Source organism: Meles meles, chromosome 19 (genome assembly GCF_922984935.1).
Source record: "Meles meles chromosome 19, mMelMel3.1 paternal haplotype, whole genome shotgun sequence".
Classification (NCBI taxonomy): Eukaryota; Metazoa; Chordata; class Mammalia; order Carnivora; family Mustelidae; genus Meles; species Meles meles.
In genome coordinates, this window is record NC_060084.1 from 52,719,772 (window position 1) to 52,787,242 (window position 67,471).

Consider the following 67,471-nt stretch of genomic DNA (forward strand, 5'->3'; position numbering starts at 1 on the left):
CAGAGGGTGGGGGAGGTCCTATCTCCTCCAAGCCTGGAAAATATGGGGTGTGGAGGTTCAGCAAGAGATGGATAGGAAAATGGGGAGGCAGAGAGAGAGAGGTAGAGAGAGGGATAGAGATGCAGAGAGGACTGGGAGGAGGGAGACAGAGACGGGGTGGAGGGAGACACAGAAGACCCTGAGAAAGTGGGACAGAGACCCTGAGAGAGGGATAGAGACCCTGGTGGGGGGCGGAGATGACGCAGAGTTCCTGAGAAATGAGGTGAAATGGAAGAAGCGGTGGAGGGGAGGGATGCGTGCAGGTGCAAACGTGATGAGACTGCGTAGACTTGGGCGTCAGATGGCAGCCAAAGCAGGGAGAGGAGGTGAGAGGCAGGTCAGGCTGCCAGGAGGGATCAAGTGGAAGAAGAGACAGAAAAAGATACGGAGACAAAGACCCAGTGAGAGACAGGAACACGAAGAGCTCTTGCGAAAGACCGAAATAGCACCGGCATCAACCTGAAGGAGAGCACTCGGGAGAGACAGACGGACAGGGAGACACACACCACGGAGGGAGGGCTGTGGGCCCGCATGTAAAGGCAGGGCTGTGGACATGGCCGAGGAATTTGGAATGAGTGTGACCCCCACAAGCCTGATTATCTCAGGACTGAGCACTTCCTGGGATCCAGGCTCTGGGGGCTCAAACTGGAAAGTTCGATGCAGCCCAGGATGCCTTGGTCCCCCAGGTGGAACAGAGCAACACTGGGACAGCCCTGGGCCACCGGCTTCTCTGGCTCAGCACTGCGTTGGTTATCATCATGCCTGTCTTCTCGCTGCCCTGGGAAGTGTGCCTCTCCATCGCCCTTCCAGTGCCCTGCTCTGGGAACAAACTACTTTGTCTTTCTCTCGTTTTCAAACTCCCAAATGTTTCTAAACTAAAGGTTAAATTTTGCTTCACGTTCTGAGTCTTTTGATGTATCCACGGAGCTGCCGTGGACTGAGCTCCAAGGCAGGTGGGGAAATTCATCTCTTCTTGTCTTGGGAAAGCGCATTACAGAGATGCCTCTGACCCTGGCTGCACATCACAATCTCCGGGGGGAGCTTTTAAAATCCAATCGATGTCCAGGCCCCATCCCCAGGCGTTGTGGTTTAAGTGGTCCAGGGCGGAGCTAGGCTCTGGGACTTTGAAAAGCTCCCCACGGGCAGCGGGCTGAGCCCCATCCCTCTGAAGTGCCTGTGGTTGTAGAAATGCAACCTTAATAGCTCCCAGGAGACCCAGAACCCCAGCATTAAGTGGTTGAAAACCCTGGAGCGGCGGGGGGGGGGGGGGGGGGGGGGCATGCAACGATCTACTGCTCTATGTTTGGTTGTTCTACAAGTATTAACAGCCACGACCCAAGCTGGGGGTCCCTTAGGAGTCAGATCCTATTCTGTGCACCCCACTTTCAAGCTCCCTGGTCATGGCCACCAAGGGTGGGAGGGGAGAGCCAGCAGCCACACTGGGAGCAGGAGGGGGTTTAGGAAGCCTTCTAGAGGAAGCAGAGGCAGAGCGGAGGTGGGAAGGGGCACTCCAGGCAGGGAGCGCAGTTTGTATGTGCAAAGACACAAGGGAATAGCATTTTTTACTATCTCTGAGTTATTTGTGGTTAAGGATATACTGGGCGGGGTGCGGGGGAGCTGTGCGTAGGGTGTAGGTGAGATGGAAAAAAAAGAAAGGAAAGGAAAAGAAAAAAGACTAGAGGGAGTCAGGTCCTACACAACTCCAAGGCCAGGCTGAAGGGCTGGGACTCTTGGGGGCGGGGGTGGGGGTGGGGAAGCGCCCTGAGGTGCGGGACATGGGAAGGCTGCGAGCAGGGAGGGACAGAGTCAGCTATGGATGTAGAAAGACCTCTGTGAGAGCTGGAGGTTAGAGATAGGAGGTAAGGCGAAGGTCCAGGGAGAGAGAAACCGTGGTGGGAGTCCGCCAGGAAGGTCTCCGAATTCTGGTTTGCCCAAGCCAAGTTCCCTCCCCGAGGCTGGCGGACTAACTTCTGGCTGGGAAAATGGTCCAACACTGCCCCCGTGTGGTGGCTCATAGTTTTGCATACAGGGCTTCCCGTAAGTAAAACTAGCCTCTACATCAGGACGTTTTTGAGAATTAAAGAGGACGCTATTAACTAATTAACGCTATTAACTAGTTATTAATTAACGCTATTAATTAGTTAATTAACTAATTAACTAATAACACTATTAATTAAAGAGGACGCTATTGTAGACACCTTGGGCCAGTTGTTGCAACATCATTGGTTAACGATGTTGCAACAACTGGCCCAAGGTGTCTACAATCCGCGAGGCAAAATTGTAGTGAGGCTATAAGTCCGTTCCTAATCGAAATTTGCTAGGCTTTTCCTGAGAAAGTCGGAATGTTTGGTCACCCTCTTCAGGAGCTGCCCTTTTAGATGTTGAGTCGAAATGAAATTGTTCATCACGTAAGAAGGGGGAGGAAGCTCAGCCAAAGGCTGGGGTGTCCCCCAGGGCATTCCATCTGCTGGGGATGCAGGCAGTCAGTGGGGAGGAGGAGGTTAGTGAGGGAGCTGGTAACAGACTGTCTGGAGGTCTAGACACTTCTATAGGAAGGGGCATTAATAGTGGGTATTGAAGGTTGAATAGGAGTTTTCTAAGAAAAGAGAAAGATGTGTTGCAAAATATAACAATGAAGATGATACCTGACAAATTCAGTTTGTGTCTTTGGCCTCAAGTTTTTCTGGCTGTGGCCTTCGGGGCCCACTGAACAAAAATTTTTACCTTTTTCTGACTGAGAAGGAAACCAGGGTTCAGAGAGAAGGAATGTAGCTGAAGTACGCAGCAGTTCGTGTTGATAACAGGTGAGTCAGTCCTGCTCTCTCTCCCCTCTGTGCCTTCTATTTTTTTTAAGATTTTATTTGTTCAAGAGAAAGAGAGAGAGCACAAACAGAGGGGAGGGGCACAGGGAAAGGGAGAAGCAGATTCCCCTGCTGAGCAGGCAGCCCATTGTGGGATTTGATCCCAATACATTGGGATCATGACCTGAGCCGAAGGCAGACACTTAACCGGCTGAGACACCCAGGTCCCCCTTCCCTCTGTGCCTTTGCACCCAGAGTACAGATGTCCTTCCTCCTAACTGCTCCTGAAAGACTCCTACTTGTCTCTCAAAACCCAGCTCCAATTTTGGGCTCCCTGACTCAAATCAGAGACTCCTGGCCTCTAGCCCCTCCTTTGTCAGGCCCAGGAGACTGGACTCCTGCCCACCCCCACTCCTGCTGTTTCAGGAGACCTGCCCCTCCAACAGAGCCGGGGAAGCTGTGACTAGCCAGGATGAAACAGGTTGTGCTGATTCAGTCCATTTATTTGGTCTCAGAGGCCAGAGTCATGATCCAGGGCCGAATGCTCTTGGATTAGGCATCCTGTCTCTTCTCATTGCTGAGCCTAAGGGAGGAAGACGCAGAGATACACAGAGGCATGGGAGAGGAGAAGAGGTTAAGTGGTTAGAATTGGGGCCAAAGAGACAGATTCAGCTCACCACCCTTACCCTCTTGCCACTCACCTTGTTGAAGAAGTAGATGGAGGCAAGGATGGTGAATACAGCTATAGCCAGGGTTACGTTCTGGGGGGAGCAGTCAGAGGTCAGGGCTCACTCCCTTCCTTCCCTCCTTCTGACCTCCCTCCCCCTGCCAGACCCCTCCTCACTTCCTGAAAGTTCATGGCCATGGTCTTGAACTCCGTGCTTGCTTGACCTTCCTCTTCCTTTCCTGGACTCTGAGGCAGAGAGGAGAGATCAGCCACTAGAACCTAAAAGGGGTTGCCTGGGAGACCAGAATGGTGGCCATGGTGATGAGAGAAGGGCATTCTGGGTAGAGGGAACATGGGGCAGATGCTGGAGGGAGAGGGGACTTGGAGGCAGAAATGTTACATGCAGTTTGTGAATTTGGGATCGGGACATTTGAGATCGGAGAATCCAGATCTTCAACACTACACTGAGAAATCTGTCCCCCTCGCCCCCAACCCTAGGGTGATTTTTGTTTGTTACACCTTAGAACTAACTTCCCGGTTACCAGAAATACGGAGGCTAAAGAAACAAGTACAGTCAAAGTTCATCACCCACAGGTTCCATCTCTGTGAATTCTCCTCCTCGCTAAATTCTCTGTAATCGCAAAATGCATGCCCTTTGCCTTCTCGTCGTCATTAGTGGACATGCGCAGAACGGCTAAAATTTTGAGTTGCTGGATACACACAGGGTCCCAGGTGCGGTCCCAACAAGTCGACACTCTGCCCTTTGAACTCATTCATCCTCTAAGCAGCCCTGTGAGGCACAGATGGCACTCACTCCCATTGTATGGATTTGAAGAATGAGGAGGCACAGAGAGGTACGTAATTTGCCCACAGTTCCACAGCTTGTAAAGGGGGTTTGAATCCAGCCACGCCAAACCCGGGGTCTGGGTCTTCAGTCCCTGGGCTGTACTGGCTGGGGCCAGCTGAGGGTGGCACGGAAAGAACGTGAAGTCCTCACGAAGCCCGAGAGAGCTTCAAAGGGTGCCAACATTGAAGGGGTGAGAATCGGAAAAGACAGACTTGGGCGGTGGGGAGGGAGGAGAAGACAGAGAATGTGTCTAGAACGTGGAGCTGGGTCGGGGGGGGGTCTCTCTGTCTCCTTTCGCACCCAGGTTAAGGGCCTCTGGTTCAAACCCCCGCTTTGCCACACGCTGCCTGTGTTCCCTCAGGCAAGTTACTGACCCTGCTGTGCCTCGGTTTCCCCACCTGCACAATGGGGATGGTGAGAACGGAATCAGCCCCTGCCAGAGCTGCAGTGACGATTATACAGGTTGATCCACCGGCGAATCCAAGGCTGGCAAAGGCCCCGGGGATTATACAGGTTGATCCACCGGCGAATCCAAGGCTGGCAAAGGCCCCGGGGATTATACAGGTTGATCCACCGGCGAATCCAAGGCTGGCAAAGGCCCCGGGGATTATACAGGTTGATCCACCGGCGAATCCAAGGCTGGCAAAGGCCCCGGGGATTATACAGGTTGATCCACCGGCGAATCCAAGGCTGGCAAAGGCCCCGGGGATTATACAGGTTGATCCACCGGCGAATCCAAGGCTGGCAAAGGCCCCGGGGAGCCGGATCCCAGGAGGCCGCCTCGGCTCCTGCGGGAGGCATGCCGCGACCTGCTTTCCTGGGGCGCTGGGGCAGGGGTAATGAGCAGGCGGGGCTGCGGCGCCGACGGTGGGCTGAGCTCAGCGTCTGGGCTGTGCGGAGATGGCTGGGCCAGGGTTTGGGGGCCTCCCCGCTGGACTTCTCCTGCTCCTGCCGCTGCTGCGGCCCCAGGCCCTGACCGAAGGACCCCTGGTGTTTGTGGCTGTGGTGAGGTTGTCCCCTGCCCTGGCCTGGCCTCTCCCCTCTCCCCGGCCAGCCCTGACCTGGTGCCGTCCCCAGGTGTTCCGCCACGGCGACCGGGCCCCGCTGGCCTCCTACCCCACGGACCCACACAAGGAGGCGATCGCCGCTGTGTGGCCGAGAGGCCTGGGCCAGCTGACTGGGGTGAGAAGCCGGGCTGTGGGGGAGGAGTGGGTGGGGTGGGGAGGGGTCTGCTGAGGCTTCCTCTGTCCTCAGGAGGGGGTCCGCCAGCAGCTGGAGCTGGGACGCTTCCTGAGGAGGCGCTATGAGGCCTTTCTGAGCCCAGAGTACCGGCGGGAGGAGGTACTGCCCACGAGATGACCCTCACCTGGCCTCCTGACCTCTCACCTCTGACCTCCACTGACTCCAACAGTTGGGCCTCCACCTCTGGCCTTTGACCCCCAGTAACCTGACCTGCACCCCATATCTGATCCCTGACCTCCAAACCATCAGCTAACTCGCACTGACCTCTGACCCCATCTCAACACATCTCTTCACCTCTGACCTCTGGGCTCCATCAACTCTGACTTTATTTCCTGGCCTCCCCCTCTGTCTTCAGACACCCACCAGCTCCAACCAGACCTTCTGACCTCTGGTTTCTGACTCCCAACACTTGACTGATTCTGACTTTGACCCTCAGTGGTTCAATGCGCCCTCATGACTCCAGTGTTTGATCTCTGCCCTTCGTCAAATCTGACTTGTCTTTCCTACGTCCTCCTTTGTCTTTTGACATCTTCCAATTAGGATCATTCCTCCTGACCTCTGACCTCTGATCCCCGATAGACACGTACTGAATTCTGGTCCCGTGTCCTTCTACCTCCCCTTTTAACCCTGAACTCCAACTTCCAGCCATCAGCAATTGTGATCTTCCTCGCTTTCACTGATGCAACTGACCCCTTTAATCCCACATGTTTGCCCAACTTCTGACCTCCAACCCCACTGCTCCTGACCTTGACCTCTGACTGTTGGTCCCACCTTCCAACATGGAAGACCAGACACTCCAACTCGCCCTGAGCTTTGACTCCCAGCACCTGATCTTCGACCCTGAACTAAATCTGAAGCTTTTGGTTTGATGCTGCAGCCAACCTCTGACCTGACATTGGGCCCCTTGCCTGTTTTCTCCCCGCCACCGCAGGTGTACGTTCGCAGCACTGACTTTGACCGCACGCTGGAGAGTGCTCAGGCCAACCTCGCAGGGCTGTTCCCTGAAGCTGCTCCGGGGCGCCCAGAGGCTGCCTGGAGGCCCATCCCGGTGCACACAGTGCCCGTCACCGAGGACAAGGTCAGGGGGCTGGACAGGTGCAGGGGGTGGGAGGGATGGATCAAGACCGAGACCCCTAGGTGGGGGGAGCCAGTGATGGGGAGAGGCAGCCTGTGCTGGCTGGGGGCAGTGAGACCCGCCCTGCGACAGAGCCATCTAGGTGGCTCATGGATGGCGTGAGCCGCCATCCCAATGCTGTGCGGCCAGATTTGGGGGAGAGCGCCTATTTTGAAGAGAGATTTGGACGAGGGCTCCACAGCCCCAGCTCCCGCACTGTGACTGTGGGGTCCCAGTCACGCTGTCCTCTCTGAGCCTCAGTTTCCCCCAGCTGCTGAGGTTCCCCATGCGCAGCTGTCCCCGATACCATGAGCTGCTACGAGAGGCCACAGAGGCTGCCGAGTACCAGACTGCGCTGGAGGGCTGGACAGTGAGCTGGGGCGGGGGGGTGGGGTGGGGGTGGGGCTGGGGTGGGAAGGGTGTGGGGCGGGGGCGGGGGCGGCAGGTTGGGCTCACCCAGGTTCCCTGCACCCAGGACTTCCTGACTCACCTGGAGAACGTCACGGGGCTGTTGTTGGTCGGAGAGCCGCTCCGCAGGGCGTGGAAGGTTCTAGACACACTGATGTGCCAGGTGAGCCCCCGCCCTACCCACCCAGCCGAGTGATTAAGGGCACCTGGATTCAAATCCCAGCTTTGCTGCTCACTATCTGCGTTCCCTCAGGCAAGTCACTTAACCCTTGGTGCCTCAGTTTGCCCATCTGCACAGTGGGGATACCAACAGCGCTTGGGGTTTCTGGGAAGATCAAAATGGGTTAATCCATGCGATGTGCTTAGAACAGTGCCTGGCATGTGGGCCTGCAGGAATGCTTGAGGCTACGTGTTTGCCGTTCCTCCTCTGTTAGGTCTCTTGTGGGAAAGGCTCCCAAACCCAGAACTTGGGCAGCAGGGACCCACCGGAACTGGTGTGATGCTCTTCAGACAGATAGTCTTTGCTTAGCCCATTCCGTGAGAATTACCCTAGTTGCATGGTGGGAATAGCAACGTGTGTGATTAAGTGGGCTGCCCAGCCCCCACTGGATGTGTTCTGAGGGAGATGGTATTGCCACCGTGGGAACCTTCTAGAATCCAAAACATCTGACATTTGAAACATCTCTGGCTCCTTGTGTGGGGGCTCCTGGGCTGTGGGGTGATGGTCATTATTAATTAATGATGGCTATTGGCCATGATTTCCTGACCAGACCCAGCCCATGAGGGGTTTGGCGGAGGGGTGGGAGAGAGGACTGCAGATCTGGGGGACAGCACAAGTACTGGGAGGGCCTGAGGGGAGCATGACAAGCTCAGAATGTCCCAGTCACTTTGTCTTCTCTCCCTGTCTCTCTCCAGCAAGCCCATGGTCTTCCCCTCCCATCCTGGGCCTCCCCGAAAGTCCTACGGACCCTAGCCCAGATCTCAGCTTTGGATATTGGGGCCCACGTGGGTCCACCCCGGGCAGCCGAGAAGGCCCAACTGACAGGGGGTGAGGTGTGGGGCTGGGAGGCCGGGAGGCCAAAGCGCCTTCCTTTGGGGGATTCTCGGCGCTCTGTTCTTGCCCTTTCAGGGATCCTGCTGGATGCCATCCTTGCCAACTTCTCTCGGGTCCAGCACCTGGGGCTGCCCCTCAAGATGGTTATGTACTCAGCTGTGAGTCTTTGGGGAGGGAGGCAGTGCCACGTGGGCACAGGGATGAGGGGGATGTCAGATGACATTGTGGACGAGGAAGAGCTTGTGGGGTGGTCTCAATGGAACTCCAGCCCACTGCCTTGGGTAATTCATATCTCCAAACCGTACTCTCAGACCATATCACTAGAGGTACGCAGTCTGGAAGGAGGGAGGTGTTGGTGTTACAAGAGAATCTGGCTCTTCTGGGAAGACAAGCTGTTTAACTGAGAGGCCCAATCATATTTTTGCATCTATCTGGCCAATGTTCATTAAATGATTCCCTGTAACTGGTGGGACTGCCTCCAGGGTGAGCTAATTTGGTGGGGCAGGGTTGGTTCTAAGAGATCTGGGGGGCATCTGGGAGGAAGCCAGATGCACAAGTCTAGAGTTCAGGAGAGGGGAGACATCAAAAGAGGAGCGTGTCTCAGCCCTGGGATCCACCTGCAGCACGACAGCACCCTGCTGGCCCTCCAGGGAGCCCTGGGTCTCTATGACGGGCACACCCCACCGTATGCTGCCTGCCTCGGCTTTGAATTCCGGAAGCGCGTCGGGGACCCGGATGAAGATGCAGGGTAAGGAGAGGGCAGTGCCTGGGATTGGGCGGGACAGGACTGTCTCAAGAAGAGATGGGGTCCCAGGCAGAGGGGGATTTGTGCGGGATGGCTCAAGGAGGTTGATACGTAGGAATCAGGAGCCCAGTGTCTCCACTAGGCTACGTCCCTCCAGATTTAAGTCAGTGGCCGGGGAGGTAAGGAGGGATCTGGGTGCCATCACCTCCCGTCTTCTTCCAGGAATGTCACCATCTCCCTCTTCTACCGCAACGACTCCACCGGACTGCCCCTGCCCCTCAGCCTCCCCGGGTGCCCAGGCGCCTGCCCACTAGCCCGCTTCCGCCAGCTCACTGCCCCGGCCCGGCCTCCAGCTCACGGGGTCCCCTGCCACGGCTCCCGTGAGCCTGCCACCCCTGCAGGTGATGGCCACTGGCGTTGGGGCGGGAGCGTGGGGGGCCCCAGGTCCCGAGACTCACACTCCCGTGTTCTCCCCGCAGCCACTGTGGTGCCCCTGCTGGCCGGGGCTGTGGCAGTGCTGGCGGTGCTCAGCGTGGGGCTGGGCCTGCTGGCCTGGAGACCCAGCTGCCTGCGGGCCTGGGGGGGCCCTGTGTGAGCTGGGAACCTGGGCATCCCCTCCCCCACAGCTGGCATTGCACCCCAACATGTCTGCTCACCCACTGCTTTGGCTTCCGTGACTGTGTGCGCCCGTTCTTGCGGGAGACAGGGGTGGCGGGGCTCTCCGGCCGGGAAGCTGCAGGCAGTTGTGCGGGTGCTCATGCTCGTGTCGTGGATGTGTGCCCAGGGTGGTTTGTGTATGTTTGGCTCCTGTGCCTACACATTCACGCGTGCTTCTGCACTTCTACACAGGGGCACGGAGACTCACGTCACGCCCATGTGCATGCGTCCCTGTGACACATTTCCGTGCGTACACGTGTGTGCTGGTGCCTGTGGGGCTGCTGTGTGTGGGTGTGCTCCTGCGCGTCTCCAGACAAGCCAGAAAATGTACGCCCCGTCAGCACACGTGGGGCTACGGGTTCGCAGGCGTGCACCTGCTCGGGTCACACACCTTGTGGAGATGGGGCTCCTGGGAGTCAGTCTGGCTCTGGTGACCCTTGCAGGATCTCGGTGCTGTAAGGACTGGCGTCAACTTTCTCCGCAGCTTCTGCACAGGGTAGGTCAGGCCCACTGTGTAGCAGGAGAGCCTTCTGGCAGTGCCAGGTCCAGAGCCACGGGCAAGCTTGAGGTGGGCTGAGCAGCTGGCCTCTGCTCCCACTTCGCTTGGCAGACCCCACAACCCTGGCCATCAACCTCCTGGGAACCGGCAGAGCAGGTGGGGCTGGAAACATCACTCAGGGCAATGGTGGAGGGTGGGGGGTGGAGTGGGGGTCTGCAGCAGTATCCATTGGCTGCCACGTGGCTAAATGAAATAAAGTGGAACGTTCTGGCCCCAAGCTGCAGCTCAGGGTCTCTGGCCAGGCAAGAGGGTAGGTAGGGCTCCCCTCATTCCAGGAACAGCTTGCAATGGCATGGCAAGAAGACTAAAGCTGCCCCACACACCTGCTAGTGAACAGCAGGCTCGTTCATGTGTTCCCATACCTAACTGCTCAACCTGCAAGGGGAGGTGCACACTCCCACCGCACACCAAGTGTGCAGTGGCCTGAACGTGCAGCACTAGCCCCCCCCCCCCCAGCGTGTGGCACTGATGGTCACGCCTGTGGGGAGCCTGGTGTGCAGGTGCCCATCAGTTAGGGCAGCTGAGGTGGTCAGAGATGGGGGGGGCTGCAGGCAGAAGCTACTCCTAGCCACCAGGACCCAAACTTTTACCTGGGGGAATAAGGCCCAGGGCCCTCAAACTGGGGCCAGCAGCCCTAGTCTGTACAACTTAGAAAAGCTTGAGACCTTCTTTCACACCCATCCCTGGGTGATGTGATGTAAGCTGGGGCTCAGCTCTCTCAATGTTCACACCTCCCTGCCAATCACTGCCCCTGGAGGTACAGAGCTATCACAGGGCTGCAGTGTCTTCATGAGCTTCCAGGGGAGACCTGGTGGTGGTGATGGTAAACATCTTCTTGCTTAGAGAGTCGGACCTAAAGCTCTAGAAGGTTCCCCTACCCCGTTATGAGCGACCCCAGCAGGGGCCCAGCCGTCTCAGCATACTGGGATGGCCCAAGGAGATAGGGGCTTTCCCAGGCTGCGGTGCAAGATCCTTACCCTCCCCCAGGAGGGTTCTGGATTCCCACCAGGGTCCACACACAGCAATGCTCACGCTATTTAATGAGTCCCATGTGCCTAGTGTGGCCTGCTAGGGTGGCTGTCTGTCCTCACAAAGCAGCTGTGAGTCTTGGCCCCAACACCTTTAATCCAGATGTGACAGACACTGGCCAGAGGCCATACATCTGCCTAATGGGACCAGCTGCTGCTTCTCCAGGTGAGCAAACAGCAGAGGTCCACTTTAAATGGGAAAGGAACTGCAAAACAGTAATAAAAAAGTCTTAAGGGAAAAAACATTCCAAGAGAAAGGAGCATCCCTAAAATCAAAATGTTGCACATGCTTAAATCATTAGGTAAAAACACTGCATTTAAAAATACCTTAAAAAGGGTACAAACTTCAAGGTGCTTTCACGTCATTGGCCATGGGGTCTCTCCGCTTGGCCTGTAGTGCTTAGTGGGCCCGTGTGGCCAAGGGGTGGGTACCCGCCCACCCACTGTGCCAATCGGGCTGAAATGTAACAGACTGAAAAAAGGAAGAGGTCATGCCCTGGGGGACCAAGTCACCTAGGGCTACCGGCTGGCTCACCTGCTTCCACTGCTCCGGCTGGTGACACCTGTGGGGTGGCTGGGGGCAAGGACAGTCCCCTCTTCTGGGAACCTCAAATACAGTAACAGCGCGGCCTGCCCCGGGGAGGTGGGAGAACAGGCAGAGGGGCCAACCCCAGTCTACGGGGGGGGGGGGGGGGGGGGGGGTTGCGGTGGGAGGGTGGAGCCAGAGGCTGCACTGGCTCTGACTTTCGTGTTTCCCTGGAATCCAGCCTCCCTCTGCCGCGGAGGACCATTGAGAAGACCATGGCCAGGAGGCCTAGTCATGGCGCACAGGCACAGGGGGCTCCTCCCCACAGGCCTGGTCTGAGTAGGGGGGAGGAGGGGGCTGCTCCTCCCCCAGCATGTAGGTTGGGTGGCTGCGGCTACGCTTGGCCTCTTTGATGTACAGCTCCAGGAGGACCTTGGTGGGCTGCTTGTCCACCCTCTCCTTGGGCACGCCATGGCTCAGCAGCCAGCCCATGAGGTCTTTGCGCGTCGGGTTGGGCCCCAGCATGAGCTTGGCGCGGCCTGGCTGGCTCTGACGCCAGAGCAGGCCCACGTCGGCGATGGTCTGGATCTCCAGCACCGCCTCCAGCACCGTCATGCCCTTGACCAGCAGGCTGACGAGCGAGAGCCGCAGCTCTGAGGGTGCGGCTGTTAGCAGGCGCCGCTGGAGGCCCTGCGTGAAGGGCACATCCTCGGGCGCGGGCCTCAGCCCCTGCTCGCCTGTGGGAGGCGAGGGCGGCTCGCGGTAGATCCAGTCCAGCATGCCCAGCTCACGCACCAGCTGGATGCCCTCCTCCATGGTGGTCCAGGGTCGGAAGGGCAGCTCGGTGGCCTCGAAGTGCAGGAAGGATTCCCAGCGCTGGCGCCAGGCCAGCAGCAGCCAGGTGAGCAGCGACTTGCAGCCGCCCCGCAGGGTCTTACAGCGGTAGTTGAAGATGGCATCGCTGGTCAGGTCGCCCAGCAGGGTCAGCTCTCCGGAGTTCAGGGACAGGGCCGGGCCCCCCTGGTCATACACGCGCAGGATCCAGGTGATCATGAGCTCATTGGGGTTCTGCTTGAAGCGCCGTGAGATGGCCAGGAGCTCGGTGTACGTGTAGTAACGGTCCCCCCGCCCTATCTGGGTGGGTGCCAGTGCTCTCTCGGCCATGGTCACGGCTGTCCCCTGCAGGCAACAGCAGGAAGTCCGGAGGGGCGCCGCCGCTGGGCCTTCCAGGAAGGACAGAGGTCATCAGTGGGAAAATAGCCACACCCTCCAGCACCTCCCTGGAGCGGGACCCTTCAGATCCCCGGGTGTCAAAGGTCCCGGGGGGCACTGTGTCCTCAGGGGAGGTCAGAGCCCAGTGCTGAACATCATGGGGGTCAAGCACAGCCCCTGCAAAAGCCCTGGCAGTCAACGTCACTGCAACCTTTCCTGTACCCACCTCCCCCTGCCGCCCCCCGCCTCACAGGCATACTGTGAAGAGCAAGTGACTTCAGAGCTCAGCATTTGCTTTTACAGGATAAGCATCATCTACAGATCTTACAACGGTAAATTACTATGGTATTAATAGTAGGAGAGACCCTCTTCTGTTCTTACCAAGCACAGGGATGGTGCGGCTGTTCGATTCCTGGAGGAAGTGCCTGCAGACAGGAAGGGGTCGGGGGGGGGGGGGGGGGGGGGGGGAGAGCAAGTCAGTGGGGCATGGGACAGCCATGGCCCTCCATCCATCCCTCCCTCCCCAGAGGGGGGGCCCCTCAGATTCCGCCGGGTGTCAAAGGTCCCGGGGGGGGGGGCACCTTGTCCTCAGGGGAGGTCAGAGCCCAGTGCTGGGCATCATGGGGGCCCCCGGTACCCTTTGTCACCTCCTCACTCAGGTCCCAGAGCCACCTGCCTCCAGTCCTAAAGGGGGGTGGGGTTGACAGACAAGAGCTCTCCAGGTGGGACAAATGACTGATATGTGGCCATCGGGGCGCCAAGGAGCAAGCCCCATCATGTGCCTTTTGAAGCCATACTCCCCTCCCCGCCACACCCAGGGGTGCTTCTCCTGGAAAATGGAAGAGATTTGCCTGACAGACCCACGGAGGGTGGGGGACGGGGGCCTCCCTCCTGTGCTCGACTCCAAGGAGCCCCCTACTGGAAACACCCCATGTCTGCTCTGCCTGTACCTCACGTCCCCCCTACCCCTGCCCCACGCCTCTTCCAAAGCCTCCAGTTCTGCTCTCATCTCCCCTCACCTGTCCTTGCTGAACAAATGGAAACTTCCTACTCCACTTTCCCAGAAATTCCCTCTCAGCGGCAATGAATGCTCTGCAGGGGGGCACCCCAGGCGAAGAGCCCCCGTCCTCAGATACCCGTGATCTGAAATCTGAGCTCGCTTATCACAGAAAGTAGCTTCTCCCTGAAGCGCTGTCAGGAAGAGTGGAAACCTCCAAGGACCCCAGAACACACTTGTGGTTCTGTTCCCAACAGAAAAGAGCGTCCTAGAGCCAAGAACACTTGTTTTTTTTTCTGATAACAGGTCTCTACACCCATTTTAGGATTTAGCTTTTTGAAACACTTGAGCAACATTCTCCAGATAAACTGTCCCTTTGGACAATGGTTTCTGTGTAAATCAAGGGTAACTTTAATAACTGTAGCAGCTTCTAGGTAAAGGATTCTGGGGAGGCTAAGCTCTGCTTCAAAGTACAAGGTATTCAATCTACAAAACCCTCAGTATTAACAGTGATAAATGTTGCCAGCTTGTTTCTTTTGTTCTGCTGACTTTGCAAATTAGATTTCTGGCTAGCCCCTTTCTTTGAAACCCATATATAGGTTTATGTTTTCTTCCATAATCCATGTATTCTCCATCTAATTCTAACCCTACCTTTGAAGATGGGAAACATCACTGCTACCCTCTCCTCCTGACCTCTCCCAACTACACAGAGCATTCAGGCCCATATGTTCCTCAAGTGTGGTGCCTACTCTACAGATTTAGAAACTGAGGCTTAGGAGACCAATCACTTGTCTAGCTCTCCAAGCCCATGAACAGCAGAGCTGGGATTTGGACCCAGGCCCATTCTGGCTACACTTCCACGGCTATAAATGAACAGGGATTTGCATCCCCAGCACAAACGCTGGCCCATAAATACATGTCGGCACACCAGAGAGATGTGAAGTGAAGTCACTCCAGATGAAGGTATTTTAGATTGGGGGGGGAAGCAGGTGGGTCAGGGAGTGGAAGCAAGGGTTCTCACCAAGATGAGGTCGTAGTGGGTGGTCCCTCAGCTTGAAGATACATCTGTAACACAGAAAGGATGTAGGGAGGGTGGAGGAGGAAACAGTCCTGGGGGAGGGGTGATGGTCCAGAGACATCCAAACCAGGGCCTCTCAGATCCCCAGGTGTCAAAGGTCCTGGGGGGCACTGCATCCTCAGGGGTGATAGGAGCCCAGTGCTGGACATCATGGGAGCCCTGGTCCCCAAGGCAACCACATCCCAAGGCCACTCACCTTCAGGAACAGAGGCCAGATTAACTGCACTCAAGAGACTGGGAAACACAAAACCCATCAGGAAGGTATGAAAGCCCTCAACTCTCTCCATGGAGAAACCACCATACCCGACCTCCCCAGCGTCACAGGTCCACAGGTGACTGTCCTCAAACCCACTACATGGAGAAACCCCAGTGTCTATCAGCCCTTGCCCCGTTTTACAGATTTTCAGCATTGGCTCTACTTGCTAGTACCCGAAGCAATGAAAGCTGCTAGGGTACACATCCATCCCTTGAAAGAACCTGTTGGGAGATAAAAGGAGGGAGCTATTTTAGGGAAAAAAAACATTGCATATGCAATGACCAGAGACCCTTTACTGCCATCATTCTGGAACAAATCCTCTGAGGAAAACATTTTGGAGACGACTTTAAAACCACAAATACAATATGAAGTGTTAACTATTTTTGATCAAATTAAAAATGTGCCTTCAAAACACAAGGAAAGCAAACATGGCAAAATGTTACAACTTAAACTTTGGTGGCATTCCCAGCAGCTTGAGGATTTTAATAAGAACGTGAAAGAGGAATACATCGGACAACAGCGACAGAGGGCGCGCCAGTGATGGAGGAGAAAAATCCTTTCACTCGTGGCGCGCCACTGTTAGGATCAAGTCAATGATTTTCCAGGTGGCTGCCCAAAGGGAGAAGAAACTCAGAGAGGATTTTTGGTGGGTCCTGGTGGGGAGACAGATGATCAGCCACCTGCCACGGGGCTGGGTCTTCTCCGGAATCAGGAAACCAATGGATGTCCAAGGCCCCAAGGATCAATGAGCCCAGAAGTCACGTTTCACGAGACTGATGCATGGAGTGAACACAAAACTCCTGATACCTGGACGGACCGTGTCAGAATGATTCGTGAGGGTAAACAAAGGCCCCACTTGCTTACTCCTAAAACCACACCCACGTGGTTCTCAGAAACAACCCAGTAATTCATTTCGAGACGCTGCTCCGCCTCATTCCTTAGAACCCCCCCCCATAACCTTTGTGCTAGGTTGTACAAAATGCCAGCCATGTGCAATCGAAAAAACAGCGACTGCCTAAGGAAAACAAATGTAGCTAGCACAGGGGTGGAAAACCTAAGAAAAACTCAGGGTCACACGCGCTCCCCAGGCCTCCCAGCCCCCCAAGATAAATGGACAAGATGGCGGAGCCCCGCAACGTGGGAAACAGAGATGGCGCAGCCAGGCTGCGGTACAAAAGCACGCTAGCTCTGGGAGTGCTCATTCGCTCCGGCGGCAGGAGCCCTCCCCACCCTGAGCGACCTTTGCAAAGGGTGCCCGCCCCGCAAAGAACCCCAGGCTCGCCTCGGAATGCGCGCTGGGGTCTCACAAGGGCCCAGACCCCTTTCACGCGACGACCTAGCCGCCTCGCCGCAGCCCTGGGGCACTTCCCGACAGGAGCGACCCAGATGCCAGAGCCCACACGCGCGAACGCAATGAAGCCAAAAAAGAAAGAGCATCTCACCCGCCCCGCAGTCTCTCCAAAGCGTGCGCGGGTGGCCTCGCGTCCCGCTTTATAGTGCGCGCCGCTCGCCGGGCCCACCGCGCGCGCCAGCCTGGGCTCCGCCCCGAGGCATCCAGCACATGCGCCGGTGTCGGAAACCCAACTTTGGCGCTTGGGAAAGCGAATAATGCCTATTCTCGCAAAATCTTCCTGAGCAGACAACAGAATGTTATCTTTGGAGTCGGAGAAAAGGAGCAGTGGGATATCGGGCCCCGTATCCTGTCATGAGAGTCAGGCAATTCTGAGGACAGCACCAAAGGCGGGCTGAAAAGGGGCAGGACCCCGAATGCGGCCGGAGCCGGACCTCGAGGCGACTGGAATTGCCAGCGAGGCAGGGGCGCCAGCCTTGGGCGCAAGGGGCGGGGCCCACCCAGACGAAGTCCGCGCGCGGGGCGGGGGCGGGGCCAGCTCAGAGACTGACAAGGACGTTCTGGGGCGGTGCTCGCGTGGCGCAGAATGAGAGGCTGGTCCTGAGCTGCGGAAGGAGGGGTTGGTCCCTGGACACCCGGGCGGGAAGCTTGGATCTCTGGATCAAAGGGAGGAGGACGCTGGGGGCCTGGAATCCTGGGCTGAGTGAGGGCCGGATTCTCTGCCCTCAACCCCATACTCCCAGTCTAGATGATCTAAGACCTGGGGGCTTGGGTTCTTCGTAGGGTTGGAGCTCTAAGGAGTGTCTTTCAACTGACATGATTGTAAACATTTTTTTTTTTTTTTCAAAGATAAAAAATGAAACTTTCCGCTTCAAACCCAATCCACTCACCAGAGTCGCCACTGTCGATGTGGTGTAGACTTTTTACTTTATGGCTGTACACACGCATACAAGTATTGTGGGTAATGATGTTTCCCGCCTCTCCTCCACTCTGTCCCATAAATAGGTCCCCCTACCCATCAGTACACATAGAGTGACTTCGTTCCTTACACAGAGGCAAAGTATTCCCTTCTGGAATGGAACACATATTGTCCCCCTTGTTATTTGGATTGCTTTCTTCCCATGAAGTTTATGGTCTGAAGTAAAAGAGACCTATACCCTTGGGTTAAGAAAATAAGACATTCCCTTCACTGGCTTTTGCCTCACTCAGAACAGAGCAAAGCCCTCATTGTGGCTCACAAAGGCCACTGTGAACTGTCACCTGTTCCCCCTCTGCCCCTGCACCCCTCTCCCTTGCTCAGGGCTTCCCTAGTCTTCTTGGAGCCTGCCAAGGACGGACATTTGTACCTCAGGACCTTTGCACTTGTTGTTCCCTCTGTCAGGAATCCTTTCCCTCAGTCTATCCCCATGGCTCCCCTCTCTTCAGTCATGTGTCTGCTCAGATGTCACCTTGGCAAGGAGACCCCACCCCTTCCCAGGCCTGTCTCTCTTCCCCTCTTTTATTTTTCCTCATAACACTTATCCCTAACATATCTATTTGTGGGCATTATTTTTGCCTCTCTGCCAAAATGTCAAGCCATAAAAACAAGGATTTGTGGCTAGTTTGATCACTGCTACCGATCCAGTGTCTCTCACATAGTTGAAGCTCAATTTACATTAAAGATGAAGATAATTTGAGAGCCTTTTGTGGGAAAAAGTGGCAGGATTATTTTAGTAACCCTTAAAGAACACAAACTATGGACTAGGTGTTATGTTAAATTCTATCTAAGTTGAAGTACTATCATTAACCCCATTTTACAGATAAGGAAACAGACCCAAATGGTTCAATACCTGGGCACAGGTCACAGAGCTAAATAGGTGGCAGAGCCTACCCTCAACCCTTCCAGCTTAACCACTGTGTGAAAGGGAAGTAGAGGGGTACCCCTGGTTGATACCCTGCAGAGGGACCCAGGCAATGAAATAAAATCTGTACTTGAGTTTCAACCCTGCCCCTGCTCAGCAAATGACTCTGAGAGCAAAAATATGTCACATCGAACAACCATAAAGATAGGTATATGGGTAAATAGACAATTTTTTAAAAAAGAACAGTTCTGTGTTGGGGGACGGTTAGGGGAGAAGAGGAGGTCAGGATGGGGGCTGTTGGGAAAAGCAGGAGGCAAAGTGTGGGTGCAGAGAGAATTTGCCTCAGAAGGGGCACATTACTGGCATTCATGAAAGTAAAAGATAAACCCTTGAGAGCCTGGAGAGACTCAGCTAACCAACAAACACTGATCAGCGCCATCTGTATGTATGCCAGGAACCGTTGGCTCAGTCTCTTTGTTGACCTTGTGCCTTGTATCTCTTTCTCCTCTGTTCCTTCCCTTACCTGTCCCTCTACCCCAGAGGGCCCAAGGGGAGGAGCCTTTCTACAGAACACTTAACAATGTACTGAGCTAGGAGAATATTCTGGGCAAGAAATACAGATTGTTTAGATATACTAATTGTTAATCTGAGTGGGGGGATTCAGAGGGGACTGAAAAGGGCAAAACTCTCAGAGGGGTGGAGGGCTAGAGAGGAGGGTTGTCAGGTACTTGGCAGAGAGCAAGGGAGACAGGCCTGAAGAGGTGGAGTCATTCCCATGTCCTAAGTCCAGATGGCCTGGAGCGCCAGGATGGACCAGAAATTCATGTAGTTGAGATAGGAAAAGAAGCCTGGAGAAGGAAGAGAGCAGAGAGGGTGAGAAGCAGAGTTCACAGCCCACCCCTGACCCCAACTCCCTCCCCAAGCCCTGTCCCCAACCCATTCCCAAATCCAAACCCAACTCCATCCCACATCCAGCCCTATGCCCACACATCCCCACCCTCATCTCCACAATCCTGTCTCCCACCACAGTCCCATCTTATCTAGCCCAAACGCAACCCCACTGGAGCCCAGACCAGTCATCAGGAAGACAAAGACGCCGATCCATGCCAGGTAGAAGCTGAGCCCCAGCTGGTAAGTCATGCCTTCCTGCATGTACTCCCTGGCCTGCAGCAGGTAGAACAGGACACCCAAGATGATGCTGGTCCCTGCATGAGTACAGGTGTTAGGAAGCTGGGCATCAGGTGTGTGCAGAATCCTGCCCATAGTTGTGCAGCTGCCTAGCCCTTGATCAGTATGGTCCCACTTTCTGCTGCCTCCCTGTACCTCTGTGCACAGGTGGGGAAACAGGCTCCTGACCTTGTCATGGTAGAGTACATTGGAAAGCAAGTGTTCAACCAGGCCATGGTGGTGTCTAAAACCATAGACTTTGGAGCCAACAGACCAGAGCTCTTGTCCCGCATCTCCCTCCCACCTTAGGGCAACCACTTCATCTCTCTGAGCCTCATTTCCCTCCTCTGTAAAGTAGGCGTAATCATAGGACTCATCTCCTTGGACTATCACGGTTTGTTGTTGAGATTGGCACATTTCCTGATACACAGTGAGCCCAGAATTGAGCTCAATTATTATCATTGGATTGTGTCTTTAATTTTGGGCTTCTGAAGGAGGGGACAAGAAACCCATTCATTCTGAATATTTCAACTTTTAAAATTTTGGGTAGTGAAGTCTTGGGTAATTTTTTCCTTTATGTTATTGAAAGATAATATAGGAGGTGTTTTCCATTTAATTAAAAGGAATGGGCAGAAATTTTTTTTTGGTAGAAAAATGTCTTATATAAATGACACAAAACTAAGGTGTTTTATACCCTTTGTACCTTATATTTCAACAATTGGAAAGAGCTGCTGAACAAATTGGATAAATACTTCTTGCACACAAGGCAACAGGAAGTTCGAGTGTTGCTTATTCTTGACTTTGCTATCACTCTCCAGGAATGTTTTCCTGATACAAATAAAAGTTGTGGTCAATTACTACAAATGACAGGAACATAATATCCTTCATTTCCAAATTGAAGTGCCACCCCACCTCCTTTTAAAAAGTGTATTTGGCATGCAAGTGGGAAACTAGACCCTTCTTCTCCTCCTTTTTTTCTTCTTTTTAAACTAGACTATTCTAATCAGAGTATCAATTTTGAGTTATTTGTGTCAGGTGGGAGGATTGTCATGGTTAAGGACTTGGGCAAAGTTAAATATTACCATCAAGTAGCAACATTTTCTAATTCAGTCCTCAGTATACCTCCATGTGGTGGGAAATTTTATCCCCATCCTACAGATGAGAAAATTGTGGCTCAGAAAGATTAAGTAGCTTGAACACAATTACAGAGCAGGCAGTGGTGGGGAGTTAGAATTTGGGATAGGGTTGGAACTGGAAATGGGTAATTGGGTAGAGGTTGACGTTTGAGTGATAAGGATGGAGGATGAGGTTGGGGATGGGTTGTGGTTGAGTTCGAAAGTGAGGTTCATGGGTGATAGGGTTGGGTTGAATTTGGAATGAGTGTTGAGGAGGGTTAGGTATGGGGTTGAGTTGGGTGTTGAGATTTGGAAAGGGGTTGGGGATGGGAAGGGGGATGGTTTGGAGATTGAAAAGTAGATAGGATTGGAATGCGGTTTTGGGATGGGGATGGGTACCCCCAAGGGGGAAATGGGTGAGTTTGAGATTTGTTGGTGATAGAGATGGGAGGCAAAGCGGAAGCTGGTATTGGGGCTAGAGATGGGGTTGTGTTGGAAGTTCATATTTTTTAATGGGCATGGATTGGAGATTTGGAGGCACATAGGACTGGGATTGGTGATGAAAGGGAAGATGGGGATGGGATTGGAATGTGGTGGGGGAGGGGATTGGATATCATGATGGGCCCCAGGCAAGGTACTTCTCGCCTTGATTCCTGAGGGAAAAATCTTAGTGCCGTGCCTGCCAGGAGGCTGATGATGACGTTGGAGAAGTCCAGTATGGGCAAGTTGGAGCTGGTGAAGAAGATGACGTTTATGAGTAAAATGCAGAGGCAGAAGCTGGAGATGCCGGCGAGGAGGAGAAAGGTCCAGGCAAAGTCCAGCAAATCTGGGGAAGGAAGAAAACCAGGGACACTAAAAGAGGCACTCAGGTCCTGAGCATGGGGGAGAGGGTCCCCAATGAATTTTGGAGTATTCATGAACACTCTCCCTTGCATTCTTCATCTTCATTTTAAGAAAATTGAAATTGGTTTCTAGAGAAGGGATACTAAGGCAGATGCCTGTAGCACAGAGGGCACACCTTTGGGTCAATGAGAATAGGTTCTTGGGCAGGGAGAGGGGAGGAACCAGCTCTGTGATGAGGGCAGATTCCCTGGGGTGCAAAAGCCTCAGGATAATGTGTAAGATCCTAGGGTTATAAGGACTGTGAGGTTGGGCATCATGGAGGTGAAGATGAGCACAGGGCAATGGGGATGGTCCTGAGGCAGTGGGGACCATTTGGGGGGGAAGGGATAACTATCCAAGGGGTAGTGAGAACTGTTAAGAGAAGGGAAGACTAACCCAGGGCAGTGAGGACCATCCCAGGGAAGGCAGAGAAGGGTCTCTGGGACAAAGAGGAGAGATAATCCCAAGAATGGTGAGTATAGAACAGGCCTTACAAGCATTCTGGTCGTACTCATGTAGGCAGGAGATGTCAGGGCACTGCACAAAGAGGACAGTGTTGATGGGGATGGTCAAGAAGCCATCAGGGTGCTCAGAAGGTCTGAGTGGCACCTGGAAGTGGATCCAGGGCTGGCCCAGAGAGATGAGACCGATGATCATCATGCCAACCAGGCTTAGTGCCAGACTCAGTTGACGGCTGATCTTCTTGGCTCCATGCAGCAGCCGCCAGCCCATGGGCAGCTGTGAATGGCTGTGTCCACCCCTGTTCTGAAACCTGTAGCAGATTGCCCACCCCCAGTGTTAGCAGGAGTCCAGCCACCCAGCCCAGCCACCCCAAGTCCAGCTGCCAGACCCTGTCCCAACCAGTCTAGCCTTCAGACTTTCTTTTCTCTATGTCCATCCTCCATGCCCTGTATCCCCCAGGTCCTGCCTCTAGAACCTGCTCACCCACGTTCAGCCTCTAGGCTCCCTTGCCTCCAGATCTAGCTTCCAAACCCTGCCACCCCTACATTCCATTCCTAGGTTGAATCAATCACAAGTCCAGCCTTTATGCCAAGCCCCACCCAGAGCCAACCTTCAGATTTGGCTTCCTGCCACACCTGGGTCCATCCTCCAGCCTCCAGTATACCGGTTTTAGTTCTGGTCCCTCTCCTTTGCATGCTGTCCTTTCCCCAGAATTCTAGCCCAGAACCTGGCCTGCTGCCTGGACCCCTGCCTCTCACCTGCCAGCATTGATCTCTTTGGATCTGCTTGCCTGTGTGCTCTGGATATTAATGTCTAGAGTACTTTGGTTGGGTTGGGCGCTGTCCACAGAGTCTTTGAAACTCTCCTGGGAGGGCCAGATGACTGATTCAACGCTTTTGATACTGACTGTGGGGCTGTGAGTAATTGAAGGGGGGATATCGACTTTAACCCTGACTGGCGGTGTGAGGTCTTGAATACTTGAGTGAGAACTCCAGCTCCTTGGCCAGTGGCTATCGCTACTAGCTTGACTGCTGCTGTGGGTATCTGACTCTATATTAGTCAGGGAGTTGGTAGTCATTAACGGAGAATTTTGAATGTTAAAGTAGTGAGTTTGGAAATTGGGTGGAACATCTTGGGTGCTGAAATGATGACTGTAGCTAATTGATGGTGCATCTTGGACACTGACCCGGTGACTGCCAAGAGTGGCTGGTGTGTCCTCAGTACTGACACGACGACTGTGGGTGACAGATGGTGTGTCTTGGGTACTGGCCCAGAGACTGTTGACTAATGGAGGTTCTTGGGTGCTGACCCGGCGACTGTGGATAACGGGCAGGGGTTCTTGGATGCTGACCCGGCGACTGTGGATAACGGGCAGGGGTTCTTGGATGCTAACCCGGCGACTGTGGATAACGGGCAGGGGTTCTTGGATGCTGACCCGGCGATTGTGGATAATGGGCAAGGGTTCTTGGATGCTGACCTGATGCCTGTCGGGAATGGGCCGAGAGTCTTTGGTGTTGACCTGGAGGCTGTGGAGAATGGATGGAGAGGTTGGGGTCTCCTTTTGGGTATTACTGGGAGCAGCTGGAAGGACATCTGGCTGGGTGCTCTTGTTGTGAGGTTGGGACCTCTGGGACATGTGGAAAGGCAAGGCAAGGCCAATCCCCAGGTGAATTAAACAGCCTGCCAACTGCTTCAGCCCCTCCTTCCAGGCACCTTCATGTCCACGTAGGAGTCTCTTGGTCTCTTTTCTAGATTCAGGCTCTGTCCTTTGTGGTTTGGATCTCTCTGACCCTCCTTCTGTGTTCTTTGGTCTCTCCTGCTATCTAGGCACAGGCCTCAGGCCTTCAGTCTGGCCTACAGCTGGGGGTAGGGGGAGGTTCCATGACAGTTGGAGAGATTCCAGGAGGTTAGGACGTTGGCCATGGAGTCACACTCTAACCTGTGTGAGTGACAGGGGGGCTGGACTGGGCCTGGGTCAGCGTGGGGTCCATGTGGGGTATAGGCAGAGTCAGGATTGGGTCGAGAAGAGGTCATGGCTGGGTTTGAGAGATGTCAGGACTGGGCAGGGGTGGGGTGGCAGTGGGGAGGGAGTGACCAGTCAGAGCAGAATCAGAGGGGGGCCAGAGTAGGGTCAGGGCTGGGCAGGGCTGAGCCAGCCCTGGTGCCCCTGAGGTCAGTTCTTAAGTTTCTAGAGGGTGTGAGATCTGAATTTGTAAGTCCCTCCTCCTATCTGCCCCTTCCCCACCCCATTCCAGGGGGACTGAACCAATTTCCTCCTTGTATTCCCTTTTCAAGTTCAGTGTCCTTCCTAGCTCTCTTTCTCCTCTGGCTTGTCTCTCTTCATCTTTTCCTGAGGCCTTGGGGACCAAGAGAAGGTTGGACGCATTCTCTGCCCTCAGAGACCTGCAGCCCAGGCTTGGGAGGGGAGGAAGAACAGCCACAGCTTGAGAAGGGCTCAGAAGTGGTCAGTGGAAATGCAGGAACTCCAAGTATGCGCAGCCTTTCCAGGCAGGAGTGGCGATATTGCAAACTTCTGTTTCCCCCATCCTTCCTTTAGGCTTTTGTGGTAGCCTTTTGGAAAAAAGAAAGAGGAAGGAAGGAAGGAAAAAAAATCCACAAACTTTTATGTCTTTAATTACGTGAATATCCAACTCCTCTGTGCCTTATTTTCCTCATTTGTCAAAGGAGATAATGGTACTTCAGAGAGTTGTCTTAAGGATAAAATGGGTTGGGGTGCCTGAGTGGCTCAGTCGTTAAGCGTCTGCCTTCGGCTGAGGTCCTGATGATCGAACCCCATATCAGCCTCCCCAGGGAGTCTGCTTCTCCCTCTCCAGCTCCCCCATGCTTATGTTCCCTCTCTCGCTATCTTTCTGTTGTAAATAAACAAAATATTTTTAAAAAGAAAAGGATGAAGTGGATTAACAACATGTAAAAGTGCCTAGAACTCATTGTAATCAAAACCTGTTGGATTTTTTTACACTTCACAGATATTAATTTCGACTCACCAAGTTACTTTCTCCATCCCCCAAGCTCCTTCCCAAGTCCTAGATCCGTATACCCAACTTCCTCTGAAATCCACACTGAGAGGTGCCACAGAAGGACAGGAAGGAATTACTACAACTAGATACCATGGATGTCCCCACCAGTTCATTTATTCTCGCATTCCGTCATTACCTTTTTCATTAAACAAATAGCGAAGGGTCTATACCAGCTGATGAGGGGTCAGTGGCAAACAGAAGATATTTGTGGCTGACCCTCAATGAGGTCCATTGGAGAAGACTGGTAGGGAAAAAAAGTAGTGGGATAAGGGGAATCACAAGTCTGTGGGATACCAGAGAAGCAAGTTTGCATGTTGCATGGTGGGAACATTTGCTGGGTGGCTTTGTCCAAGAATTGAGGCTGGGCTAGGCCGGACAGCTCAGGAAAGGAGATGTGGAAGGAATGGCATGGGAGGGTGGTTAGGGCATTCTGGGCACAGGTGGAAGAAGAGTACGACAGGCAGAAGGGGCAGCCTGAACTCTGTGTGGAGGTGCTGAGGTAGGAAAGCTCTCCGTGTGAGAGGGACCCTGTGAAGTCTAGTGTGGCTGGACGTAAGTGAGCAAGGGAGGGGGGACAGGAGTCCCTGCCAGTTGGGAAGGTTGGCAGGATCACAGGGGCTTGGTGGATGTAGGGTATAGACAACACCATGGATCTCGGCCTCGTGAACATGCTTTGGAGCTTCCGTTGTAGCTGTGTGTGTCCTGGATTGAGATTTGTGACAGGGTCTAGATAAGGGGATGAGGTTGAGAGCAGAGATGGAGCTGGGGTTTGGGGAACAGGAACTGGGGGAGGAGGTTGGAGACAAAACAAGTACGTTTGGGCTTCAAACAGGGTTGTGGATGGGGGCCAAGTTGGGTATTAGGATTAGAGATGAGAATGAGGATGCATTTGGAATCAGAGACGGGGCTGAGGTGGGAATTGGGGTTTGGGTGGGGGTGGGGAGATGGCTGTGGGAGGAAAGGGATTGAGAATGGGGTAAAAGGCAAGGTCTGGGTGGGGGTGGAGATGTGGCCATGGTCAGAAATGGAGACTAGCACACAGCAGTGGTTTGCAGGTGGATCCTAGCCCCCAGAACTCTCTTCTTTCCCAGCCAACATGGTCTCTTCCTGGGACGAGGACCGCAAGTTCATCCTGCGGGGCTGGTCTCTCGTCTTCAGTGTCCTTGCAACCCCGATGGTGCTCAGTGTGGTGGATGGACGTCTGGTCTACTTGCAGGGCTCTTTTACAGGCTACCTGGGCATCTGGACAGACTGCAGGAGGTACAAGTGTGCCAACCTGGGCCAAGTCACCGGTCAGTAGGCGCCTGGGCAGGCTATGGGATATTTGAGGGAGGGGGTGTATCAGGACGTTATTTTGGGGCAGGAATCTCTGGGGAATCTCTTTGGATGTTCTTGGGAATGTTTGGAATTCTTGGGAGGGTCTCTGGAGATTCCCCGAAGGCATTGTGAAGGAGTCTCCTGGAGTCGTATATGATTTTTGAGGAAACAGGGAAACGGGACAGTCCTAGTGTATAGGAAGATCATCACAATTGACAGAAAACCAATCTGCCTCATGATTAGATGCTAAAGACACCATCATTTGCTCCCTCACTTTTTAAAAAATATATCTATTTATTTGAGAGAGAGAGAGTGCAGGGGGTAGGCAGAGGGAGAGGGAGAAGGAGAGAGAGTCCCAAGCAGACTCTGCATTGAGCCTGTGGTAGGGCTTGATCTCAGGACCTGGAGATGCTGACCTGGCCAAAACCAAGAGTCAGATGTTCAACAGCCACCCTCTTCCCTCATTTCTTAAAATAGTGTTTTTTAAATTTATTTTGTTTATTTTTTAAAGGTTTTTATTTATTTATTTGACAGACAGAGATCACAAGTAGGCAGAGAGGCAGGCAGAGAGAGGAAGGGAAGCAGGCTCCCTGATGAGCAGAGAAGCCCTATGTGGGGCTTGATCCCAGGACCCTGGGACCATGACCTGAGCCAAAGGCAGAGGCTTAACCCACTGAGCCACCCAGGCGCCACTCAAATAGCGTTTTTTTTTTTTTTAAAAAGATGGTTAAAAAAACATGATTTCCAGTTCCTCCAGAAACATCTTGCTTCCTGTAGGTCTCTGTGTGTTTCCAGCGCTTTTGAGCACTGCAACAGGAGGCAGCCCAGAACCTGGAGCCAGAGTGCCTGGGTTTGGATCCTGGCTCAACCATTTGTTGGCTGGGTGATCTTCAGCAACTTCTTTGACCTCTCTTGGCTCAGTTTCGTCATTTCTAAAATGGTAGTGGTAGTAGTCCCTATTCATACACTGTTAGAAGAATTAGGAAGTTAAAACAGTGCCTGGTACCTATTAAGTGCTACACCAGCGTTAGCTATTATTATTATAAGGGATTTTTTTTCAGCCAATGCACCTACCTTCATTTCAGACCTCAAATAAGTTTATGAAACTTCCAGAACACTGTGTGGTATTGATCTTATTTATTTTGGATATCTCTTTCTTGTATACCTCCCAAACTCAAGTTGGTGTAAGTAAGACAAACATGGTTTCAAGTTATGGAAAAGTACAGAGGCCTAGATCTATCCCAGGTTCAGGTACTGCTGGATCCAGGCGCTTAAAGGGTGTCATTAGGGAATCTGTCTCTTGCCACCTCTCTGTGAAGGCTTTCTCTGTGTTGGGCCTCAGGCAAGCATTGCCTGGACAGTGGCAGTGGGGACCATGAACAGCACCCAGATTCTCTCCTTTCTGTGAACAACCATGGGGGAAAGAGAGTAAGTTATCTTCCATATCCCTCAAGCAAAGATCTCAGGATTAGCTCTGAGGGGATCATATTTACTTCCCTGGGATTTCTCACTCCTCCCTGCACCAGTTGCTGTGGTCAGGAAGAAGTTGTGCTGTGAATGGCTGAGTCTAGATAAAACACTTTTCTTATGAGTCAGTAGAGGGGTCATTTCTGTCAGAAGCACAAGGACCAAAGGTGGGCAGAGAGTTCCTTAAGACAAAGTCAAGTTGCTCTTGCCAGAAGAATGGGAACAGATGCTGGGTGAGCCAAAACAATGGTTCACAAATTTCTCGCATATTGATGATACTTTATTGGAACTTAATTACCTTGGGGGTAAATTCCCAAGAGTGGAATAGCAGTCCTTCAGAAGAGCTGAGAAGACTTTGTAAGACTTTGATACACACTCCTTAGAAATTTTAAAGAAGACTTTAAAATTTAAGTTACTTTTATTTGAACAGGCAATATATTTACACAGATCAACATTTTAACAAGTTCAAGAGTCTCCCTCACATTTCTGTCCCCCATCCCACCCATTCCCCTTCCTGGGGGCAACCTGTGCTACTAAGCCATTTTTAAGATCCTGTGTGTTCTTCTAGTCTTATTTTCTGCACACATGAGAAAATAGCTATGTTTATATACAGTAGGTATAAACATCTACACATACACACATAAACACCCACACATATAAGTATGTCTCTCTATATATTGCATATATTTATCACGTAAAAACACACAAGGTGGTATTACAGATCTCTTTATTTTTTTCAAAGATTTTATTTATTTATCAGATAGAGATCACAAGTAGGCAGAGAGGCAGGTGGGGCGGGGGGAGCAGGCTCCCTGCTGAGCACAGAGCCCAATGTGGGGCTCGATCCCAGGACCCTGGGATCATGACCTGAGCCTGAGGCAGAAGATTTACCCCACTGAGCTAACCAGGTGCCCCTACAGATCTCTTTTTAAAAGTAAATCATCTGGAAAAGAGCATGGAGGTTCCTCAAAATGCTGAAAATAGAACTACCCTATGACCCAGCAATTGCACTACTGGGTATTTACCCTAAAGATACAAACGTTGTGATCTGAAGGGGCACGTGTACCCGAATGTTTATAGCAGCAATGTCTACAATAGCCAAACTATGGAAAGAACCTAGATGTCCATCAACAGATGAATGGATAAAGAAGATGTGGTATATATACACAATGGAATACTATGCAGCCATCAAAAGAAATGAAATCTTGCCATTTGCGACGACGTGGATAGAACTAGAGGGTATCATGCTTAGTGAAATAAGTCAATCGGAGAAAGACAACTATCATATGATCTCCCTGATATGAGGACGTGGAGATGCAACATGGGGAGTTAGGGGGGTAGGAGAAGAATAAATGAAACGAGATGGGATTGGGAGGGAGACAAACCGTAAATGACTCTTAATCTCACAAAACAAACTGGGGGTTGCTGGGGGGAGGTGGGATTGGGAGAGGGGGAGGGGGTTATGGACATTGGGGAGGGTATGTGCTATGGTGAGTGCTGTGAAGTGTGTAAACCTGGCGATTCACAGACCTGTACCCCTGGGGATAAAAATACATTATATGTTTATAAAAAAATAAGAAATAAATAAAAAATTAAAAAAAAAAAGAAAAAAGTAAATCATTTATTGAATGCTAAGAATGTACAAAGCTTTATGGTTGGTATAAAGACATAACATGTAGGTTATGAGGGCCTTTTTTAAGGTATAGAAACTTGGAATTTTTTTTAAAGATTATCTATTTATTTATTTGACGGAGAGAGAGAGATACAAGTAGGCAGACAAGCAGGCAGAGAGAGAGGGGGAAGCAGGCTCCCTGCTGAGCAGAGAGCCCAATGTGGGGCTTGATCCCAGGACGCTGGGATCATACCTGACCCTGTCGCTTCCTGTCAGTGAACCAGAGAAGAATGAGGCACAAACAAGTCAGCTGCAAGAGAAAGGGAGCAGGGGACAGCAGTAGAAAAGACTGTTGTCCCGAACAACTCCTCAGTCTCGCTTTTATTAGATAGAAGCAATAACCAACAGAAGAGCCGAAGAAGGCCAAACATTAGTCATATGCCTTGTAGATAAACAAGAAGGAAGGCAAAATATGTCTGGACAAGCAGTATAAAGTTTATAGTTGAACAAGCACATTCAAAGGACTTATCTAAGTAGTCAAAGGTGCTCTCTGGGGGGCAAGGGGAGATAACGGAAAAATGAAGCAGGCGGCGTTCCACCCAGAGTGAGCCGGGCATCCCCAGCTGCTCAGCTTCAAGGCCGTATTTGGTCCTCTCCCCCAGAGGCCTGTTGCCAGTATGTGTTTTCCTTAAGGCTATATCTAAATGTGCTTGGTAACTGTAAAATTTCCCATAGGTTATATTTTAACTAATACATTGTTCTGAGGGGCAGTTGCATGGCCCGAAGGCAGAGGCTTTAACCCACTGAGCCACCCAGGTGCCCCAAAACTTAGAATTTTTTAAATAAGATTTTATTTATTTATTTGACAGACGGATCACAAGTAGGCGGAGAGGCAGGCAGAGAGAGGAGGGGAAACAGGCTCCCTGCTGAGCAGAGAGCCCGATGCGGGACTCCATCCCAGGACCCTGGGATCATGACCCAAGCCGAAGACAGAGGCTTTAACCCACTGAGCCACCCAGGCATCCAGAAACTCAGAATTTTTATGTTCTAATTTCCCCACCTTTGCCTCTGAGATTTTACCAATTGCTTCTTGCTTCAGGGAGTTCTCCCTCTAGATTTTTTGGCGAAAATTCAATAGTGTGTGTGTGTGTGTGTGTGTGTGTGTGTGTGTGTGTGTGTGTGTGTTTGACTGCGATTTTAATATGGGGTATGGAGAGAGCATTGAATCCTGTGCTCCTTGCCAACTTATGGAAAGAATCTGAATTAGTCAGGAGTCTTTGGGATCATAAGTAACAGAAACTCTAACTTGAAATAGCTTGAGTGAAGGAATTTATGGTCTCATTGAAATGAAAAAGAGTGGGAGTAGGAATGCTTTCGGGCATGGCTGAATTCAAGAGTCCAAGTGATAGCATTAGACATTACTGCCTGTCTGTTTCTTGGCTACTTGAATTGGCTTCACTCTCAAGGCTCCACATGGTGGTAAGTTAGGATCTAGTTAGAAAAAGAGATCATTCTAGATGCTTCAGAGGGTAGTTAATATAGGGACAGAAGAAAGGGAGGTGGTGGTATTACCAGAGCCTGGAAGCTGGAGCCATATGGAAGGCTTAGACTCATGGTAGGATTTGCTTAGAGGTGACTAGAATCATAGGGGGGGGGAAATGCAGCTACTGCTAAAGACACCAGCTGAGGGGGTGGGGTGGGGAGAGGGAAATAAATACACTGGCTTGTCCTCTTCTTCCAGAGCCAGTCTTCTGCTGTGCTGCGCATTAGTCAAACATACTGATAAGCCAGTGAGCAAAGGAAGCTCAGAAATGCAGTCCTTGCAGGGGCGCCTGGGTGGCTCAGTGGGCTAAAGCCTCTACCTTTTGCTCAGGTCATGATCCCAGGGTCCTGGGATCGAGCCCCGCATTGGGCTCTCTGCTTGGCAGGGAGCCTGCTTCCTCCTCTCTCTCTCTCTCTACGCACGCCTCTCTCCCTACTTGTGATCTCTATCTGTCAAATAAATAAATAAAATTAAAAAAAAAGGCAGTCCTTGCAGTAAAGAACAGGGAAGGGTGGGGAATGGATCTTAGAGCAGACAGACAAACTGACAGAACTACTAACAATGTGGCCTGAAGCCTGGCAGGAAAAAGAACACAAAAAGTTTCTGCAAAAGTCTTGTGTGGTGGGTCACATGAGTACCCCAAATCAAATACAGCAGCCAGAGCAATGCAATGCGTTGATTAGCTTATAACTGGGGCTGAGAGTGGGGAATGGACCTTGAAACTCACACCACAAATGTCTCCTTCTGACCCAAACACAGGTGCTCCAGTCTCTGGGATGACAAGAGCCAGGGACTTGAATGTCATCTCAACTCTCTTGCTCCTGTCCTCCTGTCTGCTTCCCTTTCTTAGTTTTATTCTATCATATCTCCAGCACCCAGGAGACTGGGTCCAAGGCTCAGGCAGCCCCAGGCTTATAATCCTCCGGACTAAAAGAAAGAGTTTTTGACAGCTTCAGTTAGAAAAGTCCCGGGGGGGGGTGCGCCTGGGTGGCTCAGTGGGTTAACGCCTCTGCCTTTCGCTCAGGTCATGATCCCAGGGTCCTGGGATCAAGCCCCGCATCGGGCTCTCTGCTTGGCAGGGAGCCTGCTTCCTCCTCTCTCTCTCTCTGCCTGCCTCTCTCCCTACTTGTGATCTCTATCTGTCAAATAAATAAATAAAATCTTAAAAAAAAAAAAAGAAAAAAAAAAAAAAGAAAAAGTCCCAGGGGATAACTATGTGGCTCAATCGGTTAAGGGTCTGCCTTTGGCTCAGGTCATGATCCTAACTAAAGTCCTGGGATCAAGCCCAGCATTGGGCTCCTTGCTCAGTGGGGAGTCTGCTTCTCCCTCTGTCTGCCATTCCCCCTGGTTGTGCTCTTTCTCTCTCTCTTTCTCAAATAAATAAACAAAATCTTAAAAAAAAAAAAGAAAGAAAGAAAAAGAAACCAGAGCAGAGCTTGATTGGTTGGCTTTGGTCATGTGCCCATCTTTAGGCCAATCACCATGGCCTGAGGTATGGGGCACTGTGATTGGCTCGGCCAGGGTCATGAGTATTTCTGTGGCCCGGGGAAAGCAAGGTATGTCATGAGAAGTCCTCAACCAGGATTTTGTGATTGACCCCCAGAGCACTCCTGCTATTCTGTATATATGACCAAGCTTTTAATTTCTGGTTAGGTTTCTGGTTATGTGATATTCAGTTTGCCAGAAGCAAAGCAGATGGAGTCTTAGCTTATTTGGCTGAAAGAGTCTTGCACTGTTCATAAGTAGGCAAAGTAGGGAAGGGTAAAAAGGAGATGTAATTCTCAGAAGGGGCAAAATTTTTGTTCTGAAACATATATTGGATAAATAGCAACTTAAACTGAGTATGATTATGTTGTAGGGTATTTGGAAGTTTTTCTTGTGTGTACATATCTGTGTATGCTCTAAGGGTCAAGGTAGGTGATTTGGAGAATATCTGTGGGGTACTCTGGGATGTGAATGGGGATAATATTTGGGAGGTTCTGGGAGTGTAAATGGGATCCCTAGGGGACCTTGGGATGTAAGTGGGAGAGACTATGGCAGAAGTAAGGGGACTTTGGAGACTAGGGATGACTAAAGTGTCTTGAATAATTTTGAGGGTGCTACTGGGGGTGTCAGGGTACAATACTGAGGGTATTAATGTGAGTTGCTGTGGGATGCCTTTGGGGTGTCTGTGGGGATGACTCTAGAAATGACTGAGATGATTCTTTGGGGTGACTTGAGGATGTGAGTGGGAGTGACTCAGGAGTCATCTGTGGGGTCACCTTGGAAGTATTGGTGGAGTTGATTATGAAGGTTTTGGGGTTGACTTTGGGGTAGGTGGGGGTGATTTGGGACAACTTTGAGGGTGTAACTGGGGCTGATTTTGACTACACAGATGCCTAGGGTGACTTTGTGAGAGTCATTTTGGGGTTTCTAGGAAGGGACTTAGGTGATGGGAATGTGGGTGAAGCTGAGGAGGTCTGTTGCCAAACTTTGGGGGTGTTCATTGGGCCGCTACTGGGGATGGCAGTGGGATGAGATTGGAGAGTGACCTTGAAGAGTGTCTGGGGATGACTCTGGAGCATTTCCTCTTCTTTCCCTAGTTCTCATCCATATGAGCACAGGCTTCATGATGCTGGCCCTGACCCTGTGTTTCATCCTCCTCCCCACCATGGGCCTCTCCTTCCGGCCAGTGTTCCGACGCCTTACTAAGGTCGACCTTGTCTTCAGTTTTCTCAGCTTCAGCATTGGTAAGTGTCGGGTTGGGGGAAAGGGGTGCCTTTCCCACCACCAGTATTTCTCCCCACGACTCTCTTTTTGGCTTTGGGAAGGTGTATCTCTAAAGTTCTGTCCTGCTACCTTCTGGGTCTGTCTTTGAATGTCATTTGGGGTCTTTGCCACACTCCTTCTGTGCGCATCTCAATTCCACTTTACCTTTTGCAGTCGGGGTGAGTGTTGGGGGTTATGTCTCTCTCCTCTTCCTATTTCCCCTCTTTCTTTCCACTTCTGTCTGGGTATCTTTCTGTCTGTCACGGGAGTGTGTGTGTGTGCGCGTGCGTGCGTGTGTGTGTGTGTGTGTGCGTGCGCGCGCGCACAATGGCTGGTCACAAAGTGGGGGAGAGGAGAGGCTGTCTCTTTTTTCTTTCTGGGGGGGTCCTGGAGTCCCTGTCCAGCCATGTGTCCATCTCTGGCCTCACCCCAGTGCAGGGTTCCTGATTGTTCTCAGTCTGACACTCTTTGTAGTCAACTGCGAGACCTTGCACCCGAGGCCACAGATATCCTACCTGGTGACCACCTACCTGTGCTGGACTGCAGGCGCCTTGATGCTGTGGGCCGGTGAGGGCGGTGCCTCGGGAGGGAGGGGCGGTGCCTCGGGAGGGCAGGGGGCGGAGCCCGGGGGAGAACTGGAGGCAGGGCCCGGGGCCGGATAGGGGTGGACCCGATGGGAGACCGCCACGAGGGACTGGGCAGGCCCTAGGGCGGGACTCGGAGTGCAGCGGCTCACTCCGCCTCCCCGCTCCGCTCCCCCACCCGACCCCCTCCCTCGGCCCGCAGGAGCTCTGAGCTACTTAAACCACGTAGGCATGTGGAGCAAAAGGACGTCTTCTAAGCGGCGGGTGAGTTATCGTCGGTGGGCCTTGAAGAACGCCCCTAGAAGCGCGTCCCAACAGCAGCCTGACTCGGACCACAAGCACACCGTGGACCTGCCCAAGGCACTCACCCCCTCAAGCCTCCCGAATCAGTCGCACGGAGCTTCTCAGGATACTGACCGATGACCACGGTCAGATACTGGGTCCGTCCCCTTCATCGTGGCCACGTGCCCGAAGAATGTGTCCCCATTCCTCGAGCTAAGGCGTACCCTTCCCAGCTCTTTTCCCGCCCACCCAATCCCTGCTCCCACCCCTACAGTGCGACACGGCCCCCTTCGATTCCTAAATTGTCTTCTGCCGCACTTGCTGGTGTGCACCGCCCCCCCCCCCCTAGCTAGGGCCCGCCCCTGGGTGACAGGCCCCCTCAGGCCACGCCCCGAAGTTGCACTACAACGTGGGAACTCCTCCCCTTCCAGGGCGAGTCACGCTCCCGGTGGGACCTGCACTGCTCCCCATTTGATGTAGCTGCACCCTCTGGGGAACCAGCTTCTCCCCCAGAAAGGCGTGGCTTGTGATAACACTTCCTACAACCCCCCCTTACTGACTTTTCCGACACAATAAAACGTGGGAGCCTCACAACCTTTAAGTCCGACCCTCTATTGCGTTCTCTCCCCCAAGGGCAGGGTCGGGTCCAACATGTGTGAACTGGTCTCGAGTCCCTTGCCCTTGCTTGCCCTTTGGGGTCTGAGCCTCTCTCTGCGGGTTTGTCTGCACCTGTCTCGGCTCCTTCCTTTCTCCTAGCTCATTCGTGCACACCTCCTGCCGAGAGCCTGGGAGGGCTTTAGACTGGGCTGCTGGGATCCCCTGCTTCCAGGTTCCCAGCGTCTGGGAGGCCAGAGGACACCAGACATGATGCGAATTTGATGCTTATGCGATTTTACTGGGGTAGGGGACATAATGGGGGCATTCAGGAATTGGCTGTCATGGTCTCCTCGATCCACTCCAGGTGCGAGATCACTTTGGTGTAGACGGCGGGCATACTGGGGCTGCCACATGGAACGTGGCCCCAGGATGTGATTCCTTGAAGCACACCATCGCAGATCAGGGGGCCCCCCGAGTCACCCTGCAGCACAAGGTGGAGAGGAAGAGGAAGGTCAGCAAGGCCCGGGGTTCTGTGTGCGGACCACCAGTTCTAACACCCGGGCTCACAGAGCGCAGACAGCGACTCCCCAGCTCCAGGAAAAGACACAGTTCTCTCCAGAGTCCACTGCCAGAGGACTGGTGGGATGCCAACAGAGGTGAACTCTGATGTGGAGGAGGGAGATCCGTGGGACACCAGGGTGAGGGTGTGGGAAGAAAGGGGGGCAGTGGGGAGGGCACAGAGGCTGGTTTGGGGAAGCTGGAGTTGATGCCTTATTAGCTCTCAAGTCCAGACCCTGAGTCTCCTCCCCCAGCACCAAGAGGCCTGGGGGTAGGGGGTGGGGCAGGCTGACTCACCGCACAGGTGTCCTTGCCGCCCTCCAGCTGTCCAGCGCACAGCATGAACTCTGTCACCTTCTGGGTATGGGCCTTGGCACATACATCATTGGACAGGAGTTTGAGGTCCACACACTGGAGGTCGTCTGGGTATATGACTACAGACCAGACAGAAAAAGGGCTGTGACCAGACCCCAGGTGGCTCCTCAGACCCTGAGTCCAGTCCCCAGCCCCCTCCTCCCTACATCCAAGTGTCTGGGCTCCAGGCTGCATGGTCCGGCTCTGGCGTACACTTATCTGGTTCAATGCTGCCCCAGCCAGAGGCGTAGCAGGTGCTCCCCAGCTTGGGTTCCTGAGTGGGCAGGTCCAGGACCCTCACAGCATCTGTAATCTGGGCGGGATCTGCCAGGCGGAGCAGCATGAGGTCGTGGCTGTAGTCCTCTCCCGGAAGGCGGGTGTGGTTCTTGAGGAGACTCAGGTTGAATTCAGGGTGTGGGAAGCTCTCGCTGACCTGGACAAACTGGGCTGTGTCTTCATGCTCAAACAGGTTGTGGCGACCCAGCCAGAGCTGGTAATTGCTGGGGAGAGAGTGGGCCCCAGGGAATGAGGAGAGAGGAGGGAGAAAGGGAGATGGGGCCAGGGAGGGTCCTGAAGACAGAGAAACAAGGAGTAACCTTGGAGAGAGAGAGACAGTTGGTAAGATAAAGGGCTATGAAGAAAAGACAGTGAGTGAGAGACAGAAGGATGTGACAAGGTCAAAGCCAGAGACAAAGACAGGAAGAGTGAAAAAGAGAGAACAACACCAAGGGAGAGAGGGGATGAAAGACAGAGGGGGAACAGTGAGAGACAGAGCACAAAGGAGGCAGAGACAGTAGAAAGAGGGAAGGAGCAGGAGGGAAGGACCACACAGGGAGGAGAAGGAGCAGCAGGCTCAGGGCGACAGGGACCGGAAGCAAAGGGAGAGAGTGAGGAACACAGGTGGTGGGGGTGGAGGGCAGCCTGAGAGAGAACAGGGAGGGAGGACAGGAGGGGCAGGGAGGGGGCCTGGGACCGGCTCAGCTGCAGCAGGGACAGCGGGGCTGGCTCCCCAGCCGCGGGTGGGCTGGCTGCCAGCCCAAGGTCTGCTCCACCTCCCTCCCCAGACTTTCTCCCCCTTCCTCCTCCTCTTTTTACTCCTCCTCCTCCTTCCAGGGTCCCCACGGGGCTCCAGCTGAAACCAGCCCTTCCCTGTGTCCCCTGGAGGGCATCACTGTCTTGGAGGGAGGGGCTGGACACATGAGAAGCACCCCCCCCCCATGCACACATGTCAGGAGAATCCCTTCCTTTTCTCTGGGGGTTCCCCTCAGTCTCATTCCGGGGGTGCTCAGTGGCGATGCAGGAGAGGGAGTGAGGTCTGCAGCAGAGGGACCCAGAGGTGGACAGACGCAAGGAGACACAGACAGACACAGGACAAAGCCAGTTACTAAGAGACACAGAGACATAGGACAGGGAAACACAGGAAGACAGTTACAGGGAGAGACAGAGACACAGACTGCCATGGGAGGGCTTCCTGGGTGGTCCCTGCCACTCTCCATGGGCCCCAGACCAGTACCATCTTTGTTTCCCTCAGTCCCCCAGCTTCCCCGTAGGTGAACCCAGAGTCTGTGCCCAGTTGCTTATTCCTGTGGGAGCACAGACACCCCCTCCCCACACGCCCTGTCTCCACTCACTCGTTTATGCAGTGGGCAGCTGTGAGCACCCACTGTGGGTGCACCAGGACACCCCCGCACTGGAACTTGCTGAAATGGTACAGAGCTGCCTGCCAGGGTTGGGAATTCAGCTCACAGTCCCAGCCTCCTATGATCCGGGACTGGACTGGGGGCGCGGCACCTGCGGAAGGGGTGCTGGGTCAGGGCACATGGGAGGTTGGCCCTTGGGCCGGGGGTACTGGGCTAGGAGAGGGAGCTGTGATGTGGGCTTGGAGGGACATGAGGGCAGAGGAGCAGGGCTGGGGGTCTGGGGAGATGGGCAAGGGGTGTGGGGAGTTTCTGGAATTCTGGAGCCATCCCTGGGATTGTGGGTTGGTGACGGGTCCTGTGTGGGGAGACTACGCTGAGAACAGAGCCAGGCACAGGGATCAGGCAGGAGATAAGAAGGCAGTGTGTGGAGTAGCATGTGTGGGGACGGGGTGATATGGGGGTGATTTGGGATCTTGGCCTGGGGAACAGAAAATTGTAAGTTCTGAGAGGGGGAAAAAAAAAGATTCTAGACACAGAGGATATATGCCCCAGGAGAGTGGCTCAAAAGCTGGGGCGGAAGGATTTGGGGGGTTACAGGGATCCCAGGCTGAGGAATTGGTTAGGGCCCAGGTTGGGCTTTTGGGGTTCTGGAAAGATTCAGGGGAACTAGGTCTGATAGGCCAAGAATAGCACCTGGGCTGGGGAGTCTTGGTGAGATTTGAGGTCCCTTGACTGGGGCTGGGAGAGGGTCCCCTGGGGGTCTAATGTCCTTGAACAGGAACGGTTTTGTAAAAGGGGTGAAGCCATGGAACTGGGGTTGGGGTCAGGACTGGGAGGGGGCTCAGGGGAGGCAGAGCTCCATGACAGCTCCTCTGGGACTGGGTGATTCTCATAGAGATGGGGTTCATTGTCTGCAGGTACAGGAGTGATCTGGGGTCTCTCGGGGGTGGTGCCAGATAGGAATGATGATGGAGGCTTACTGGGGCCAAGCAGCTATGGGAACGCAGGGAGGACCCACTCGACGTGGGGTTTTAGAAACATATGCTGGAGTACGGGGGGCGGGGGGTAGGGCAGGACAGCCGGCCTGTGAAGGTATCTGGGGATCCTGGAGGCAAGTCCGGAAAACCAGAGCCATATATAGGAGGGATTCACTTGGGGAGGTCTGGAGCATGGGGAAGAAGGCCATTCCACAAGGGAAGGAGCCTGTAGCTGGGGGTTCTGGGTGTCCTTCCTCCGGGAGAAGAGGGGGTGGTGCCGGAGCAGGGTCCACGGACAAGGAGTTGGAGAAGGAGGAGATATTTGTAGAATCCTTATACCATGATGGGGGGCCCCACCCAGAGTCACAGGCCAGAAAGTCTGTTTGGGGAGAAGTATAGGTGTCTGATGGAATTTGGGGGTCCTGGGAAGATTTGAAGGGAGCCAGATGCCAGGGACTGGAGGACCTAGTTGAGAGCAGACAGCCAGATGGGAAAAATCACCAGGGTGTGGAAGAATTTGGGGACTCAGGAGCCAGAGCCATAGAGAACTAGGAGGTAGGTGGGGGTGATTAGGGTCCCAGGGTCTGCTGGGATTGGGGGCCCTCCTTGGAAGAGTTGGAGTCCCCCAAAGAAAGAGACAGAGATGGCCCAGGCTCTGCCCCTTTGGTAAGGGGCAAGGGTCTGAGCGGGAAGAGGAGAAAGTTCTGGGAGTCCTGGGACGGAGCAGGGACCTACTGCAAGAATGAGGACTGCAACCAGGAAGAGGGGCTGGGACTTTAGGGGCCTGGGTCTGGGGTGGAGTGTGGGAGAGAAAGAAGTTATGGGGGGTGAGGGCAGCATGAAAGTCGGGCCCGCTCCCCCACCCCACATCTTCCCCACTGTCTCACCAGTCCCCACCACGGACAGGGCAAGGCACAGAACCAGGAACCACATGGTGACCACGGGCAGGCTGGTGGTGAGCTCGGAGCTTGGAAGCCTCCCCAGGAGTGTTTTAAAGCCCTCATCCCCCCTCCCACCCTAGCCCCACCCCTGCCCTGCTGGCAACAGATACTGGCCAAGGCCCTGCCCCTGCTGCCTGGGGGCTGGACACCTCCTTCCACCCCAGAGCTGTGGAAGGGGCGGGAGATCGAGCACCTGTTCCACGCTGGCTCTGATTGTGCTAGAACTGTTCCTGGGGCCTGAGGTCAGAGAGGGCAGGGCTTGGAGCTCCTGGGCCCCTGCTTTTGGAGACAGGAGGCAGTGAGGAGAGGTGTGGGGGGTGACTGGGAGAAGAAAGAGGAGAGTGGAGGAATCAGTGACCACCAATGCAAAGCCCCATACATCGGAACCCCAAGGAAAGTCACACACCTGAAGAACCAGTGCAACCTCAAACACCAGCAGTGGGGCTCTGATTCCCTTCTTCCTGCACCACCTGGAGCCAAGATGCCAGTTTCTCAGCTTCAGCTGCCTCTGAAACGTAAGCTTTGGTTTTCAGAACACCCTGATTCTTACACTCCTGGACTCAGCATCTAGGCTCCAACCTACTGTTTCTCCCCAAATAAAATCTTAGGGTACCTACCACCATAACCCTAGTGCCCCCAGTTCAAGAAGTATGAAGTTTCAGTGGTCTCCCCGATTATGTTCCCTAGCATTTCAAGACCCAGTGTCCCCCTGCCCTTCAACAATGCTGGGATCCCATTATACCTCACCCCTACTCCTTATTCCCCAGATCTGGATGCTCAAGGTTATGTCCCCCCAAAGTCCCGCAAATTCCAGACTCTCTGCCTTCCACAGTCAAGTGCATCTTTTCCACAAATTCTAATTCCCCTTCCCCCAGTAACATATTTAGGTCTCAGGAGCCAGGTTCATGAAGTTCAACATCAGGTGACCTTGAAGATCACACTTGGGGGGATCTCTGTTGAGAACTGGGAACCAGATTTCTGCAGCCTCAGTGTTAAATTCATAGGCCCCCGACAACTTCCCTTGGCTCTTCAGTAAAATCAAAATACATTGCTGGGTAACCCAGTCTCCACTGTGTGTCAGGAAGCCTGCCCAAGGAAAGGAGAGCGTTTGCCATTTTGCCGGGCTATCAAGAAGTCCACGATGAAGTCTCGAAGAAATTAGGTCATTCTTGATCATCTAGTGTGCTGGGTCCTTTCACTGGGGTCCAGAGATATATTTGCCCAGCGCCAGGCACTATTTGAATCAGTTCATATGAGCTTCCTCATCTAATCCTCACAGCCCTGTGAGGGAAGCAATACGGGGAGTTCTGTTTTACAGATGCGAAAACTGAAGCTGAGGGGCACTGGGTCTTTTCCTCAAGATTACACAGGTGGGGGCACCTGGGTGGCTCAGTGGGTTAAAGCCTCTGCCTTCGGCTCAGGTCATGATCCTGGGATGGAGTCCTTCATTGGGCTCTCTGCTCAGCAGGGAGCCTACTTCTCTTCCTCTCTCTCTCTGCCTGCCTCTCTGCCTACTTGTGATCTCTGTCTGTCAAAGAAACAAATAAAATCTTTAAAAAAAAAGATTACACAGGTGATCCTATGCATATGGAAATGAAGAGAGCCCTACCTCAAGCAATTTCTCTTCACCGAGGCATTGGGGCATGGGTGAAAAGGAACTGTGTACAGTGGCTCTGGGTCCCCACACAGTCTCTCGCTCCCACTTCCTTTCATCCCCAGAAAAAAGTCACAGAAACTCCTATAGAGAAACTTGCATCAGCACTCTTGTTATCTCAGTGTTTAAAACGAGTGAACTTGAGCACCAGCTCTGGCCTGAGATGGGACAGGTCCTTGGCTAACATCTGTGCCTTGGACAAATGAGGTCTTGAGGGATGGCTCAGTTCTGTCCCCAGTCAGGATGGGGCTGCTGGTCAGCTCTGGGAGCTTCTGCTCAGAGACACAAGGTAGGAGACCACAACCGTCAGCTCCTCTTCATGCTTTCCTCAATCCACTCCAAGTAGCTACAGACTTTGGTATAGACACCAGGCTTGGTAGTAGTGTCACAGGGGACATCATCCCAGGACACAATGCCTTGCAAGACTCTGCCACAGACCAGGGGTCCCCCAGAGTCACCCTGTGGGGAAAAGGGAAAGTGTGAATGGGAAACTTCTGGATCCAGGGCTCCCATTCTTATCCCAATCACCATTCACAATCTCAATCAAAATCTAATCCAAGGGGCACCTGGGTGGCTCAGTGGGTTAAAGCCTCTGCCTTTGGCTCAGGTCATGATCCCAGGGTCCTGGGATCCAGCCCCGCATTGGGCTCTCTGCTCAGCGGGGAGCCTGCTTCCTCCTCTTTCTCTGCCTGCTTCTCTGTGATCTCCATCTGTCAAATAAATAAATAAAATCTTTAAAAAAAACCTAATCCAAGGCTACCCCATGCAATCCCACCCCACCTCAACTCAATATAACCCAATTTAGCCCAAACCAATCCAACCCAACTCCAACCTAACACAAGTCAATACAACTCAGCCAACCCATGTTCTATCCTTCTCATGTAACCCCAACCCAATCAAACCCCTACATCTTCCCCATTCAGAATCAAACCAGATCTACGCCCATCCTCACTGCCAACACAACCAATCCTAGTCATCACCATGTCTTTCACACCCTAGACAAAGTCTTCCCTATCCCCCAATTCAACCCAAAATATTTTCCATCTAACTCAAACCAGGGGCACTGGGGTGGCTCGGTCGGTTAAGCATCTTACTCTTGATTTCAGCTCAGGGTCCTGTGATGGAGCCCAGCACAGGGCTCCAGGCTGCAGTCTCCGCTCAGTAGGGAGTCTGCTTGAGATTCTCCCTCTGCCTCCTCCCCACCTCCTGCTCTCTCTCACTCCCTAAAATAAATAAATATATATGAAAAAAAAAATCAAATCAAGCCCATTCCTATTCCTTTTTTAAAGATTTTATTTATTTTTTAGAGAGAGAGAGAGAGAAAGAGCGAGCATGAGCAGAGGGGCAGAGGGAGGAGAAGCAGACTTCCCGCTGAGTAGGGAGCTGGATGCGAGGCTTGATCCCAGGACCCTGAGATCATGACCTGAGCCACGCTTAACCGGCTGAGCCACCCAGGTGTCCCAAACCCGTTCCTGTTCTTAACTCAAACCCAGGCCACTCCAAACCAATAACCACATCATCCACTCCAAACACAACCTAACCCATCTCCAACCTCACCCCCATTCTAACTGCTCTTCCTTCTCCATCCCCAAACCTCTCCCTGGCATCTTCTCTGGCCCAAAGCAAGCAGGACCTGACACAACCCCATGGCTCTGACCTCACAGGAGTCGGGGCCTCCGCCCTATACTCCCCCCCCCCCCCCCACCATACACCATAGAGGCCCTCAGGCGCCCTGGGTAGTCCTTGTTACAGATGTGGCTGGGGTAACGCTGATGCTGGCACAATGCAGGGTATGTGGGACACTCACGGGGGAGACAGTGGACTTGGAGTGAATCCGTATTTTCGGGCCCTAGTCTCCTTCGCCTGAGAGCCCTGGAGAATAGGGTCCCTGGAGGCCTGACACCCAGCGTCATCCTTTCACGCACCTTGTGACTCTGTGCTCCCTTTGGTCCCAGGCTTGTCATCAGACACCAGGCCCTTGCCGGACACCACGCAGGCCTCACCCCGTTGGGGGCAACGTGTGGGCAGCGAGCGCCACGGAGCGCACCTGCAGGAAGAGGCACGCGGGCCGTGTCAGACGTAGCAACATGACGTCGCGGCGATGGCTGCGTGCTTCGTACGTACGTAGCAGCGCGGGTGTGGGATGACTCCGGCCACAGTGCGCAGCCGCTTGGGACCACCGCGCTTGCGCAGATTGTGCTTGCCCAGGCGCACTCTCATGAAGCTGTGAGGGCGGGTGAGGGCAGGTGATTACCCGCAAGAGGAGTGAGGAGTACACAGAAAGATCAAAGAGCGAGCGAGCTGGGGTCCCCCCACCCTCCGAGAATCTGGAGACGCCATACTCTCTGTCCAAGGCGCTGCAGCCAGTAGTTCTAGCCCCTGCCACTCAGGGACCAAGGAGATGCACCCCCCTCCTCCCCTGCTCCCTCCCTGGAACTCAACCCCCAGGTTCCAGCTCCTTCCTCCACAGAATCCAAGATGCTCAGATCCCTCCCTTGACACTTGCCGCCATGCCCCTCAGGACTTGGAGCCCTGCCTTCATACCAGGTTTGGCAGTGGGTTGCAGACAGCACCCAGAGTGCAGAAATGAAGGAAGTGCCACAGCTGAAACGCCCACGCTCAAATACGGCCACTTGCCATGGCTGGGAGTGGGGCTCACACTCCTCACTTCCCAGCCTCTACTCAGTGTCATCCTGGGCTGCTGGGAGAGGGGGCAGAGGAGGGTCCCTGAGGACAGAGTCCTTTTCCTTGGGTCCTATACCTTGCCTGGACCCTGCCCATACCATGCATTTTTCATTTGTGCTTTCCCCCGATCTCTTAAGATGTCCCTGTCCTTGAATTTTCAGCACTGCCTTCTCTCTGGCTTTTACAACTGCTGCTTGTTTTCTCCAGAACGGTCCCCCTGCCCTTGGCCCTCACCTGTTTACTACAGGTGGGAAAGGACTAGAAGTCAAGAAGTCCTCTGAGATTAGGAGTGGAGACAGCAACACTGGATACATGTTCCAAAAGATGACCACTTGGAACCAGCCATTCAAGGTCACCAAGCTGTCACAGACATCAAATGGATGTGGCCACTCGATATGTATGACACGCAGTCTTGGCTTCAGAGTCTGAACATCTCAGCCAAATGCAGATATGGCCACACAAGGTCATGGGCAAACTTGGGAAAAACCAGTCTCCAGAACTTAGAAACTGAGGAAGAGAGCACTTTAAGCTTAAATTCACTTGCATATACATGGGTTGAAGTTTCAAGAATCATAGCGTATTCATAGATATATCTGAATCTGAACAGCTACAGCATGGGCGTGCGTGCATGCGCGCACACACACCCACACACCACAGACCCTGATTTGCACATAGAAGTTCACACCTAAATTTACAGTCTCTAGGGGTGGCTGGGTGGCTCATTGGTTAAGCGTCTGCCTTCAGTGTGGGTTGTGATCCCAGGGTCCTGGGATCAAACCCCGCATCGAACTCATTGGTCATTGAGGAGCCTGCTTCTTCCTCTCCCTCTACCTGCTGCTCCCCCTGGGCTTGGGCATTCTCTTTCTCTTTGACAAATAAATAAATGAAATCTTAAAAAAAATTACAGTTTCCAGTGTGGGTCTGAATATACCAGTCACAGACTTGCACACTCGTGCACAGGGACTGGACAACACAGTGGGGTCCTTAATAAGGGTACATGGGGAGAGACATACATATGAACTCAGACCCTCAAAGACTTGTTCACAGACATGAGTCTAAGTATAGGGGTTAAATCTGGAATGTTAGAGTAAAACCCCTAGATCCAAACGTGTTATCTGTGAGCCTCTGAGCAAATTATTTGACCTCTCTGGGCCCATGTTTCCTCCTCTGTAAAATGGGATTATTATAAGGATTAAATATGTGTGTGTCTATGATGTCTGGCTTATTATAGTTGCTTAATAAAGACTAGTTATTTTAAATAAATGACACACAGATTTACTTATGTAGATGTACATGTGGATAATTAGGTTCTGGACAGAAATTTAGCCACAGTAAGTCAGACATATGACCAGGCTCAGATGAAGAGAGTCAAGGTCAAAATTGTGATTCTTCTTCAAGTCACTGTGGGGATTCAGAGTAAGAGACATGAATCCAGAGGGCCAATACTCAGATGTGGACCCACTAGATCAGACCCCGGGGAAAGAGTGCACACAGGGCTAGGCATCTAAGGTCAAAGACATAGCCAGAGACACAGGGCAGGACATATTTTCCCGTCTCTAGATGAGCCCCCCACGCAGTCACTGGTGTTCAAGGTCACTGGGTTTCACATAGGGAAACCGGTTCACACATGTGGGTAGGATATGGACACACAGAGCTTTGAAAACCTCCCCCACCTCCACACACACACTGCACTGTGCACAAGGACAGGGATATTTCAAGGTTACAAGATTATGATCTGCTGCTGGGCAATGGGGATATGACCTCTGAAGGTCATGCAGACACCCACCCTGGGGCAGGAATTTGCAAAGCCAGACCAAAAGCCCATCCTCTGCCTGCCAGGTCAGGAACTGGGCCAAGGGCCCTGGCAAGGTTGGGGGAATGAGGATGTGGTGGACAGGGGGCTTAACAAGGGAAGGGTGGGGTTGTTGTCCTGCAAAGAAGGACAGAGGGTGCAGGCTGAACCGCTGGGTGTCGAGGCTGCTCCTGGCCAGTACAAGCCGGAGGAGGGTGCAGGCCCTGGCTGGGTGTAGCAGTCAGGCAGGAGGCAGGGAGGAGAGAGCACAGAGAAAGCCTGAGGGGAGGCTGGCAGCAGGGGGGAGCTTCAAGGGGCACCCAGAGGCGAGGGTCATGTGCGGGTATAATGAAAGTCCACCCTCCGCTTCTCCAGAGTAAAGGCATCAGGTTACAGTTAAACTCTCCATGGGTGGTAGCTGAACATGGGTTGGAGTTTTCCTGCCACCCAGGGTCACCTTGACATAGTGGTCACCCCTCCCCAGCCTCAGCCCCTTCCCCTGTCAAATGAGGCTAGTAGAGACCACCCCACAGAGATGTTTTGAGAATTAGGGGAGCTCTGGCATATTATCCTCGTGACTGCCTGGCATCTATCCAGCACTCAGCCCACTTACAGGACACTACCCTGGACTAAGCATCTTCTCATGCCTCACCCATAGGACCAGATTTAACCCTTACAACCCCGGGGGCATCTGCTGTTATCTCCATATCACAGAGATGTTACGTCACCAGAACACAGCGAGTTGGAATTCCAGCCCAGAAGTCTGTGTTTGTGGCCTCTTAACACGTGTTTAAAGCTTATGGTGAGCTTTATCTACATTATGCTACTGAAACCTCACCATTACTGTCATAGGTAGCTGCTGTCTTCTAGAAAAGGCACTCTAGGTAGAGAGACGTAAAGTAATTTCCTCAAGGTCACACAGCAAGGAAAGGGCAGCCCCAGAACTCAAACTCAGGTCTGTGTCACCCCAAGGACTGTTCTTGTTGTCAGAAGCAGCAAGAGGTCCCAGCTGACATGGGGACTCCAGGGCAGCCCCAGGCCTCTGACAGTAGGGTCAGGACTCCAGGAGTAGGGTGAGGACTCCGGGAGAGCAGGGGAGTGGGGTAAGTGGAAGACTGTAGGGCCTGGATTTGTTCTTGATGTGGGGTAGGGGGACGACATTCCCATAGACCCAGACCTGACCTGGGCCCACCTCACCTGCAGATATCAGCAGGAAGGAGAAGGCGAGGAGAAGCCGCATTGTGGAGCAGGGACAAGGGTTCTGTTGAAGTCTGCGGAAAGGAGAGAGTGAACCGGGTTGAAACTGGACACTTGTGCCCTCACCTGGATCCCTCCAGACACAAACTCATCCCACCTGCTGCTTCTACCATCTTGCCCACCCCCCACCCCAGACTGCTCTTTCTACCCCCTGGCCTTCCCAGGTTCCTACCCACCCCAGCCTACCCAGGTTCTCCATCTCTGAGGGTCATGTTGTTCCTCCAGGCACCAGAACAGACCCTCTGGTGCCCCCACAGCCTGTCAGGCCCCAGCACCATCCCACTTGCTCCTGGATCTCTCTCCATGCTCGAGGCTCTGGCTCAGAATATGTTCTCCCCCCAGACCCTAACCCAGCCTCCTACCTGGCCTTCTGGGTGCCCATTGCCCCCCAGCCCTCCTGTCTGTCCCTCCAATCAAGTTCACACTCCCCCAGCCTACATGGCCTTGCAGGGTCTTTCCAGACCCAGAGCTGACCATGTTACGCTCCTGCTGACAGCCCTTAGGATATCGCCAGCACACCCAGTAAAAAGTCTTAGCTCCCCAGCCTTACTTTTGAGGTTATGAGTGGTTTCTCTCCTTCTACCAGGCCCTCTGAGGGGGTCTCTCATGACCTTGCCCTTCTAGACACAGCTGATTCTCCCATTTTCCTTCCTTGATGTCATGCCTCCATGCCTCCATGCCTCCTCCTCCCAGGTATGCCATTCCTTTTGGGATCCACTTGACTTTGAGGGATTTTCTGACCATCTCTAGTCAGTGGTGTCTGCCTCCCCCACCAGAATGAGAACTTGCTGTAGGCAGGCCTGGCCTGACTGAACACTGGATTTCTGGTGAAAGGTCCAGTCCATGGGAGGCTCCAACAAGTTTGGGAATGAATTAAAGCCTTCCCCTTATCTTCCAACTTCATATTTTCCTTCCAAGGCTCAGCTCCCACCTCTTCTAGGAAACCCCGAGACCTAGCAGGTATCTTTTCTGGGCCTTACATCCCCTGGTGTACCTCTATCACATCACAGATCCCCAGGAATGCTCAGATAAGGTCATCTCTGTGTCCCCAGCCTGGGGCCTGGCACCTGGGACACCTGGGGAGGTTGAGCTGAGCTGACCTGAACCCCTGATAACTCCTGACCTTGTTCTTAGCTCTGATACAAGCGCTTTTGGGGACATCCTCTGATTCACTCCATCCCCCTCCTCCTTGGCCCCTCCGCAGCTCCTTCTTGCATCTCCAGGACAGTTTCTTTGTTCAGGTCCAACCTGAGGCTTCAGTAAAGGACGCATGTACCTACACAGGTACCCTTGAAATTCAAGTGCCTCAGGGCAGTGTATGTCTGCTTCCTGGGACCAGGGCATCCAGTGTCTCCCCCAGACCAGGGCAGACCTGTGTCTTCCTGGGTGTCTCCCAGTCCCCCCATCCCTAGCTCTTGTCTCAAAGATCTCACCCCAAAGATCCTCCAGCTTCATCTGGGGCAGCTTGGATGCCAGAAGAAGGGGAGCAGGCACCTGAATACCTGAATTTGTAAGCTCTGGCCCCACCTGGGTTCTCTAGGGGGTAGGGTGGGGTGGAAGGTGGCTGAGAGTCAGGTTTACAGGTGGGGACACCTAGGTGGCTAGTGGGGTGGGGGCAAGGCCTAATGAGCATTTATCAGGTTGAAGCTTTTGTCTGAGTCTATAAGGAAGAATTCCCTGCCAGGGACAGTTCCTAAAGGGAGAGGAGACAGGAGGGCAAGAGCCCCAAATCAGAAGAAATCAATAGATAGGACCAGCAATCTGGAACCTCGAACCTGGAATTGGGGTCTGGAGTGTAGAAACTGTATTCTAGCGCCATGATTCTTATGCCTGGAGTAGGGTTCTGAATCTCGGATTCTGGACCTGGATCTGGACCCCTCAATTCTGGGATTCTGAACCTTGGATTTCAAAATCAGAGATGGAGTTTGGATCTGGATCCCCGCTTCCTGATTTTGGGTTTTGGATTCAGATCTCTGATTCTGGATCTGGGTGCCTTTGGCTCCTAACTCTGGATCCTGGGCATTGTATTCTGGATCTTGGGTTTTGCACTTTTTGTTGTGTATCTCCAACTCTGGACTCTGAGTTTGGTGGTCTTGAGTCAGGCATTTATGATCTGAAGTATAGAGTATGGATTTTGGAGTCTGTATTCTGGAGTTTGGGTCTGGAATCTGGATCCTACAGTCTGGTCTTTGAGTGATAGGTCTTAGTTTTGGATTCTAGATCCAGGGCCTTTGAATCTAGAATCCAGACTAGGAGTCTGGAATTTAGTGTTTAGCACCTAGGACTTGAGGTCCTAGGATCCGTCACATCTGCTGTGTGAAGCCTGGGGCATGAATGGTAGATTTTAAATATTGAGTTTTGGGGCCTGGATTCTAGAGTCTGGATCTAGACCTTTAAGATTTCATGGATTAGTTTTGGAGTGTAAAGTCTGGAGTTTCAAATCTACATCGTTCATTTAAAGGACTGAACTGGGAGATATGGGCCTGAGTTCCACAAGTCAGAGATTCCTAGAATTTTCTCTGTAATATGAATTTAGACACTGGGAGACTGGAGTCCTTAATTTGGATCCTGTGGTCTTGATTCTGCATTTTGAAATCCGGATTCTGCTTTCTGGAGATCATTATTAAAATGACTCAAAGTTTTGGGAATTTCAAGTTGTCTTCCAATGTCTCAGGACCATAGGAGGGCCCTGAGCAATTTTCTAGAGTCTGTGCTGGCTTGTATAACTAATGAGAAGGCACGGAGAGCAGGAGGGTCTGACCTCAGATCACCCAGTGAAGGATGGGACCTATTACAAACATGGTCCCCCTTAGTATCGGGAAAGCCATTACCTATATGGGAAGAGGGTCCTTGGCCCTTTATGTCCCTACAGATAATATGTGAGAATGATGGCATCTAAGCCACCAGATGTCTTTGAGATATTCCTGAACCACTGATCCTCAGTTATTCCAGAATCTTAGGGTCTCAGTTATTCTAGAATGATAGACCCTAAAAATCTCTAGCCTACTACATCTTCAGATTCTAGAATCTAGTATCTAGAACCCAAGATACCTGGAAGTCTAGGACCTCGAACACTTTAGAACCTGAGGTTAAAATAGTCTAGAACCACGAACTTCCACATATTCTAGAACCCTAGATCTTCTATGTTCTGGAATCCCCCCAGACATTAGACATTCTGGATTCCCATTCGAGAAGCTTTTCTAGAACTCCTTTGTCCCTTCATCTGGCAAAAAATTCGTGCTGATGGTCTCTAGGACTCAGTGGGCTACAGCTTCAGTTAGGCAGTTCCTGTGTACCTTATCTCATTTATCCTCTTGACAGCCCTGTGGGGTGGTTATCATGGCTTCCTTCTTAATGTGGAGAAAACTGAAGCTCAGAGAGGGGTGTCATAGGCAATAGTCACGCAGAGGGTGCAGAGGAATCCAGTGTTCTGACTCTTGAAACACCTGGTTGGCCCGTTGCCTCAACCTCAGGAGCCACCTCCCTCTGTTGCATCTGGGTGGTGAAAAGGAGAATAAGGTGAACCCCTGGGGTAATCACCATGAGAACTTCCCTGGTGTCAGGCTAAGCACTTTCCATCATGATCGCATGTGTTCCTTCCACTAAATCACTCAGGCAGTTGTAAGCATCCCCATGACACAGATGGGGACGCGGACAGATCTCACACCTAGCTCAGCCCAGGCTCACAGGCTCACAGGCTCACAGGGAGGCCGCCCCGCCCCGCCCCGCCCCGGTGACGTCAGCGCCCTTCCTCCCACCCACTTTGACCTAGACAGACCTGAGCTATCGATCCATGTCCTTCTGGGCCTCTTTCCAGTTGTCCTTCACCTCCACAGGCGGCCTGAGTCCTGCCGTCTGCCTTGCTCCTCCTCCTGAGAACACTCCCTGAAGGCTTAACCTCTCTTGTCTCAGCTCCTGTGGTTCAACCACCAACCACACAGGTCTCCTTCATCTCACCCCGAACTCCAGCCTCTGGCAGTCACGTGCTTCTGGGCATCCTCCCACCCCCAATGTCCTCAGGCCCTTCTCACTCACAGTGTCCTAACTCATTTCTCTCTCGCCAAACTCGTCCTCCCCTGTTTTCCATCTCAGGGACAGCTCCACTGCTCACCCTGTCCTACGGCCCGTCCCCCAGGCACTGTCCCCACACCTTCCTTTTCCTTATCCCCTACAGCTCAATGGTCTCCAGCCCCATCCCTTCTCTCCATTCCCTTGGCCTGGCTGCAAGTCAGGCGTCCTCCTCTACTCCTAGACCCTCACCTCCAGCCTCCTGTCCTCTATTTTATCTCCTCCCACACATTACCAGGTGGTCTCAGAAGGTCTCTCTGCACTCAGAGTTGACCCCTTTCCTCCCCTGCTCATAGCCCTTCAGTGGTGACTGCATCGCCGCTGCACAAGGTACCTGCCTTCAGTGAGTTATTTGAGGCTGGGATCCCTTGTCTGAACAAGTCTCATCTTGAACCCCCTTCCCCAGGGAGACAATCACTGTGTCCCTCCCGCTCTGGAATGGGATGGATTCCTGGTGCCTGAGGCTTCCCTTCACCCCTCCCCTCCACCTTCAATGTGGGACCAGTTGAAGGTGGTGCTTCAGGGTACCGGCTCTGGAGTCAGAGTGCCACCTCACCGCTTGCTAGTTTGGGAGATTCTCATTTGTCTTCCTTTCTCTGCTTCTGATTCTCATCCTTGAAATCAGATAATCAGAGTTTCCCAAGGAGTGTCTAAGAGTCAGTGCATATAAGGAGCTAAGGGCACTGTTAATTTCACTCCATTTCACACACTAAGAGACAGTGGGGAGGGGAAGGCCCCAGTTGTTCAAGGTCATCCAGGCTGCAGAAGTGGGGAGGGGGCAAGAGAATGATCCAAGGGGTCCTTCGGTGCAAAGTATCACTTCTTTGGTTATCAGGGTCTCGTTGTGGGATAGGAGTGGAAAAAGGGTGGGGATGGTCTCTGGGTTGGATGAGGTAATATGCATGGAGCAGGTGTGTAAATCTTAACATTAGGCTGGCACTTAAAAGACTGGTTAACACAGGATGTGATTCAGATGTGAACTCTAGAGCCAGGGGCCTGGGTTGGCATCTTGCCTCCAACCCATAATACTGTGCAACCTTGGGCAAGTCACTTGGCCTCCCTATGCCTCAGTTTCCGCATCTGTAAGGTGCAAATAATTGCTTCTGCCTCATAGGAATGTTTTGAGGCGAGAGTGCCTTAAACCCGTGCCTGGCATTTAGGGCTGAGTAATCCCAGATGATGATTAGTCCTGTTTACCCTGGAAACAAAATCCTGGGGAGGGGTGGTCGTACGGTCAGTCTTAAATGACACAGTCGGGCAGCGGCAGTTCCAGGACTTAAGAATCCAAAATCCGAGTGTCCACCTCTCAGATATGGCACCTTTCTCTGAAATTCGTTTTTAGAGACTCCCGTTTTACACACGGGGACACTGAGTCCCAGGGGATAAGAAACAGATGTTTGGGGCCCCAGCGTGAGAGTGTTCTCTCCAGCAGGGAGAACGACTCCGGTACGGACTAGGTTACTAGTTTATCTCTGAGATTTTGTCTCTTCTCCTGTGCTGGAAGGAGCAGGAGGGAACCGAGACTGAAAACATGGTCTTTTCTTTTTGGCCTGGCAGGCTCCAGCCGCTAGGTGGCGCCAATGTGAGCTTGTCCGCTGAGGTTTGCTCCCGGGTCTGAGGGAGGAGGATTTGGGGGAATCACGCAGAATTCCGGAACGCTGAAGGAGGTGGATCTTGGCGGCGGCCGAGAGGGGGAGGTTGGAGACTCGTCCTGGGATTTGTTCTTAGCTGTTCTGCAGGAATTCTTGGATCCATTCGGCGAACGGGCACAGGTTTGTGCAGGAATTAGGTTGGTGTGCTGGGTTTTCCGCAGCCCGGTGCTCTCGTGGACACAATGTCCTGCAAGTATCCTCAGACCAGAGGGCTCCCGCCGCGCGTCCGGGACAGAGGGAGAGGGACCAAGATCCAAGTCAGGCAGAACGTCAAAGCCGGTGGGAGTGGGGTAGGGAAAGAGAGTGTGACTCGGAGAAAAGGAGGAGAGAGACAGAGAGAGCAGGACAAAAGACAAAGGTGACTGGGATAGAATTCTCCATGGACTCCCATGTTTCTGCGTGTTTTTGGAGTTTGGTCTACCAGGCTGTCTTGCAAGACGGTTATTCCGGTCCGAGCAGTTGGTTTACAGCCCGGGACAATAAAGATCTCTCTCCAGAAAAAGTCCGTGTCTTATCCTAGCAAATAAAGATAACATCCTGCTCTCATAAAGATTTATTTGCTCTCCAGAAAATAAATATGCCTCCCACGAAGGAACATTTCCCAGCTCGCATACTATGTGGAGGGAGGTACTGGAGTCACGGGGCTGGAGCCCATGTGTGTGTGCCTCTGGACTGCAAGGAATCTGAGAGGCAAGACTGTGGCTCTAGGATGTTAAGAGCAGGTGAGTGGAACTCCAGTGTCCCATAGGGTTAAGAGAGCCCGGATTGCTTACACTTTGGTCTTTTGTCTGCCCCACACTCAACTTGTGCATAGCCATCTGCCTACACAGTTCCACGTGGGTGTTTGTGGTGCGTACAGTTTGCATAAACGCAATGCTCAAGGGCAACCGTGGGCCGTTTCAGGCTTCATCCAGCAGTGCTGTGAGACACAAGGTCATCACCATGAGGTCATGTTGTTGAAACTAGCCCCACCCGTGTGACACCCACCACTTGCACTGCCCAGAGTGCTGCCCACACCTGCCCCCTTGTGGGAAGAACCTGAATGGCAACTGGCTGTGCCCTCGTGTCTGACAAGGAGCCCGACCACAGGAAGTCATGGTGGGAAGATGGATGATCAAGGCTGGACGTCATCGCTCCAGGAATCATAGGCTCCAAGGCTGCACTGTGGAAAGGCCATTGCTCAGAAATTGGTTTGGTTTGAAATGAGTGAGTTGGGGTTGTATGGGGTTGGGTCAGGATTCAGTTAGGTGTGTCAGGTGCTCTTTTGGTTAGGGTTGTAGATGAGGGTCAGAATGGAGATAGGGTGCTGGACCCACAAGGTCTCTCCATAGGGTGACTCGGGGGACCCCGATCTGCATGTGGGTTTTCTGGCCCCTGACCTACTATATTCCTCTACTCTGGTTCTTATGATCTTAAAATGGGTTTATGTCTGCCCATTAAAAAAAAAAAATTTCAGCATAGTTAGCATGCTATGTTATTTTAGCTTCAGTTTGTACAATGTCCATTTATTTATTTTATTTTTGAAAAGAGGATATTTCATTACTTTTAAAAAGTAAACTCCATCCCCAATTTGGGGCTTGAACTCACTTACCCCATCTCCCTGAGATCAACAGTTCAGTGCTCTACCAACTGTCCCAGCCATTTGCCCCTCAATGTCCCCAAGAGCTTCTTTGTGTACTTAAATAGGAAAGGAGGGGGATTTTCTGTCAAGTTTTAAACACATACCTTAGGCTGACCCATCATGAGTAGCTCTGATTTTTCCAAAGAGCCTTGGTAATCAAAATGGTGGAAACCTAGTAAACCATTCTGTTTCTCCTCTGAGACCCCCAAAGATGAACCTTGAGATGCATGAATCTAGCTCCTGAGAACTACATAGTCCATTGCACAAAGTACTGGATTTTGCATGAGGATACTCTTGACTTGGATTGTCAGATTAACCAGGATCCCTAGGCTATCAAGTGCTTTGTTACTTTTTCATTCCAGTTCTAAGACCACTGCTAGGAAAAACCCAAGTCCCTTTGGTACCTCAGACCATGATTTCCTTATCCTTCAGACAGAAAGGGCCATCTCTCACCCCATCCCAGGATGACTATCACTCACCCATCTCCTCCTGACTGCATTCCCACCATGACCACAGCATTGTTCCTGGACCTCCCACTCCCTCTTAGAATGCCAACAGCTCATGGGAGACCACTCCTAGCATTGACCCTCACCCTTTCAGTCACCCTGTGATAGGGAGATATCCAATTCTCTCAACTCTCAGCCCAACTGAAAGCCTCCAGCCACGGTTCTGGGAACCCCCATTCTCAAACATCCTAAATCCATCCAAGATGCTTTTCTCAGCCCACCAGAACTAACACCTAAATCAGTGATGTTTTACAACCTCAAAAGCTCACCACAGGCCTCAGAAGTTTCTCCAGCATGGAACTCACTAAAACTTTCCTCTCTCAACCTCTGCCCCTGTGGGACCCTTATGTGGAGTTTCTGGAAACTCTTCCCCCACTCCCACCATGTGATTCCTCAAATCACCAGACCCCCACACCACATGCTACTCCAGATGCTGCCCTCTGTCTCCTGCTTAATTCTTGTAGTTGGCTCTACTCTCACTATAGTCTCCTCATCCAGGCCTTGCCACCAACCCACAACACCAGGAATGGCTCCAGAATTTCAGAACCTTCCCACCCTTCCCACTCCCTTTGTCCTTCTACCCAGACCCTGAGCATTGTTCCTGTCCCCATGTCCCTCCACCTCCACAGCACAGTTCCAACTCTTAGCCCAAGCCCTCTAAGCCCCACTGCTTATGTGTACTCTCTCTCTCTAAGAAAATTTTTTTTAAAGTGGAAAGTTGATATATCCCTGAGATAAGATGTATTTCTGGTGTATGGTGTATTTCTGGCTTTAGGAACTGCAAGCAAACTGCTTCTGGTGGTCTTCACCATTCTATGTCTGCCCCAAAAGAACCATTTTTTTTTATTGCTGCAGAGCTGAGATTTCTGAAATCCAAACCTGGAGTCTTACCCTCTGAGTGGCTGAATTACAATGTAAAATGAGTTGTCAACCATCCCGGTGTCTTCTGTTCAAATGAAAGCATGATTGGGAAAGAAGAGCATTCAGAAGTTCAAAAGGAGATATATGGGAAGATCCCAATGAAAGGGAGGACACTGTGGATAGGTCCAAATAGAGATGTGTCTGAGACAGGGTGTAGGGGATAGAGAAGATCCAGGGAGCAAGTGTTCATGTCTGAAGGTCTGTGAGGCACCTGGGGTCTGTCCTGGTGCCTCAGGGAACAGTGTACTTTCCCCAGAGGGAGAGCCAAGAGGAAGAGCATGTTGGGCAAGGGGAGGGATATGAGCGATGAAAGGAAGTTTCTAAAAAAGCTGGTGGAATGACTTTGTGTCTGGAGGGATCCTTGGGGCAGGCGAGTCCAGAATCTCCACTGCTTACACCTCTCTCCCAAAGTTCAGCTCAGTCCTGGTCTGTCTTCCACCATGTGGCTGCACCCAGCAGGTCCCCTGCCTACCTCCCCCTCCATCTGGCCAGGTGCTGCCTTAGTGCCTTGCTGCTTGTCACGAATTCTGGAAAGTCCAAGATTTTACTGCCTTGCAAGCAAATGTTAGCTGACCAGTTTTGTGGGTACTGGCAGAACACAGCAGATCCTGGGTCAGAGGCAGGATTTTACAACTCATGGCCCTGCAGGCAGCATGGGCTTTATATTTACACCCATTCACCTGGCTCCCCAAGGCCCATGGGGGTGATCAAGGAGCATAGGTGGATTCTGTGCACACAGTGATTTGTGTCATAGCTGAGGATTTGAGTTTGGGAATCCTTAATCTTATAAGGGGGCTGCTGGCAAACTTTCCAAAGTCAGAATGTGGTTGAGATATTATCTTTATAATTCTGGATTGCAAATAAAATTTCTCTGGAGGGACATAAAATTTTTATTGTCCTTGGCCATAAACAGACATTATCTTTTATTAAATTGTGGACAGTAAACAAACCTTCTCTGAGGGAGATACCATCTTAAAAGGCTGCATGATAGACAAACAATCTTGGAAGACAGTCTGGAGTAAAAAACATATTGATTCCTTTGTTTTGAAGATGTGACATGCCCATGGAGAATTTCTGAGAACATGAGTCCAGTCTCACCGCTTCCCTTTCCCCCAAGGAAGGGGAAGGTAGCATCACTCTGCTTTCCTCATACTCTTTCTCCTCCACATCTACATGGCCTCTGCTCACCAGAGTTCCAGTCCTAGTTCCCAACAGCAGGGGGAAGAGTGTGGTCATTTGATCTGTGGGATTGATGTCCAGTCCTGCCCTACTGTTGGCTTCTGTTTCTGTGTGTGTGTGTGGGTTTGACCTTGAGGGGATATCTCTTTGTTTCCCATAGATAGAGGGTTCATAGAGGTTCATAGTCCTGTGACCTTGCAAACTGCCTGTCTGGTACTTGTGCACAGTGCAGCTGTGTGGGGGGGACAAGTGTGCAAGGCCTAACCTGTCTCCTACTTGCTTCCCCTTGTGAACTTTGTCATCGTACGTGAAAAGCAGTGAGAGACCTTGAACATCAAACATCTGACTTGGGGGCTGATGTAGCGATGGACAGATGTGTCCTATCCTGAAGCCTGTATCTCCAGTTGTCTCTGTCATCTTCAATGTCCAGCCTGTGTCCAGGTGTTGCACTGGGGTCAGATCCGCTGGGTCCACACCTGAATGCTCGGCCTCTGGGTTTGTGCCTGCGACTTTGAATCACCACCACTAAGTGGCTTGTGGATTAATCCAGTTTTGACATTGACTATCTTACCTGGGTCTGCATCTGTGTCTGAGCATGACCATATCTGTGTCCTCAACATTAATATCCACATTTAGCCCTTGATGAAAATAACTCCTGTTTATTAAGCAGCAACTTGTCCTAGGCATTCTCTCACACACAGACACCTCTTTAACCTTAACACAACCTCCGTTTAACAGATAAGGAAATGGAAACACGCAGAGGTCAAATGCTGGATATAATACCATTTTATAGAGCTATGCTTGTGAACATGTCTTCAGGGGCCCGAGTGCATACTGATGTGTCTCCCCTGTGTATCCTTATTCAGGACCTGACTTCTATGTCTAGACCCTGTGTGCATCTCTGACACTGGATGTGTTCAGACCTCCATCGGACACTGTGAATTTAGGTCTGAGTTGGTACATCCAAAGCTTGGTGTCAGTGTGTGTGTGTGTGTGTGTGTGTGTGTGTGCACGCACACACACACATACAGGCACTCGTGACTTATCTGCCTACATCCACATGCACGTATGAACATATACTGTGATTCTTGAATAACATGCATATGTCAAGTGAATTTCAGCATGAGATGCTGTCCACTCAGTGCCCAAGTTTGAAAGTGTGATTTGCATGTGTGTACATCCATGAAATAGGATGACCACATTCATAACCTTGAATGACACTGAGTTTGGCTGAGATGGTGGAGTCAGGAACCCAGTCTCTGTGTCATCCATTCTGAGTGGCTACATCCACTTAAGAGGTATGGCACGTGGGTGACATTGAGTGACTCAGTCCAAGTGACCACATGTCTGAATCTGTGTCCATTGGCTTTGCCTTCATCCTAAACCACGGAAACCCCTAACCTCCTGTCCTTTTCCTCTCCTCCCTCCTTCAGGTACTAGCAAATGAGATGGGGGGAGGGACAAAAGGAATGGAGTTCCAGAGGAAAGAGACTGTAGTTTGAAAAGCTAGAAGGGGGACAATGTTGAAAAAAACACATCAGGGACACCTGGAGAAATTGAAAGGAAGGTATAGATAAAGTTAGCATTTGGAATGGTTTTGGGTTGATTTGGTTGGGAATGGTGTGGGGGTTAAATGGGGATGTGTGCAATATATTTGGGCATGTAGAAGACCTGGGGGTTAAGATTGGGTTGTGTTGGATGGAAGGATGGCATGGGTTTGGTTTGATTTTGTATGTGGAGGAGGTGGTGACTGTGTTCTGTTGGGTTAAGTTGGGTGGGTTTATTTGCCTTGGGTTGGACACGTGTGGAGTTGGGGTTGGTTGTGTTGGGTTGTACTGGGTTTTGGTTGAGGTCGTGTATGGGGATTAGGATCGGGATTGGGCACTGTCTCCAGGGATTTCTCACTCACGCAGGCACATTTCTCCCACAGGGTGACACTGATCTGTGTGTGGGGGAGGTCGGATCACGGACTGAATGTATTGTTGTACCCCAGTCTTTATGTTCTTCACTTGAGAGTGTCAGTGACCACTTCTCTCACTTCCTTCCTTGGGAGCTCCTCATGTGGCTCAGCTCAGAGAGGGGAAAGATTGGATCAAGTGCTTGACATGGGAGGGACTGGATCCACATGTCTTCCATAGGTGAGAGTCCCCTTCCTGGCTCACAGATGACTTTCTTCTCACTGTGTCTTGCTTGGCATGGCAGAAGGGGCAAAGGATCCCTTTTAAGTGCATTCATTCCATTCATGAGGACTTCACCTTTGTGACATAATCACTTCCCAAAGGCCCCATCTCCTCAAACCATCACACTGGGGAGGAGCAGTTCAACGTAAGAATTTGGGAGAGATGCAGACATTCTGTCCATAGCACGTAGGATAACACTGGAGGCCCAAAAGGCTCTAGTTCTTGAGTCTCTTCTGAGCCTCCAAAATGCGATGTCCAATGCCACTTCATCCTGAGGTGCATTAACAAGGCTCCTGTGATCTACATGTTCACTGGGGCAGGGCCACTGTAAGGTTCTCTTGACCTGGATGTGCAGCTCATCCAGGTGTCCTGGGTCATCAGATGTCCAGGTTAAGGAATGAGGAGTTGGGAGGGGGTCCATGTTGGTACCTCTGAATTGTTCTGGGGAACATTGGATTTGGGGATGCTAGGAGACTTGCTCCAGGATACCTTTGGAATTTCATATCTCTGGGTCCTGTAGTGTTGGTATTATGGATCTCTGGCATTCCAAGAATTGATTTTGAGGGGAACATTTTAGTAGGGCAACTCATTCCTGCATCTGGAAGTACAGGGGTTCTGAAAGCCAAGCTCATATTTCAGGGATGTGGGAAGTTGGGGGACAGGCATCTTGGCTCAGGGAGGTATCGGAGAGCTTCAGGGACATGGTGCATGTATTGGAGGGTCCAATGGGTTTTGGGTTGTGAAATCTCTCTTGGAGTGTAGCCATTGGAGGCTTTGTAATAGGAATCCTGATTCTGCAGTGCTGCTGATTCTGTTTTCTCGGGCTTCCTCTCACTGCCTGTGTCGGCAAGAGCAAGGCAACAGGGCTGTAGGCCCTGGCCCGTTTGGCCTCAGAGCCCGGCATATACCCAGCGTGATTAAGGACCTAAAAACAACAGGTGCTTGCTCTTTCATCCCTCCCATAGCCCTGGGGGTGGAGGCTGTCCACAGCCAGAAGAAGGGCCAGGCCTTGGCCAGCTTCTTGGTGGCAGCAGATCAGGGGCGTGGCCGTGGGGGTGTAGACTTTAATGGCTCCCCAGCTCCTAGCTCACCGTCTGCCAGCTCCTGGACACTCTGTCACCATGTGGCTCCTGGTCCTGTGCCTGGCAATGTCCCTGGGGTGGATTGGTGAGTAGAACGGATCTGAGAGAGGGAGAGGGGCCCTGACTCTCATGGTGCTCTCACCCTGCTGCCCCCGCAGGGCCAGCTGCTCTCCCCATCCGTGCAGCCGGTTCCTCCCGCCCACAGTCCAGCCCAGGCTGGGTACCAGTCTCTTCCTCTCCCACCCCCACCCCAGAATCTTCCTTAGCTCTCCACCCTGCCACTTTCTTCACAGTCCTCACTGCCACACTGGGTGCTTGCTTCCTCCCAGTGACCCCCAGACAGCTTCCGGACACGTGCAGTCTGGAGCCATCTTTGTTTCTTCTCTTTGGTGCTCCCCAACTCTTCCAAGCAGCACCCCCTCCTCACTGGACCATCCTCCTGTCCTACTTCCTAGTTCTCCAAGGTCCGGTGCTCTGGCTCCTGAGCCCCCAGGTGACCTTTCCTGTTTAGCTGTCATCTCTCAGTCCTCATCCCCTAAATACTGAAACCTTCTCAGAACCCAAAATTCCCACCACAGGCATAGAAGATATTTAAGACTGAGACCCCTTAGCACCACTCAAATTCTTCTCTCCCAGTCCATGATCCATGACCCTCTTCTTTGGAGTCCCTAGCACTGGTTTTCTTATTCTTTCTTTTTTTTTTTTTTTAAAGATTTTATTTATTTATTTGACAGACAGAGATCACAAGAAGGCAGAGAGGCAGGCAGAGAGAGAGGAAGGGTAGCAGGCTCCCTGCTGAGCAGAGAGCCCACACAGGCGGGCTCCATCCCAGGACCCTGGGATCATGACCTGAGCCAAAGGCAGATGCTTAACCCACTGAGCCACCCAGGCACCCGCTTAACACCGGTTTCTAAATCCCCTTTCCTCTTCTCTGAGCCAAAACCTCCACCAAAGCCAGGTGTCCCCCAGTCCAGGAACTCCAGATCACTGCAAAACAGCTGGCCTGCACACCACAAGTTGCTCCAGATGCTGCCTTGTTTTCTTCTGATTCCTGGGGTGCAGTCTGTCTCAGCAGAATGTCTTCCCAGGCAGGACCCATCACCAGCCCAATTAAGGGACTGCAGGAAAATCACAGACACTTACTGTACCCCTTACCAATCTCCCCAGAACCTCAGCCCTGCTCCTCTGCGGCCGTGTCCCTCTCCTAACCTAGACCCTCCCAGCCCCATCGTCTCCTCCCGCCTGCCCTGACCCAGCATCCCTCTGCAGGTGCTGTGGCTCCCATCCAGTCCCAGATGAGCGGAGGCTTGGAGTGTAATAATTTCCAACCCTGGCTGTCGCTTGTGTACCATTTCAGCGGCGTCAGGTGCAGGGGTGTCCTGGTGCACCCACAGTGGGTGGTCACAGCTGCTCATTGCATAAACAGGTGAGTCTGAGCATGGGGTCTGGGAGGGGGTGTCTATGTTCCCACAGGAATAAGCAACTGGGCACAGACCCTGGGTTCACCTCAGGGGAGGCTGGGGGGCTGAGGGAAACAAAGATGGTACTGGTCTGGGGCCCATGGAGAGTGGCAGGGACCACCCCAGGGAAGCCCTCCCATGGCAGCCTGTGTCTCTGTGTCTCTCCCTATAACTATCTTCCTGTCTCCCTGTCCTGTGTCTCTGTTTCTCAGTCACTGTCTCTGTCGTGTGTCTGTCTATCTATGATTTATCCCTATCTCCCCCTCTCTCTCCTGTCTCAGGGTCTCTGTGTGTCTCCCTGTGTCTGTCCACCTCTGGGTCCCTCAACTGCATCCCTGTCACTGTAGGTCTCACTCTCCATGCCTCTGCCCCCTCTGTCTCTCTGGGTCTCTGCCTCCCTCCCTCCCTTCATTGCTGCTGAGGACCCCCAGGATGGGACTGAGGGGACCCCCAGAGAAAAAGAGGGGATTCTCCTGACATGTGTGCATGGGGGGGGGTGCTTCTCATGTGCCCAGTCCCCCCCTCCAGGACAATGATGCACTCCAGGGGACACAGGGAAGGGCTGGTTTCAGCTGGAGTCTGGTGGGGGCCCTGGAGGAAGGAGGGGGAGGAGGAGAAAGAGGAGGCCAAAGAGGGGGAGAAGGGGGTGAAGAGGAGGGGGAGGAAGGTTAGTAAGGGGAGGAAAAGTGGAGATAGTCCGGGGTGGGAGGGGGTGGTGGAGGGCTGTAGAGGCAGGAGATGGAGGAGATCCTGGGAGGGAGGGGGCTGCCGACCTTGGACTGGGAGCCAGCGCCCCCGCTGCTGGGGAGCCCGCCCCATGGCCCCTACTGCAGCTGAGCCGGTCCCAGGCCCCCTCCCTGCCCCTCCTGTCCTCCCTCCCTGTCCTCCCTCCCTGTAATCTCTCAGGCTGCGCCCGCCACCTGCCTGCATTCCTCCCTCTCTCCCCTTTCTCCTGTCCCTGTCGCACAGGGCCTGCTGCTCCTTCCTGTCTGTCCTTTCACTCTTGCTTCTTTCCAGGGACCCTTCCTCAGGGTCGCTGCCTTTTTGCTTCCTCTCCTGTCGCCTTTGTGGTCCTTTGGGCTTCCTGTTCTACCCTCTGCCTCGTTCCTTCTCCTGTTTCAAGCTCTCTCTTTCACTACTTCTCTTTATCTCTGGATCTGCCTTTCATGCTGTCACCATCTTTGGTTTTCCCCAGGTCTCTATTTTTCCGTGACGAATTCTTTCCTGCGGGCGTGCTCTCTCTCTCTCTCCATGGTTGCCTCTTGTTTCCCTCTGTCTTCAGGACCCTCCCTGACCCCATCTCCCTTCCCCCTTCTCTCTCCTCATTCCCTGGGGCTCCCTATCTCCCCAGAAATTACCAGCTCTGGCTGGGTCACCGCAGCCTGTTCCAGCATGAAGACACAACCCAATTATTCGAGGATATCAGAAACTTCCCACACCCTAAATTCAACCTGAGTCTCCTGAAGAAACACACCCACGACCTCATGCTGCTCCGCCTGGCAGAGCCCGCCCAGATTACAGATGCCGTGAGGGTCCTGGACCTGCCCACCCAGGAACCCAAACCAGGGAGCACCTGCTACACCTCTGGTTGGGGCAGCATTGAACCAGGTAAGTGTACGCCAGAGCCGGACCATGCAGCCTGGAGACCAGGCACTTGGGTGTACGGAGGAGGGGGCTGGGGACTGGACTCAGGGTCTGAGGGAGGAGGAGGACTGAGGAGCCACTTGGGATCTGGCCACAGCTCTTTTTTCTCTTGGTCCTAGTCTCAGACACCGGCGATCTCCAGTGTATGGACCTCAAACTCCTGCCCAATGATGTATGTGCCAAGGCCCACATCCAGAAGGTGACAGATCACATGTTGTGTGCTGGCCCTTTGGAGGGCAACAGTGACACCTGCCCAGTGAGCCAGCCTCTCCTCCCTTGACCACCTGGGCTCGGGGACGAGACCCAGATTCAGGGCCGGGGTGCAAGGGTTAACCAGTCATGGGTCCCACTGCTGCCCAGCTGTAGCCCCGCCCCCAGTGCCTGCATGCCCCCTGACCTATCCCACATCCCCTTCCAGGCACCACCCGCACCTTAGTCTCCCACGGCACAGTCCATCCCTTCCTCGACTTACTGAGCATCTACTGCATGCCCGACACCAACCTAGCCCCTGGGAAGACAGCAGTCACTGCTTTCTGTGTCACGCTCACTGTTTCTGTCTGTGTCCCTCACATGGTGGGTGGGGGGGCTTCGTGAGGGGCACTGCTCTCATGTCAGGAGATGCTAGTACCATGTGGCAGAAGGAGACATCATGGAGCCGGGGGAGATGGCCCTCAGAGGTGAGCCCTCAAGGTCAGAGGGCCCTGTAGATGGATCCCACTTCTTTTCACTGTTGATCTGTCTGCTGGGACTATTCTCCTGGACCCTCCCCACTGTGCAGAAACTAGACCCTGAAGTCTTCTCCCCATTGGCCAGGACTCCTCATTGACCAAGCTATTGTCCTCTCTGTTGGAATCCCACCAGCCCTCTGGCAGTGGACTCTGGAGACAACTCTGATTTTCCCCGGAGCTGGGGTTTCACTGTCTGTGCTCTGTGAGCCCAGGAGCTGGTACTCTGCACGCAGAACCTAAGGCCTTGCTGACGTTCCTTTCCCCCTCCCCTTTGTGCTGCAGGGTGACTTGGAGGGCCCCCTGATCTGCGATGGTGTGCTTCAGGGAATCCCAGCCGGGGCCACGTTCCATGTGACAGCCCCAGTATGCCCGCCGTCTACACCAAAGTGATGCCCTATCTGCAATGGATCAAAGAGACCATGTTGGACAACAGCTGAATGCCTCTGACCTTCCCCTCCCCTTAGTCAAATAGAATACACAGCAAATTCTGGCATCGTTTGTCCTTTCTAGATGTGGAAATCAGGGACCCACCTGGCCTGTGTCCTAAAGTGTGGAGTCGGGTAGAGACGGGGAAGACCAGTGGCTTTCAAATGGGGGTGACCCCCCAACCCCAGGGGACATTAGGCAGGGTCTGGAGACATCTTCTCACACAGGTTGTACAGACACACTGAAGGCGGGGGTGGCCCGGTTCTTGTGGGAGGGATGGGTGTCCACCCTGGGAGGGTGGACAGTGACATGTGGATGGTGCTCCCTACAGGGCACTGAGCAGAGTCGGAAGGACAAAGCCGATGCATGCGCACCACGGATGAAAGCACAGCCATGAGTGAAAACGTGTGAACACACAATGAGTCACGGAGCATAACAGCCTTACGTAAATTACACTATGCGCCCACAGTACTCATTCTGTAGAGCACAGTCAAGTAATGGCGCCCAGTGAAGACACCAGAAGGGGTGTCTGTGGGAAGGGGAGCGGGTTATGGGGATGAGAGGGAATCATTAGTTATTAGTTGAGAGTCTGAGTCAATGAATTGAGTATGAACACAGTGGGAGGATGGGTCATGGATGCTGGGTCAACGGTGCATGAGCCCAGGAACACAGTTACCTCCGCCCCCTGCCCGTGAGGCCCTCAGAAGAGAGTGAATCAAGAGGGAACTCCGTGGCAGTCCTTCTCAGACACCACCGCAGGAAGCCTGGGCCGTCGCCTAGGGACAGGAGCCACACTCGGAGACGTGGACTAGGGACAGAGCTGTTAGGGACAGATCCACCCCCCCCCCCCACGGGCGCAAGGGCAGCAACAGTGACTGAAGAGCTCACTGTGGGATGTTGAGTGCCAGCTGGACACCAGTGGTGATGGTGCTGGTGCCGACCCAGTCCGGCTCTGCGGCTCTGTGGTTGCTGAGTTCGGTTTGGTGAGCCTGAGGTCCTGGCATGCGGGAATCTCTGTCCCTACCAAGGTTGTGCGGATCCAGGTGGATGTTGGAGTTGCTGCAAATGAGCACATCTCTCCCTGCCTCAGCACGCCCGTGCGGCAGCCTCCCCTCATCTGCGCTCCCACGCGAATGTCAGCCGCATCTCATTGCCACGGCAAACCCATCCGGTCTCAACCCTTCTCAACTTGCGCTGGAAACCCTTTCCGAGAAAGGCCCTCCCTCTTCTACTCAGGCCCCACCCCAGAGATGAAGCCCCGCCCCAACTCAGGCCCCGCCCCGAGAAGAAGCCCCGCCCCCAACTCAGGCCCCGCCCCAAAGTCTACATTCCGCTTCAAGAGCGCCCACAGGGCAGGCAGTGGAGTCCCTGTCCTTGCAACGTGGTCGGCCATGTGTGGGTGTGGGCTGCACCCCGTGCCGTTAGTGATGGGGCTTTGGCCAGGCCCTGGCCTGGACGCCTAGAGGCTGGGTCAGAGCACAAAGCGGGGCAGCCAGGGTTCAGGGCGGGGCCAGAGCTCAGCGGGCCGGGTCAGGACCAAGGAAGGTTCAGGAAGGTGAGGCCTGGACACAGTCTCCAGTCAAGAAAGCCATACGTTAGGACCTCTCTTCTGCACCTCTCTCCCTCCACTCCTCGCCTCTCCCCACCCTCAGACACAACAGTTCCAAAACCTGCCTGGGTGCACACAGCATCTCACGTTCACTCCTTTTCCCTCCCCAACATGGTTCCTCTCCGTCCATGCAAGAGTCACGGGGGAGTCTCGGGCTCCACCGAGTCCTCAGGTGAGTGCGGGGCCTTTAGCTCATGCCTGTCCACCACCCCCCCCTCCATTCTTCCACTGTTTCCCAGGAGATCTCTGGGCTGGGAAAGGGGGGCAGGAAGGACACCTCATCCTCAGCCCTGAGACTTCAGCCCTGAGACGACAGAACGCGAGACACCTGGGAGGAAAAGAGAGAGAAAGTGTCAGCAACAATTAGAACAGCGGCAGCAGAGGGAAGATGGCGTGACAGTGATAAAGAAAAAAAAATCAAAGAGAAACACGAGATTCAGAGAGAAAGAGAGAGAGAGAGAGAAGGCAGTCGGTCTGGGTGGCTGAATCGGTTAAGCATCTGCCTTGGGCTCAGGTTGTCATGATCCCAGGGTCCTGGGATGGAGTCCCACATCAGCCTTCTTGCTCAGCAGGGAGACTGCTTCTCTGAGAACTCTGCTTGCCGCTCCCCCTGCTTGTGCTCTCTCTCTCTCTCTCTGACAAATAAGCAAATAAAATCTTAAGAAAGAAAGGAAGGAAGAAAGGAAGGAAGGAAGAAAGAAGGAAAGGGCAAGCAAGTCCGATCTGGGACGAGTCAGGTGATGGAGACACAGAGCAGGACAGGAGAGCGGATGGGTTCTGCATCTGGGGGATACAGAGAGAGTAGAAACAGAGGGAGAAAGAACTTACTGAGCCAGAGATATAGATTCAGACTCACAGATGGAGAGACAGAGATGTCAGAGGCCCAGAAGGTGATGTGGGGACCAGAGAGGCAGGACACAGACTAGCCCACCCCTCACTCACCTAGCCGATCTGGGCTTGCTGGACTCCAATCTGCCACTGCTTCCTGGAGCCACAGGGGGGCTTACAAGGTCCTCTCCGCAGGCTCTCCCGCCCCTGCGACAGGTGGACACATGGGGGTGAGATGCTGCTCTCTTCCAGTCCATAACCCCTCAGCCCACCCACCTCCCAGTGTTTAGAGCATGGGTTGGGGGCAGGCACTTTGAATTGAGTTCTGACCCAGAGCCCCAGGCTGCTGTCGCCTCCAGCCAGTGCCCGATTTCATTTCTGGAGGTCTCCCCACCTCAGGCTCCTTTGCGTCACTTGGCTCCTTTTTTTCTAACACTTGGCTCCTTTATATTCGCCCATTCTTCTTTTTACTC

General features: G+C 52.9%; 5 protein-coding genes, 1 long non-coding RNA gene and 3 other non-coding genes across 13 annotated transcripts; 2 read left to right on the forward strand and 7 right to left on the reverse strand.

Annotated features, from left to right (window-relative positions):
• Window positions 1–3,036: 3,036 nt before the first annotated feature.
• LOC123931376 lies at window positions 3,037–3,769 on the reverse strand. The gene is made up of 3 exons (XR_006816259.1): window positions 3,685–3,769; window positions 3,542–3,601; window positions 3,037–3,423 (listed from the first exon to the last, which is right to left on the reverse strand). It is a non-coding gene; the product is annotated as an uncharacterized LOC123931376 (long non-coding RNA).
• A 1,485-nt stretch (window positions 3,770–5,254) lies between these two features.
• On the forward strand, window positions 5,255–9,512 carry ACP4 (acid phosphatase 4). Its single transcript, XM_045988291.1, has 11 exons — window positions 5,255–5,359; window positions 5,432–5,536; window positions 5,609–5,695; window positions 6,528–6,674; window positions 6,982–7,080; window positions 7,186–7,281; window positions 8,034–8,166; window positions 8,248–8,330; window positions 8,796–8,920; window positions 9,140–9,318; window positions 9,397–9,512. The coding sequence occupies exons 1-11, from the start codon at window positions 5,255–5,257 to the stop codon at window positions 9,510–9,512; spliced, it is 1,275 nt and encodes a 424-aa protein (XP_045844247.1).
• A 1,652-nt stretch (window positions 9,513–11,164) lies between these two features.
• Window positions 11,165–16,725, reverse strand: LOC123931305 (Friend virus susceptibility protein 1-like). 4 transcript variants are annotated; one of them, XM_045988274.1, is made up of 5 exons: window positions 16,673–16,725; window positions 14,918–14,961; window positions 13,281–13,324; window positions 11,868–12,910; window positions 11,165–11,836 (listed from the first exon to the last, which is right to left on the reverse strand). In XM_045988274.1, exons 2-4 carry the CDS (start codon window positions 14,959–14,961, stop codon window positions 11,976–11,978), a joined length of 1,023 nt encoding a protein of 340 aa, XP_045844230.1. In that variant the 5' UTR covers window positions 16,673–16,725; the 3' UTR covers window positions 11,165–11,836; window positions 11,868–11,975. The 4 variants fall into 4 exon arrangements, with proteins under 4 accessions (XP_045844230.1, XP_045844231.1, XP_045844228.1 ...); XM_045988275.1 differs by lacking the exon at window positions 16,673–16,725 and adding an exon at window positions 15,171–16,666; XM_045988272.1 differs by lacking the exon at window positions 16,673–16,725 and having other exon boundaries at window positions 14,918–16,666.
• On the reverse strand, window positions 12,976–13,066 carry LOC123931954. Its single transcript, XR_006816372.1, has one exon. It is a non-coding gene; the product is annotated as a small nucleolar RNA SNORD88 (small nucleolar RNA).
• On the reverse strand, window positions 13,432–13,529 carry LOC123931956. The gene has a single exon (XR_006816374.1). It is a non-coding gene; the product is annotated as a small nucleolar RNA SNORD88 (small nucleolar RNA).
• LOC123931955 lies at window positions 15,044–15,134 on the reverse strand. Its single transcript, XR_006816373.1, has one exon. It is a non-coding gene; the product is annotated as a small nucleolar RNA SNORD88 (small nucleolar RNA).
• An 18,788-nt stretch (window positions 16,726–35,513) lies between the features above and the next one.
• Window positions 35,514–39,726, reverse strand: KLK1 (kallikrein 1). Its single transcript, XM_045988342.1, has 5 exons — window positions 39,653–39,726; window positions 37,780–37,939; window positions 36,362–36,648; window positions 36,092–36,228; window positions 35,514–35,717 (listed from the first exon to the last, which is right to left on the reverse strand). The coding sequence occupies exons 1-5, from the start codon at window positions 39,696–39,698 to the stop codon at window positions 35,562–35,564; spliced, it is 786 nt and encodes a 261-aa protein (XP_045844298.1). The 5' UTR covers window positions 39,699–39,726; the 3' UTR covers window positions 35,514–35,561.
• Window positions 39,727–41,666: 1,940 nt separating this feature from the next.
• KLK15 (kallikrein related peptidase 15) lies at window positions 41,667–47,077 on the reverse strand. Its single transcript, XM_045988354.1, is given in 9 exon segments — window positions 41,667–41,819; window positions 43,018–43,053; window positions 43,055–43,113; window positions 43,116–43,162; window positions 43,282–43,388; window positions 43,390–43,482; window positions 43,485–43,584; window positions 43,905–44,058; window positions 47,035–47,077. Coding segments are annotated over 9 exon segments (792 nt in total).
• Window positions 47,078–52,875: 5,798 nt separating this feature from the next.
• LOC123931343 (kallikrein-1-like) lies at window positions 52,876–65,066 on the forward strand. 2 transcript variants are annotated; one of them, XM_045988350.1, is made up of 5 exons: window positions 52,876–52,934; window positions 53,383–53,536; window positions 61,573–61,729; window positions 63,115–63,371; window positions 64,418–64,540. In XM_045988350.1, the coding sequence occupies exons 2-5, from the start codon at window positions 53,392–53,394 to the stop codon at window positions 64,420–64,422; spliced, it is 564 nt and encodes a 187-aa protein (XP_045844306.1). In that variant the 5' UTR covers window positions 52,876–52,934; window positions 53,383–53,391; the 3' UTR covers window positions 64,423–64,540. The 2 variants fall into 2 exon arrangements, with proteins under 2 accessions (XP_045844306.1, XP_045844305.1); XM_045988349.1 differs by lacking the exons at window positions 52,876–52,934; window positions 53,383–53,536 and adding exons at window positions 59,108–59,179; window positions 63,527–63,606 and having other exon boundaries at window positions 64,418–65,066.
• The last annotated feature ends 2,405 nt before the right edge of the window (window positions 65,067–67,471 follow it).

Coding starts and splice junctions, on each gene's coding strand:
- ACP4 (XM_045988291.1), top strand. CDS start 5,255: ATGGCTGGGCCAGGGTTTGGGGGCCTCCCCGCTGGACTTCTCCTGCTC. Junction 5,537..5,608: donor GCCTGGGCCAGCTGACTGGG/GTGAGAAGCCGG, acceptor CTCTGTCCTCAG/GAGGGGGTCCGCCAGCAGCT. Junction 7,282..8,033: donor TAGACACACTGATGTGCCAG/GTGAGCCCCCGC, acceptor GTCTCTCTCCAG/CAAGCCCATGGTCTTCCCCT.
- LOC123931305 (XM_045988272.1), bottom strand. CDS start 15,384: ATGCTGAAAATCTGTAAAACGGGGCAAGGGCTGATAGACACTGGGGTT. Junction 13,325..14,917: donor CCCACTACGACCTCATCTTG/GTGAGAACCCTT, acceptor TCCTGTCTGCAG/GCACTTCCTCCAGGAATCGA. Junction 12,911..13,280: donor CCGCACCATCCCTGTGCTTG/GTAAGAACAGAA, acceptor CCTTCCTGGAAG/GCCCAGCGGCGGCGCCCCTC.
- KLK1 (XM_045988342.1), bottom strand. CDS start 39,698: ATGTGGTTCCTGGTTCTGTGCCTTGCCCTGTCCGTGGTGGGGACTG. Junction 37,940..39,652: donor CCTGTCCGTGGTGGGGACTG/GTGAGACAGTGG, acceptor CCCCTTCCGCAG/GTGCCGCGCCCCCAGTCCAG. Junction 36,649..37,779: donor GCTGCCCACTGCATAAACGA/GTGAGTGGAGAC, acceptor CTCTCTCCCCAG/CAATTACCAGCTCTGGCTGG.
- LOC123931343 (XM_045988349.1), top strand. Junction 63,372..63,526: donor TTGGGGCAGCATTGAACCAG/GTAAGTGTACGC, acceptor TCTTGGTCCTAG/TCTCAGACACCGGCGATCTC. Junction 63,607..64,417: donor CCAAGGCCCACATCCAGAAG/GTGACAGATCAC, acceptor TTTGTGCTGCAG/GGTGACTTGGAGGGCCCCCT.